The 72,089-nt window shown below is 42.2% G+C and overlaps 2 protein-coding genes across 4 annotated transcripts in view; both read right to left on the minus strand.

The window, feature by feature from the left end:
• Nucleotides 1–778: 778 nt before the first annotated feature.
• PDXK (pyridoxal kinase) lies at nucleotides 779–46,523 on the minus strand. Its single transcript, XM_082278845.1, has 11 exons — nucleotides 46,218–46,523; nucleotides 28,020–28,074; nucleotides 21,614–21,718; nucleotides 18,571–18,654; nucleotides 16,787–16,833; nucleotides 15,832–15,917; nucleotides 15,006–15,051; nucleotides 12,467–12,578; nucleotides 11,313–11,449; nucleotides 10,690–10,756; nucleotides 779–9,950 (listed from the first exon to the last, which is right to left on the minus strand). Exons 1-11 carry the CDS (start codon nucleotides 46,302–46,304, stop codon nucleotides 9,838–9,840), a joined length of 939 nt encoding a protein of 312 aa, XP_082134971.1. The 5' UTR covers nucleotides 46,305–46,523; the 3' UTR covers nucleotides 779–9,837.
• Nucleotides 46,524–58,948: 12,425 nt separating this feature from the next.
• RRP1B (ribosomal RNA processing 1B) overlaps nucleotides 58,949–72,089 on the minus strand; it is a 23,219-nt gene continuing 10,078 nt past the window's right edge. Inside the window, exons 7-16 of one of the 3 annotated variants that reach the window (XM_082278857.1) lie at nucleotides 71,906–71,970; nucleotides 71,233–71,396; nucleotides 70,920–71,011; nucleotides 69,534–69,631; nucleotides 69,066–69,085; nucleotides 68,529–68,654; nucleotides 67,101–67,843; nucleotides 64,132–64,278; nucleotides 63,351–63,417; nucleotides 58,949–62,280 (exon numbers count right to left, since the gene is read on the minus strand). In XM_082278857.1, the coding sequence (XP_082134983.1) occupies nucleotides 62,090–62,280; nucleotides 63,351–63,417; nucleotides 64,132–64,278; nucleotides 67,101–67,843; nucleotides 68,529–68,654; nucleotides 69,066–69,085; nucleotides 69,534–69,631; nucleotides 70,920–71,011; nucleotides 71,233–71,396; nucleotides 71,906–71,970 (1,713 nt within the window). In that variant the 3' untranslated portion in view covers nucleotides 58,949–62,089. Of the gene's footprint in view, nucleotides 62,281–63,350; nucleotides 63,418–64,131; nucleotides 64,279–67,100; nucleotides 67,844–68,528; nucleotides 68,655–69,065; nucleotides 69,086–69,533; nucleotides 69,632–70,919; nucleotides 71,033–71,232; nucleotides 71,397–71,905; nucleotides 71,971–72,089 lie in introns of all 3 variants that reach the window. The other 2 variants (XM_082278855.1, XM_082278856.1) reach the window with 2 other exon arrangements.

The raw sequence follows: 72,089 nt of genomic DNA on the forward strand, positions 1-72,089 counted from the left end.
AGTGAGGATTGAGGAGGATGGGAAGAAAAGGGAATTTGTAGTGGGTGTGTGCTACTGATGGCCCAGCATCAATGAATTATTCTATGGGCACTTAGGAGAAATTTCTGGACTGGTAACCTTCATCCTTGTGGAAGATTTCAACTTCCCAGACACCAGCTGGGAATATCATTCTGCTAAGATGAGCAGATCTTGGACATTCCTGATTTTAGAAGGCAACTTCTAATCACTGGCACTCAGTGAGACACTTTGGAAAGATGCCCTCCTAGGCTTGCTCTTTGTGCATAGGAGATGACTTCTGTGGGATGTGGTGGTTTGTGGCTGCCTTGGCCACAGTGATCTTGAAATGGCAGAGTAAATAATTTTCAGTGTAATGAGAAAAAAGGACAGCAGAGTTGCTACCCTGGACTTCAGGAGAGCAAACTTTAGGCTGTGCAGGGAGCTGTTTTATAGAGTACACTTGGAATCTGCCTTTGAGGGTTTAGGGAGCCCACAAGTGTAGGTCAGACTTTAAGAACCACCTTTTAGAACCACTGGAGCAGGCAATTCCACTGTAGTCAAGCACATGGAGCAGAAGGCCAGCTTGGCTGAACAGAGAACTCCTTCTGGAGCTCAGGAGGAAAAAGAATTATGTGATGTCTGGAAGCGAGGTCAGGCTTCAGAGGAAGAGCACAGAACTGTGGCTCACATATGTAGGGAGAAGACACAAAAGGCCGAAGCTCCATTAGAGTTGAAAGAGAAACATCACCAAGGGAAAAAACCAGAAACCCACGTTTAGGAAAGGAAATGTATTTTATTGGAAAAAAAAATTACATTTCACTTATACACCATGAAAATACTGAGTTGTGTGTTATTTTCATAAGAAGAGGTCAAGACTTGCACAAGAAAACCACATTCTTTATTACAGCATTACTCCACGAGATGAGGCTCTGGTGGCATCTGCACTGGGCGTTTTCACTAAACAGTAGAGCAGGGCTAAATGTGCTTTGGGCAAAAACCCTAAATATTGGCCTCTTCCAGGTGCTACTGCCCGTTGAAGACACGGCACTCATTTGGTCAATACTGAATTATTTCTGAATTAGAGACAAATTTCATCATTTTTCTACTCACTTAGGTCCTAGGCAAATTCATAGCTATCCTTCCCCTCCATTTTTAACAATCTTGATTAGTTTTTCACATTCAGCCAGATAAAAGCATGTTAAAGCAGTGCACACACTTGCACGTGGAGGCTGCCATCCTCCCATCTCCCAGAAAGAAAACAACACTGAAAGGGGATACATTGCACTAACACTGACAGCAAATGGCAGGATCAGTGGATGGTGCTGAATTCTTGAGGGTTTCCTCCCATCACTGCAGCTCCAGCAACAAGCCCAAGTTTCCTTCCCTACCAAGGCAAGGATTCACATCTAGCACGTATCAGGCAGGTGAATACCTGTGCTGTACCAAATACGGGACAGGAGTGCCTGCAGGTGGCATACCAATGTCATCTGTCACAGCTGAGTCCCAAGAACTGTGCTCCAAGCCAGCTGTGACAGGCTCTATCACACCTCTGAAAACCCCTTGGGAACCTCTGGTGTGGAAAGATTTATCAATCTGTCCATGAAAATGAATACTAATGCCACATAAATTCCCAGGTAACTGCCCTTATTTATTTATTGATTTATTCATGTCGTTCCTTTCTTTCTTAAAGGGGGCAGGAAGGAAAAGAGCCAGACCTAGACAACCCTGACACCATGCAAGTGCTGTGAAAACAAACTTGACATTTTCTCCACTTGGATCTTCCTATTATATTCCCTAGTTAGAGCACTGCTTTATTCAATGCTATTTTCGCCTCTGCTAGGCACAAGCATCACAGAGATCATTAAGAACAGCCACACCAACTTTTTTAGTGCTATAATATTTTTGCAACACAGGGGATGGAGTGGATTGAGAACACCAAACTCTGATTTACTGAATCTCCGGCTCTTCTTTCAAGCACTTCACTCACAAAGATTTCTTTTCTTTACCATTAACAGTGCAGCTCTGCAATTAGGCCCTCCTCATGCAGCATCTCCCTGCCAGGGAAAGAGGCAACTCCACTCTCCCCCATTTTGAGCAGCTGCATTGTCCCAGACCCTCCCTGGCAGCAGCACAAGCACTTTTCTGTTCCCAGGATGAGGAGGTTAAGAGAACTAAAGCAGATTAAAACTTCAGTGGTTTTGACTGCATAAATTCCCCATTGATTTTAGCTCCTTCATGTCTCTTGTTATGGGGACAGGCAAATCAGAGCCAGCAGAGATGATGGGAGAGGAAGGGTAGGGCACACTTTTATGGTGTAGCTGGGATGGATGAGTTGTATCTACCACAGCAGCCAATAATTCTCTACCTTTCTTTCCAAAAGCACAAAAGCCAAGCCTGAATCATCTGAATAATGCACTTCCAGAGTCTCTTGGTTCTCCATGGCCTGCAGAAGAAATCTAAGGGCACTGCACCATGGCCAGGCAAGCAGGCAGCTGTACACCACGGGCTTTTGGGGGCACACAGAGTTGTGCTGAACCACTGCCTTGGTACAGCACTGCCAAACAAACCCAACAGCTCCACACCGACCTCAGCTCCCACTTGCTCAGAGTAACTCCTCCACATTTCCCCCACGGGAGGATGCAGGCAAAACAGTCATTCTGCCACCACCACGAGGACACTGCACCCACAGATTCCCAGGGGAGGAAAAGCCAGGCACAACATATCCCCAGCACTGCTGTTCCCTGCCACAGCCTCCCTCCTCATACATTATTCATCTCGGTGACATTTCTCCTGCTAACTTAGCAAAGCAGAAGTGCTTCTCTTTTAACACATCCAGAAATCAGGAACTCTCGGGAGAAAAACTCGTGATAAATTCTCCTCTGCTTTTTGCAGTGGTGATTTATTCACAAGAGGGCTGAGGATGCTGCCACGTTTACTAAAAGGGATGTAACAAGTGATGCTCAGTTTCGCCAAATCACCAACTGCTGCAGTAGGTGATGACATTTATCATAGGACCATGCTCCAAAAACTCCTTTATGCTGCAGACCCCTGCACTTTTTAGACAGACCCCAAAGTTCAACTAAAAAAATTAATATATCTCGACAGTTGGGCTTTGGCCCTGGTCTCCCAGCCATAGGAAACAAAGACTCAGTATGTTTGGCAAGATGAAAAAATCCTGCTCTGGTTTTGAACCCTGTCAACAGCTTTGCCTTTTGACTGAATGGGACTTTATTGGTAACTCAGCTCTTCTGGAAGGTATTTATGAATTTGAATTCAGAACAAACAACCAAAATTCCTCACGCTATTACAGCTGACAAACTATAAGGAAAAAAATCTTTACTTTCTCCCATTTGTCTATTCACCTGTTTGTGCACAGGTTTAGCACAAGCTATGAATTAATTGGTCAGGTTCATACAATGGGAACAAGCCATTTTTGTTCCATCTCTTGGCTTGTCCATGTATATATTGCTATTAAGCACTTCTAAGACCTCCCAGTCTTATTTAATTAAACAAACAAACCCATCCCCAACTTTTAACCTACCCTATATGTATTTGAAACTTGATTCCAATGCAAAATTTCAGGCTTATGCCACAAACCTTACCTGATTTTAAAATGGATAAGGTAGCAATATTTAGGGTTTTCTTTTTAAACAATGGTTATCTACCATCCTATTGCCTCTCTCTACAATCAAGCGTACAAGCCTTACTGCAGGAAGGATACAACTTGTAATGGCCAACCAGAAAAATACACAAACACTAGAAAGCCTACAGTTTCATCAGAAATTAAATCATTTGCTATTACATAGAACTTCATTGTTTTTCTGGCATAGAAGTCATTGAATTACTACATACACCTCAAGGACAATCATTTAAGATGTGTAAACATATAACAGGTCCACCTAGTCAGTACAAAGCACCACACAAACTTTTAAGTACATAGAAAGTTTGCTCATAAATATTTCTTTGTTTAACAATTCAGCACTAAAAAAATATTACTTAAAAAGGCATCTTTTATTAAGTTATTCAGTTTGTCCAGGGCTGGTGGGGTTGTACTATCCCTACTATATTACAGCCACCTGACTCTCTTTCCAAACCATTTCAGTTCTCTGGAAGAAAAGGCTATGTGTGGCTGGGACCCAAAGCTTCAGCACAATCTATAAAAATATAATTCTTTAAGACCTTCTGCTCACATCCTGAAGGCCTACTCAGCCAGCCCCCCAAATTCTGTTTCCCACCCCTACCACATTGCAAATAAAGCTTCAACATACACACACACACACACAAAAGTACATAAATCACACTCTTCTACACACAGATTTTTTCTAAACAGCAATGCAACCACGAGGGCAATAGGTAAGTGTGATTTCAGTGGTAACATATGGCACAGCCTTCTCATATTGCTGGTTTTCTCTCTCTGAATAATGTGCTGCCCTATTCACTGCTCTGAAAATTGAGGATTTATTACCATTATTTTCACTGTGGAGGCACTGAGCCAGGAAGATGTGCACATTTAGGAGCGTCCCATCTGCCTCGATGTCCACTGCTGCCAGAGCAGCAAAAGCACCAAACTGGTGGCACTGGGGCTGTCACCTGGCACTGGTTTCCTGGTGAAGCAGATGGGAGTTTTCCTTGGCTGCTGAATGCCACACCACATTCCTCTCTTCTGGGAAATGGTGAGAAGTAGCTGGGTCCCTCCTGAAGCAGTGCCCTGACAGCAGCAGTGTGCTCAGGGCACACTCCTCCAGTGACTGATTGAACCTCGGGGATTTACCTGAAATCTGCTCCTGCATGCATCCATAAACTCGCTGGTTTACTCATTTATTGAAAACAATGGACTTTCAAGAGTTTTCATTTATTTGAAAGAGCTATTTTTGGGCTGTGACTGAACATCTCTAAGCTTAGTTTCCATGGCTGACAAATGTCTTTAATGGACATGTTTCAGAAAGCTACAGAACTGCTAGGCAGGCTCTCACTTACCAGGAACATGAAGAACATGTGCTTTCAGGAAGAACAGCTCTCTGGGTATCTAATCCTGGGATTCTAACAGGAATGGAATGACAACAGTCAGTAAGCCAGTATGGCTGCAAGGGGATGTAAAGGAAGGGGTTGAGCTTCCTTTTATAAAGAAACATTTTAGTCCCAGAGTGACCAAACTTTGCAACACGTCCCAGCTTTTTAAAGCACTCTTTTAACTGGGCAAGGACCTTTACTCAGGAGAGGTGGTTTTCTTTAGTATAAATATAAATGAAACTTCTCCAGTGGCCATAAGTGTAATGACACAGCACTTTCTGCTCTCCTCAACCTGGATCCCTGCTCTCCTCCTCCTGCAAGCCACCACCCTGGCAGGGACACTGCTGAGTGCTGACAGAAGCTCTTGTTCCCACATGAGGAACATTTCTTTCCCACTCTACAGTCCTGTATGCTCCACCCTACACAGTGAGGTAAAAATTTAGTGAAGAGGAGTGCAGTTAAGTGCTGCACAAGAAAAAGATCTCAAAATGAGTTATGGTTCTCATTTCAAGCCCCTCTCCTCACTCTGTTAGCAGGAAAAAAGAGCACAACACAATAAGGTCCTACACATACAAGTAAGAGGAATGCAAGGGAGTGGTGCAGAATGCCAGCAATCTTCTTCCCATGAAACGTCTTTAAGAAAAATAAAAGTTAAGACAACAGGATGTTTCTCACTTCCATATCCATACCTTACAGTAAGATGATAACAGGGCACAAATGTGCTCTCTTCCATTAACTACCCTCTCTCTATCCTAGGACATAACTAAGGAAAAAAATTTAATTACATCCATTTTATTCAGCAGGACTACCAAACCATTCTTGTGCTGTTTAATTCTGAAATGATTAACATGTTTAAAAATAGGATCTAACAATTTGTGTGTGCACAGTATATTAAATGTAGATGCTTTTATTACAATCTTCCTTGCTACATATTTTAAAATAAAATTAATCAATACAATCACCACAACAGACAACAAATTAACACCATCCAATCAAGACACAGTTAAGATACTCAAAAGGCAGTATGAGTAGCTGGAAACCTTGGTCCTCCAATTCTTTTGTATAACACATGGATTATAGATTTCTCCCCACTTGAGATAAAAATCAGTACACAAACATTAACAATTCATACTGCAGCTTTCTGAAGTGTTTCTATTGAGTGTGGATAGCACTGATTTTAGCTCAATGTCTTTATGCACGTCTCAATTCTCAGCACATAGAGACTAAATCCAGGCCCAGAGTAGATGGTTCATAAACAACTTTTGGTCTCTCCTGCATAGGTGGCTCTGCAAACGAGTGGGTGGACTTGAGCAGTGGCCACAGGCACTGCAAATCACCCCAGGAAAAAGGGATCTGACACAAAGCATTCACCTCCCCCATGCTTCCATGTGCTGCAGCATGAGAAGCCTGGTGTGCCTCTGACCTCACACACGGGGCAGTGAAGCCACCAGTCCCCAGCTGGTGAGTGCTGGACTGCTGGGTTACACCTTTCATGCTCTCAGGAAGGTTATCCATTATTACAGACTCCACTCTCTGGGCTAAAGTGCTTGTTCTCCTGTAATCAGTTAGGATCTAAGCTAGTTTAGACTAACCTTTTATCTTTAACTATAGGTTTGCAAGTGAATCAGAGAATGCTGGTCAGTCTCCTCCAAGCCCCTATATAAATAGTGGGCACTGTCTGGCACTGAGACACTTTCCAGCTGCACCAGACAGACAGCACGAACTCAGAAAAAGATACAGGTATTATATGCAGGAGGAAAGGAGGGAATGAAATATTAAACAGGACTGTGCTGAGTCTTTGAATTTTGTTCTGCACATGAGCTTTGTGTAACTCTAAACAAATAAAAATGTGTACTTTGACATCCAAAAATACCTGTTAGCCTGCTGTGGCTACAAAACATTAGCTACAGAATATATTTACAGATAATTTCTGATGTTTGTTCCTTGCAAGAGATGTTAAGCCCAATTCTTCACTGAAGACATAAACCTGACCTAATTTTGATCAGGTCAGTGGGAGTTTAAAGCAGTTATCACATGAGCAACCCTCAGGGACTCAAGCAGATGAAGCCAGCAGCCCATTGCTACAGGATCCAGCTACTGTGGAATAGGAACTTTTGCAAATTGAGCACGTTAGTATGAATATGCTTTGTTTTTGTTTTAACATGGATATGTCACAGACTCTAAGGAACACATTAATTACTGAACCAATCCATTCTTTGAAGAAGTGGGAAAAGATTACACCTGACAGGTATAAACTGCTCCAACAAACATATCGCTTTGTCTTTTATGTCAAGATCACGGCTCATTATGGTTGACAATGAAAACCTTGTTTGCAAGGTAGCTCCAAGTTTCCCAAATTCCAAACTTCTTTTTTTCAGAGAAAACATCCCTTGCCTTTCTCTCAATCCTCTTGTGAAGTCTGTCTATTCTAATGGCAAAATAAAATTGTGCTGTCCCACATTTACTAAAAGGGCACTGACCATTGTCTGTACAGGCAGGGAAGTTCAGGGTGTTGATCCCTTCTTCCTAAGAGGATGGTAGGGATTATACACTTCCACATGAAACAGTTTAATTGTAAAAGATTAATAAACTCGTAGTTATGTTTGGAATATGGCATGCAGCACTTGGTTAATCAATGTTAGAAACAGTGAAAATCCTTTTCATGTTCAACTGTTGAAATGCATCACCAACTACAGTATTTAAATATCTTTGCTGAAAGCAATTATCTCAAAAGAGGTAACTGTCTTCCTGGCACAGCTGCCCAAGCAAACAGCAGCTTATCTAAAAAGGGGGAAAAATATTAATATGAGTATTTTCCAGCCCATCTGGAAGTTTGTGTTCCAGGGAGTACAAAATACCTGCACACCAATTTAAAAATCCAGGGCTGCAAAGAAAGGCAGTTCGATGTGCTCAGAGAATCATGGAATGGCTGAGGTTGGAAGGGACCTCTGAAGATCTCTGGTCCAACCCCTGAGCAAGCAGGGCCAAGAACAGCAGACTGCTCATGGCCATGTTCAGTCAGCATTTTGAGTATCTCCAAGGATGGAGACTCCACAACCTCTCTGGGCAACCTGTACCAGTGTTTGATCACCTTCACAGTGAATTTTATTTTTTTTAATGTTTAAATGGATTTTCCTGTATTTCAGTTTGTGCCACTGTCCATTTATCACTTCCCTGGACACCACTGAGAAAAGCCTGGTTCCCTCTTCACTGCTTCCCATCAGATACTTGTACACACTGTCAAGGTAGTTCACAACTTTTTACATGTTGGGTATCAGCCATGAGCTCATATCTCTGTTACTGACTGCTAGTTTTAGCAACTGTTCACAACACCAAAATTATTATTGCTAGAAAGTCATTTCATGACAGTGGTTACTAAAAACTGTGATGGCAGAATCACATTTTGTAGATAAATTCCTGCTGATTTTTTTTCCCTTAAATTCTCAAGTAATGTTGGTTTGTTTTTTTTTTTTTTTACTTTTGATGCCAAATGCAGGAGAGGAAGTCTATTAGAAATGCAATTTCCATCCCCTTATGTAGTCTGAGACAAGTAAAGCTCATCAACTCAATTTGGATGTAACATCACACTAGACCTCATCTTGGGACAAGCATGAACATGGATCCCATACAGAAATCCTAGGGAAATGTGAATGGCCAATACCTGTCAGCAGACCTGTCCTGCTGCTTCAGTATGTGGCTGTGATCCATAGGACACTGAAATGACTAAAAATCCCATTTTGAAGCCTTATCAAGCAGAATCTTGATATCAAGATGTATTAATAATAATAGTAATAGTAATGCATTTCTGTAATCTCTAATTGGTGTTGCTTGCAGAGACATTATGAACAAGTTAATTTTTCTGTTTCACTGCATTTGGTAAACACGTGTAACTTACCAGACCTTACTAAACAAAAACTACTACTTTTCTCATATTGCTTCATTGCTAAGCCTGCCAGCAGTGCTTACTAATGTTAAGTGGAAGTGCCCATGTAGTTTGTAAGTGCATCCACCCACGATGAACAAACCAAGGCAGCCAACTTCCAGGGTACAAGCTGCTTTCTCTTTTGCCCTTAGTTATAAACAGAGAATCAAACCTGGCCTCGGAGGTAGAACTACACACTTCTAACCAGTGCTACTGAATAAAGGCATGATCTTGTTAATGAAGACGTTTCTGGAGCAGGAAAATCATGTGGGCACCCACGGACATGAGAAATAAGCAGCCAGAACCTGTGACAACTGAAACTGTGCAGCTGTTCATGGACAAGAAACAGGAGCAGAGATCAGTAGCATGAATGACACCTCAAGGTCACTTCAGAGTACTGAACATGCCAAACATCTTCAAAGTACTCCTACACACAACCAGAACTGTGTGTGTAGATTTAACCCTGCTTAGTTTCATAGCAGCCGAGATACTGAATACCACAGTAGGTAACCAGGTACCTCGAGGAAAAGGGAGCATGGAGCCAGCTCCATTGGCACTAGATGCCATCTTGAAATACATTTTCCAGTCAGTCAAGCATTCCATTACCAAATTCACATCTACAGTCTTTGGCAAGGCAGGAACATTGCTCTCTTGCCCTGGGTAGTCACACAGAGTAAGTGAATCTGACAGACATTGGGATACCTGGGAGTATGCTTCAATGCACACTAACTGTTCTGTTTTTAAAACTGAGCAAGGCCAGCACATATGTTTGAGAGTGGATATCTGCCTATGCTGGGCACTATTTCATGAAAGTCAGGTTTCTGTCACAGATCTAAGGCAAATATTACAATTTACAGGAAAGAAATGAGGACATCGATACATTGTGCGTTATTGGAGACGTGGAGCCTTTATAACACGGTGGCTTTCACTATGATCTCTGGGTTTTCTATGTCCTTTTTGCTTTGGACCATTCTCAGTTCCAGCTGGGCTGAGTTTGGTTTGTTTCCTTCTCCAGCTTGCACTAAAAAGATGACATCACAATGTCATTAAAAACAGCAGTACAAAAAGAAACAAGTTACATTGTTCTGTTACCCCTACGATTTTTTCTACCTTCCTCCCTTCCCCAGTCTCCCTTACTACTCCCTGCTAAAGGCTTCCAAAGTGGAAAATCCAGGTCAGCACTGTGATTTCTTATCACCACTGTTCCACACCTCTCTCCAGGAAAGAAATAAGTCTCTGCTGTTAATTAGGAAGTTACACAGCTCAGAGAACCCACAGATTTCCTCAAGAACTGAAAGACAGGGGAACTCCAACAGAAAAGAAGCTAAAAAAAAAAAATCACTCCCCACATGGCCAACACAGCAAAGAAACTATTATTAGTTGATAAACCCCTCTCAGTGCTAAACACACACTCAGAGGGACAGTGAGTGAGCTATACTGAAGCAGGAGCTCTGTGGCACACCAAACTCAGCATTTTCTCAAGTTCTGCCGGTTTTGCAGAGCTGAGTCAGGCACAGTCAGCACGACTGTCATCCACCACAAGCTAAACAGTGACATCTGCAGTCGGCTCTTGTCAAAAATGGGCTTGGAGGACACAGTAGGAACAAGCAGACAAAACTACCAAGCTCTCATTCTGTAAATTCTCTGCCTGCTTCTGCACTGAGGGGCTGCTTTTAGTCAGGAAACCCAGAAAGCTCCTTGAATATTTCTTCTGATGCCAATCCAGGCAGAAAACAGGAGCAAGGTCGGGATGAAGTTACCTTTTGCACTCTTAATGGTCCTTTGCAGAACGTGCTGCATGGCTGACACAGTCTTTTCACATGCCACCTGCATCAACACAACATATTCAGGTTTTAGTAAAACTTCAGCTGCCTACTTTAATAGTACTTAATATTAATAAATATTATTTCAAAAACACTGCTATGAAGAGGAAAACATGACTGACAAAACAAACAGGATGACAACTATGTAATGTAGAGTTTGGAAAAAATAAATTTTGACTTAATTCTCCCAAAACAGGTATTAGAAACCATACACCTACGTCCTTAAGGGAAAGGAGCAGAAAAATAGATCTGAGAAATTATTTTCGAAGCTCATTATGAAGTGAGGATAAAAACCATAATTATAAACATGCATGCAGTCTGTCTCTCTAGAGAGAAGAACATCTTACTTGGCAAAATTACAAAATCAATCTAATTGAAATACGACAGTTTAATGTCCCTTTTGGCAAAAGGGAAAGTCTGTGGCTTTTTTCTCTGAGGTGAGGAAAAAAAAGCCAAAACAGAAGACAGTCTTTAAATAATGTCACAGATTAGAAGTTTTTAAAAAAATTCAAGAGAAACAAGGTCCAAACTTGCAGAGAAATGAGTAACTTCTCCCACACCTTCAAATTGTTGGGGTGCTTGTGTGTCCATGCCAGAAGCATAGCGGCGAACAAGTCTCCTGTTCCAACAAAGACAGCATCCACTTTAGGAGACTCCACTCGAATTCTCTGTGTTATCCTGGTACCATCTGCTTTAGCTGCAACACAGACACACAGTTAAGTGACAGACCCAGCAACTAACACAACAGCAACCACTAGAATTTAAAAAGAAATCGTTTTAAAAGTCATCGTCAGATTTGAATTCCTTTGCTGTTTGGAATGGAAAGCCAATAAAGAATATTGTAAACTTTGTACCAGCTCTTTTAAAAGGCACAGCCTTCCAAAACATGGCCAGCTTGGGATAGCATTTACAACTTCTATACTGTACATACTTCATTTAAGGGGGAGGAAGGAGTTACCACCTTCATTTTACATCCCTCATAACTGTGCCATTCTCAGGTGAAAACAGTGAACACACAATGAATCTTGGTGAGATTACAGAAGGTGATATAGAGAAGAAGCAAAAGGGTATTTCATAACATATCAAGGGTATTTTATAACCTATCAAGGGAGGGACAATCTGCTAACAGGACAGTGTGACTTTTCAGAAAAGCATTCAAACATTCCAAGTTCCTGTTTTATATCCTTACTGCCAGGGTCACTACTAGGGGCTGTAAGAGTCCCAATAAACCTCACCTAGGACATCCCCCTCCTCTGCCCAGGAGCTGCATGGAAGCTCAGACCTGGGCACAAGCAGCCTTGCTTGAGCTATGCTGCAAATATTCCTGTGTACAGCCCTGCTGTCCTGACTTACTGATTGGATTTTCCAGATTAATCTCAGACCTGGCTTGTCTCCCTTACTCTGGACTGTCAAACAGACCTGTCTGCCACCACCCCCCCTGTCCTGCTCACCTTATTCAGGTCCTGTGGGTCTGTGCCCCATGGGTAGGGACAGAGTCCTGCCTGTGCTACAATCACTCTCAGCTCTTGTCTTTCCTCATGGAGCAGTCCCAGTCTTACTACTCCCTGATATTACTGTAGGAGGTCTTCACTTGGGGATCTGAGCTCCTTCCATGCACTACAGATGGGCCTGATGAAACTATTCCTTCAAGGAGTAACAGCAAGCACAGACAGGTTAAAAGAGAGCACAGGTAAGGAAGGAGCTCTTGACTTACTTTTTCTGTGGCTTCCCAGAGCAATCAAGTAGTCATTTCCTAGAGGTGCCTGTAGATCTGAGCTTGTGATCACCACAGTCTCTGGTCCCATGGCATGGAGCATATCCATTACCTTTCAACATGCAAAAAGGCAGGAATCAGTGACTGCAGTATGTGTTGGTTACACTTTCATTCATAGTACTGAGGGTTTTTAACAAGCACCTTATTTTGGCATCTTTTGTAAAGAGAAAAAACTAGTTTCTACTCAAATAATCCACTTGAATTAGGGCCATTACTTTGAAATAGGGGAATGAAAACATCCACATCTAAATGTACACACTTGTTAAAATATACAAGCATCTCTGTGTTATCTTTGGATGCTCCTCTGGAAAGAATACTCTGTTTCAGCTGTGATCAGAATTTTTGCCTGAACCATGATTTCAGAACATATTATCAAAAGAATAAGAGAATGAATATACAGATACATGCACCTGAGCTGGCATCTTGAAGCATTTGCTAGAAAGCTAAGAACTCCAGGTCATGAAATCTTATTTAGCTACTACTTTTAGAGTTAGCAAAAATTAAAAAACCTAAATCAGAGGCACAAGTGTGTCTGTCTCAATCTTCTCATTCTGTTTCAACCCCCAAACTACAGCTGTAAATTATATACCTTTGCAGATATATTTCCACTCTGTCTGTTCCTCACTTAAACTCATTAATACTCTACTTCTGACATCATAATTGGTTGCTACAGACACAAGTGATTTTGATTTCACAGAAAAAAGAATGACTTCAGTAATGAGTTTAGTATAAAACATGGATAAAATATTAATTCTCCCAGAAGAGTTTAACTAAAAATCCTCTCAGGCTAGCTGTGACTCATGAGCAGCTGAAGGATAAGGATTTATTTCTGCTATTTTTTAATACTTTATTGCTTTTCTTTCTTGTCTAAGCCTCCAAGTTTCTTCAGCTGTCAGACCTCTTTGCACAGGCATCAGCTGGGTTTTAAAGAAGCAGTAAATCCACCAGCATACACTGACACAATCAATCTGTGCAGTAATATTAAACTAAAATTCATTTCTCAGTCACAATTCACCAGGATCCTAATCTCCACTATTTCCAGTTTTAGGACTTAGTCCCTTCTACATTAATATTACATCATACTTAATTTTATGTTAGAAGACACTACTGTCATCACAAGTCTTCTTAAAAAAAAGGAAAGCAAGCATGAAACCATGGAAATCAATGCCAGAATTCCTACCACCTCCAAAGGGGACAAATTCCAGCATGGATTATTACTAGACCCATATATGACATGCAGCTGGAAAGACAGACAGATTAAAATATAATATCCTGCAAACAACTGCTTTAAAAATGTTTCCATTTCTAAGTATAATTCTCTCTCTTTGGGAGAGATTTTTTTAAAGCCCATCACAAATCAGAGCTGTGGCATGAATCAGTCAGAAGACTAATTGGCAAAACTCTTTAGCACATGCAACTCATGTTCACAGCTGAAATACGCAAATCTAAAACTAATGGCTGCTCAGCTAATGATGCTCTCCTCAAGACTCTGGTTCCACTGGTGAGGATGAGAACAGAAGAACTGAGTTGCAGCTAGCAGCCAGTGGCATGAAGCACAGCTCATCACCCTCACCCAGCACGGTGGGGTAACATAAAACTGGGGCAGTGGAAATTCAGAGAGATGAGATCTCTGTAGCTGCTTCCTGCTGTGAAGTGATGGTGACCAATCCATGTTGTCTGACGTTGCTACAGCAAAAAAAACAACAAACATTTGGGGTGACAGACCCCCAGCTACTCTCCAGGGTGCCACTGCAGCTGCTGTTTGTTTAAAGATTTTGTGTTCTTTTGAAGTTCAAAACCAAACTGGAGGGAATAACATCAGTCTGTTCTGAAAGCACTTGACTAGTCAACAAAACAAAGAGCTCAGCCCTTCTCAAGACATCAATGAAATTGTATTTCTATTTTGTTCTCCCACAGCTTTTTATTTTCTTCACTTTGTGTGAAAGAGCAAATCTTTACACCTTGATGCAATATATTTGCAGGCCATCTATCATCTCCACATGGTAATGACAGCAGCTGTCAATGCTTTGGATTTATCTGCAAGAATGAGGAAAAGCTGTCCTCACACTCAGCATTGCTGAGTGTGGACAGCAGAACCCCGAACAGGTTCCTAATGCCCGTGGTCCCCTGGGTTTTCACCCCAACCAAATAATATAGTAATAACAGAGCTGCTGGCAGTGTCTGGGTATTTGCCATGTGTGCTGCTGCCACTCCTCCTTCACTGCAGAAAGCAAGCTCAGAGAGATGTACTCATAATCACTGTAATCCCTTTATCTGGAGCTCTTTTGGGAAGTTTCTTCAGAAGTCTGACACTAAACCAGGAAATGTTTTGTGCCTGGAGTGTAGGAGCTTTAATGACAAACATATGGAAAGGACAGAGGCCAAAGTGACTCCAAGGTTAAAGACAAACTGCAAAGTGCAGCACTGCAGGCAGGAATGCAGAAAGAGACCTCACACATCCCACCCTTTGCCTACTTACCTCCAGTGCATCTTTTTCCGTGTAAATCTTCCTGCCCGTGAGTAACCTGAGAACAAAACAGAAACCTTAAAAGAGCACAAGTTCTCCAGGCAGTGACTGATTGCCCTTTCAAAGGAGGAAAGCTTGGACTGCACCAAACAGGCCTAAGCCATCTGTAGCTCCACGGTAAAGGCTACGTGCACAGACACACAGTGCTGCTCACAGCAGTCCTACCCTGCCTCCTGCAGAGATCCCTACATCACAAAAATTCCCTCACAAGGAAGGGTCTTCCCACCCTCTCCCATGTAGCTGCTCCCTCCCCTTAAGGAGGAGAGCCTGTGCTGCATAACCACAGATTATCTCGTGACCAGTCACAGCTGGGTAGCCAGGACAGGCAGGAGACATTTGAATTTGTAGCTCCTATGAGATGTTGCCACGGAGATATTTCTGAATCTAATTTTGGGCGGGGTTGAACCAAACTATTTCAGTTCTGACATTCTGGCACATAATAAAAATCTTCATAGTCATGGGTAAGGATGGGGAAGGTATTTTTTTAACCTGTCCTAGAAACAGGCCTCTGGTGATAACAAGAAATAATCGTGAAAATGAGAGACTGGAGAAAACAACAAGAATCTTTTCCTCACATAACTCCTGGGTTTTTTATTGATTTCAACATGCAGCAGTTGAGGTTATCTGAAAAACACCACTTGAAACTAACAGCTAAAACCCAAAACCTGACACATACATACATAAGGCACTATATTGAGACACACAAAATTAAGAGGTATCAGTCTTTCCTGCTTTTTTCCCCAAGTTTATTTGGCTATAAAAGAAAATAAGCACTTACTCAGCTTCAAACTGATTAGGAGTGATTATATCTGCAACAGGTACAACTTTGTCCCTGTAGACTGGCAGGAGATCCTTGGGCACATACTGGGGAGAAAAAAGTGTCAAAAGTCGTCAGCAGCATCTGAGATGTGGGACTGCAACTCTCCTTCCCTCATCCACCACCCCTGCTGCCACCGAGTGAGCTGACAGCTCCAAGCTCTGCAACTGCAGTGCCAGAGCATCCTCCAGCTGGGGACACTGTAACCAACAGCCCTTTCTTCCCTGGAGGTGATGAGAAGCACCATTTCTAAGCAGATGGACCTAAACTGGCAGCATTAAAAGGAAGTGATGCCTGGGTGAAGAACTTTCAAGTTCTCTCTCACCAAGGTGACACAGCAGCATGAAGAAATACAGCGTCCCAACTCACTCATGTCCTTACCTCCAAACCAAACTATTTTGTTCAAAAATTTTTCATCAAAAATGAATGTTTTTTTGTCAGAGTGCAGCCTGATATTGGTACACAGAACCTGTCTGTCACTGACCACAGCCCAGTGCCCAACAGCTGTCAGATCCCACACGAAGTAAGCCATCTTCGTTTAGGTTCCAGGGCTGTGTCAATTCCCAGGATGACTGACAATGGCAGCCAGGCTACCAGCCAAAACACAGCTCTTGACAGAGAGGACTCCAGTGAGACAAGGATGGGGAGCAGGGGGATATTTTCCTGTGGACAGGGTCTGTATTCCCTGTGTTGTCTTAGGAGAGAAATAATCCCAAGACTGTGCAGTTGTCATTCTTTCCTGACACCAAGCTCATTCAAATACAAGAAAATTAAGTACAAATTTACTTGATGTGGGATCTAAAGCCACACTTAGGTAAAGTACCTTAGTTTTGTGGTTTAACAACTAATGAATCTTTATACATCTTTATGTAACAAACATTCACTACACAGAGAATCCAAACAGAGGAGTACTAACCATAGAGCCTTCTCCATTCCACTTGTCACCCATCACTGGATCACACACTGTAAAAGAAACAATTTAGGTTTAGAAATAGGGTACAGCTATAAAGACCCTGAAGGGAGGGGAAAATTTTAGAAAACAGGTATATTTAGGCTATGGAACAGTACTGAGCACCTCAAAGCTTACACACTCCCACAGCTGTTGTAGCACACTGAACTTTGGTGGCTGCCAATTCTGAAAGAGTAGGTCATGTGTCTTAAAAAGTTGTCTGGAATGGTAGTATGGCAGGGAGAAACATGGGAGAAGCTAACAGCTCTGAAAAGTGTTCTATTTTTACTTCAGTGTAAAAAAATATGTGCCAAATGTATACACCAAAATGCTGTGTGTATATTAAAAAAAGGAACTACTATAATGAAACAATAAGAAAATTCATGCCAAAGTACATAGAGTCATACTTGGTGTAATGATATTAACACATGTTTGGCACAGGTTCTGGATCACCAGCAGTATTAACAACACATTCCAAGTGTCCTCAGTGAGGATGGAAACAGCCTACCATTGCACTTCAAAAAGGAACATTGTTCATTGTATTAAAAGATCTTTAAGCAAGATCAAAAAGAAATACATATCCAAAGATAACAAATCAATGTCCAATCAGTATTTCAGGAAGTTTCTATGAGTAAAAAGAGGGCAATTTGTTTTACATTTTAAAAATATTTTCTTTACGTTCTAATCTATTTATTAAATATACAGGATCTTAGAAGCCTCGCTGTGATCTCACCACCTGACCACTTTCTTCCTGTTTTACACAGTGAGATGTCTCTTTCTGCTGGTATTTCAACTGAGTCTTTAGCTTTCACACAATGCTCTGGAGAACCTGACAACAGAACAGTGTTAATAAAGGCTAAAAAGCAACAGAACCCAGACAAGATTTCTCTGCTGTATTTTGCTAAATGAGACCTATGCTTTATTAATTTTAAGGCAGGTATCACTGCTCAGTACAACAGCCTGCAAATCCTGCCAATCATTCTAGATGCTTCCTGGCCACACTGTTTACTGAGCTTAAAGATGACAGCTCAAACCACCATTCTTACCTTTTAATCCCACTAAATCCTCACTGACTTTGCCCTGTCACTCTGAATGCTTTTGCTCAATTCAAGCCAATGCTGGTCATGTTCAAAATTCCTGAAACACTCGGGAGAGGAAGGAAGGGAAGAGAACAAATCTTTTCTCACAGGTTGAAGCCTGATGTGATATGTTAGTGACAACAGCTGCTGGAGCCTTTTGCTCCCTGGGTAGTGCTAGGGAATATTAGAAAGCACCAGAGCTTAAAAAGCCCTGGAGTTTAAGGTAAATCACAGAATTTATGAGGCAAAGTTGGACATTTCTGGGATGTTACATGGAACCATGGCAGGGCAACACGGGAGAGTCTGTCCTGCTTTGGCTGACTTGGAAATCAGGGAGAGGCTTCAGCTATCAGCACACACAGCCTCTCAACTATCAGCAGCAGCAGCTGGCTGGGATTTTTATCTTCTCCTGGATACAGACAACCAGTCCTCAAGGCACACTCTCCTCTGGATGGTATAATGCAACAAACACACTGAAAAGCAGCAAATCAGAAAGATAAAAACCCAACTCCCTCAACACCTAAAGCTGACATAAACATCATTGGAAGCCCAGCTGGCTCCAGCCAGACCAGAAATGCTGCATAACATCAGACCAGTGTATTCATCCTAAGATGTGAAAAAGATGAGCATACCCAGTGAGGAAGCAGAAAGGATTATAATGCACATCCTTACCATACACGAGGTCAGAATTCTGTTGTTTCAGCTCCTGGACAATATCCACCACCATTGCCAGAAACGATGTGTCTCTTGTATACCCTTTGAGAAAATAAAAAAGACACCTTTGAAGTCTATTCTCATGAACATTTTTTCTGCTTTTAGTTTTGGATAGGAATGCTGCATACTTCTCATCCTTTGGATAAAAGTATTTTTAGAACAAAGGCATTTCAGTAGTTGACTCAGGAATAATAGGTTGGAAGACAAATTCAGACAGTGCTTGCACAACTACAAGTATAACCTTAAAAATCCATTTACTAAGAATGTTGTATATGAAAGACTCATATAACTTCAAAATGCCTGAACATAAATAAACAAAGGTCAGGCTAGAAGGAAAAAACATTCCTTTTGATAAAAACAGTATTTTGATCAATACTATTTTTCATGCAGTAAACATTTTAAATTCCATATACTTTCTTCACACTCTGGCTTGAAGCAACTTTTTATTATTATTAATGTTCATGCTGATAAGAGTCCAACACATTAATGCAACAGAGATTTAACCTTGACTATTTTAGAGCAATATCCAAAATACCTAAACAGTTCCTATCTTTTAGGCTGAGCAGTGAAATAACCTGGAAATATTTTACTGTATTTCGAGGCCCCAATCACAATGCTAGCATCACAATATTCTTATTTAACCATTAATTTTTAGATTTTATAGATGCTTCTTAATTTATATATTTATGTATAACTTTAGTTACAACATTCATTAATTATCAATTTGATTTTAATTTATTGTAGTTCATTTCTTGGGGATGGTGCTGTGCAGGGTTGGGAGCTGGACTTGATGATCCTTGTGGGTCCCTTCCAACTCAGGATATTTTGTAATTCTGTGATTTAATAGTATTATTTTTAGCAAGGTAGCATCTTTCAATGTCCTTGGAAATGTCCATTCTAATAAAATATTTTAAAGTACATCTAAAAAGTAGATTTTGGAGTTTTTTTTTTTTTAACTTGCAAAATTGATCAGTTCTTAGGTGCTGCAGAGAAATGGAAAAGATTTTTTGCCAAAATGCTGGTTTTTATCCATGAAATGCTGATAATCAGTCAAAAGAGTCAAGCAAAGATTGTATTTTTTAAATGACCTGTGATGGCAGACTGGCTGGAAAATAAGGCTGAGTTTGATCAACAGCATTGACAGAGGTGTTTGAAACAGTTACACTGAACTGGAATTTATCTCTTACCTTGAGTGTCTTACTGTAAACGAAACAAATACATCAAGATCTACAAATAACAGTCACAAAAAGTTCATGGAGTGTTACTTTGTATAATTGGCCTAAAGACAGTAATTTTAATCTCAGCTGAGCTATCTACAGTCATCAGACAATTAACAGTCAAATCCCACCTTTTGATAAATTGCTTTTCAGTGTTTAAATACTCATATCCAGGTTGTTTGAGGTACAAAGTAGTTGTGCACTATAGTGAAGGGCTATTTGAAGAGAAATATCTGACTTTTGATCCTGAATGAAAGATACTGAATTTTAAGTTCAGCCACAGTGCAGCTGAAGACTAAAACACAGAAAGTGTTATTAGATGTTCAGAAATCACTGCTCTTTCTACCCATGCTTTTTTTTGTCCATACTGAAAATGGTTACAGCAAATAAGATTTTAAAAGAAACCTGAACAACACACAAATACCCTATTTTAAAAGACATATTAATAAATATTCCCTTTTTCTCCAAAATTCCTTTTTGCTGAAGATTTCTATTTTCCTTCTACCATTTTTGATCTCTTATATCCATTTTGCCAGTGATAGGAAAGGTGTAGAGTTGGAAGTGAAATAAAAAAGTAATATTTCAGTAAAAGAATACTCAAATATTATTTATAATTTTTGCACACTAACATCTCCTGAAAATTCCTACAATACAGTGTGCTTTTCCTGGATATGTCCTCTTTGTGAGTTCCTTCCAGGAAAGAAAAGGTGTTTGTCTATTTCTCAATAACAAAGAACCCATTTATGCCAAAATTAATTTCTTAACCTTAGTTAAATCTATTTGCTGTTCAGTCTTCTTTATTTTGGAGATATTCCTTCAAAAAACGCTGACAATAACTCTTTGGGCATGCCACACCCTCCAAGCCAGAATGACTGCTTTGGGGTTATAATCCAAGCACTTGAAATTTCCAATTTTCCCTGTGTAGAAAGAACTTTCCTACATGTGGAAGACATGAAATCAATCAAATCTGGTGATGTATTTCTGCCTACCTTTAAAAAGTCCCTGTTCACTGCTGTAAGAAATTGATACTGTTATCCAAACCAGAGGCACACCAGAGGTGAAATCTGATCAGTAACCTACTTTTGAGAAGCAGGAATTGGGTGAGAAGCAATTTTTAATAAAAACTTCTTGCAGAATCTCTCCTTTCTATAAAGTATTCTACAAGAAGTTCTCCTTGCTTGTATTTATACACACTTTGCACCCAGTGCAAGCAAAGGAAAACACTGCAGGACTGTATTCACTCAGATGACCTACACAGTAACAAGAGCAAAAAATCAAGATATATGACAGAGTCAAAACCAAAACCCAACTCTATTCATACTTAGCAAAGCAAAGTGTGTACAAAGCACTAAGCCTTAAAGATCAAGTAAAAAAATCAAGGACAGACAACTTTTCATAAAATCATGCTGCAGTACCACAGGGTGCTAGTACTGCAGACTTAGGAGAAAGGGTTAAACTCATGTCTTCCTAATAAATTTAAAAATAATACTCTGATATTCCTCATCCATTGTTCCAGTAGAGGCACTCCCAAAGTATTAAGTGTGCCTGTACATGACTGGCCTGTACAAACCTGTAAATTATACAAGGGAATCAATTACCTACCCAGTTACAACCTCCAGGCTGGAGAACTCTGGCTGTTACAAATTTAACAGCACGAGCCAGTTCAGACTACAATACACAGGTGAAATTTTAACTGGTTGGTTTGCAGCAGTGAGGGATATGTTTTATATCTCTTTACTTGTGTTTACATCTCCTGGGGACTCCAGGGAACAAGCTCTTCTTACCTGTGAGCACATAATCGTACCGGTTGACCTTGTTCAGCTTAAGTCCTTCGTAAAGTTCATGAAGCTCATCTGAATTCAACACCTGACCCTTCCAGTGGGCATAGCCTGCAAAGCAAACACCAGGTCATTTTTCAAGAGATGAATTTTCTATTTCAGATCACACAGATGGTACACGTGGAGGGACCACATCAAACATCAGCACCAAGAAGCATCGCCACGTCCTCTCCTGAGAAATGCTGCTGCTGAATGAAAGCTGCTGTCAGCAGAACAGTTAATGTGCCCAACTTCTCCTTAGCACCTCTGCCTCCCAAAGGAACTGGAGTGACTACACTGCAGTCTGAGAGTGTCCATTTACCAGCAAATCAAGCTGAGCACACACAGGCTCCTGCAAGATTTCCCATGGAGCTTTTGCAACTATCCCTTTCCTGTGTGGAGGAGGAAAAACGTATGTTTTCGACTTTAGTGGAGGAGGGTGTCAGTATAATCTACTTTTGTTATTTTGTACTATATATTAAAAAAAGGAAATACTGGCAGTTAGATGACAATCCTAACAGGCTTGTAGATCTGTTTGGACACAGGCCTGCACCCATCAGATACAGCACTCGCTGGGACCTGCATGTCACACACAGACTGACCAGAGCAGAACACTGCCATGGATGCTCTTTAAACATACAGTGTCATCTGACAGACTTTCTTCCAAAAACAGCACAGCTTTAGTGCTGAGGATCCTGGAGGAGGAAATGAGTAGCAGAAAGACACTACAGACAGATAAACAATATCCATATACTCTCATCCTTGAATGATCTCTAAGAATTGCAAGCAAATATACTCAGCTGAGAGAAGCAGATGGAAGGTGAAGTTACTTGGGATAAACTCAACTGATTTCAGCCAACAGTGGACCAAGGTCCATGGCAGCCAATTCCAAGGAAAAAAATGTATCTCCCTTAACAGAATCTAAACATTTGTTGAAAAATGTAAATTGCACCTTGCACCTTGTCATCAAAGCCTGCCCCATCTAGATGGCACCAATCACTCCCTTGTATGTAAGGATGGGGCTTCCTCCAGGATATTAGATGAGGCATTCACAATTTAACTCTTCCAATCTCCATAAATTCACTGTTTGTTAAAGAGCTTATCTTTTTATTAACTGGAATCAGGAGAAGGGAAAGCTTAATGAGGTATCTTCTTCTATACCTCCCCTGTGTAAAGACAATGGTACTTTGTTTAACTTCTGCTCTTGCAGTTAGAAAATTCAGTGATGAAAACTGTTGGCTTTGATTATCACTCTAAACTGACTTATTAGAGTGGCTGCCAAAAGGTGCCTAGAGCCTGGGATAAGCACATTTTTCAGTTTTCCTTCTTATGAATGCAAATACACCCACAGTATGGTGAGCAGATGGATCATTTTGCTCTCCTCAGCTCACAAAGGCCAAGCCTCTAAAACACGACTCGCTGCCAGCTGGCTGGGGGCCTGACTCACATCAGCCACCACGACTTCCTCCCAGGAAAATGCTTTTCACAAAGTCCCTGTGAAGAAAGGGTCGAAGTGAGGGATTTCTGTAGTTTCATTGCAGCCCCCATCAGCACAGGCCCAGCCCCAAGGGTATGCAGAACCTCTGACTGCACCTGAATCCATTATTTGGTTTAACACAAATGCAGATGTTTATTCTGTCACATCTGGAGCATCACAGAGAAATAATCTGCCCTCTCCTCTTCCCCAGTCTCTGCAGCACTGCAAAGCCAGAACAGGGACAAGGACACAACAGATTCCTTCCACGGTGGCCATCAAGGAGACTGGGTGCACTTTTCACCCAGAATCAAGGCAAAAATGCTGACATTTATCTTACACAGGGCCATAAAAATAATTATGATAGATTGCCAAGAAACAACAACAGACAACCTGGATACTTTCAGGAGCCATTCCTACACAGACCCTGTAAATTCACTATTTAAGCAAAAGTTCACCTTCCCATGTCAAGCTGTCTTAAATGGTCAATGCACAGGGTTCATGTTACACTGATCCTCCACTGAGGGAGAGAGATAAATACAAAAACTCAACATTAGGCAGCAGCCCAGCTTAGCTCAGGAATTGGTGTCACCCACATGGGGTAGGGACACTGTCTGAGCTCTGTAACAATGACTTCCACATTGAAGACCTTTTTTATCACCTGGTAACGTGTAATATAACCTAAAGCCTAACTACATGACAGCCAGAGTTAAAAAGCCTTAGGGAAGCTCTCAGGGATGCCATAGCTATTGAGACATAAGAAAAAAAAAAGAGAATGCCTTCACTGGAGCTGCAGAGAACTGTGATGTCAGTAGGAACTGAATTATGTTCATGTAAGAATCAAACCAAATCAAAACTGGCAGCAAGATGGGAACCCCCCTATGCTCTTTCCCCAGGGTAATTTCATGTAACATGACAAACAAGGGGAAAATCCCGTGAGCCTGCATTTATCCTACTTTCCTGGTGGAATATAACACCAAAAAGAAGACACACAGAAGAAAAAGCCAGTCACTCATGTCAAAAAGGGTTTCACTAACTGGAAGATGGATACCTTGGGGTCCCAGGAAGCAGGACTATCTTGAAAGGGGAAAGACAAAAAGGAAGAAAACCGAGTCTTCCTTGTTTTGGGTACAAAACCACCAAATAATTCCCCTCAGTGCTGGTCTGAGAGAGCAGAGAGAACACTGCAAATCATGACACAGCTCTCCAAAACACCATTTGGTTCAGACTGACTGCATTAGTCCCCCAAATCTGTAATAATTTTAAACACACAGATGAACAGAAATGCTTAAACAACCTTATGCCCCTTCTGCTTATCTGTGTTATGGTCTTTTATTGAAATTAGATGTTATCTATTTGCTTTTAGCAGATAAGGCAATGAAAAGTAAGTAAGACATGATGCCCCATGTCACTAAAATGATGAACATATTTACCAGTCTCCAAGGAAATGTCTTCATTCAACTGTATGAAAATTAAAAAAAAATTAAAAAAAAAAAACCAAGAGAGGCAGCTAATACTGCACCCAAGATGAATTTACATGCTTTTCTTTCTTGCCTTCCTCTGCTTTTTTTTACCTCCTTTGGAATGTATTTAATTACTTTTAAAAGCAAGGAAGGAAGAAAATGGAAGTAGCAGTCACATCAGAAGGGGAAAAAAACCCCAGCTGATCAAAAACAACAAGCAAACAGCAAAACAAAACAAGCTACCATTTAGGTATAGCAAAGCATGTAAGATTCCTTTGTTTTCCAACCCAGAACATTCTGTTCTGAGGTTTGAGTTCCTCCTGTGGTGCTCCCTGCAAAACTATTCCAAGTGGCTTCCAAGTAACCAAGAATTTCACACGGGAAAAAGGAAGAAAGTTCTAGTGTTTAAGGCACATGATGTACAGGCAATCTGGGCCCAGCTGTGTCACAAAATTCACATTGCAAACTCCAGCAGACAACCTGCTCTCAACACATGACTCATCTGTAGCTACCAGGAGGCCTTCAATAAAACCAGAAACTCAGTACCAAATTCCCCACTGGATTTTTTACAGCTGGTCACAGTGTGGAAGTGAAACACTCCCAGTGTCAGGCAAGAGTGGAGAGCTTATCTTTCTGCCCTGCACCTGCAGGGGTGAGTAACTGCACATGGGCAGGCAGACTGTGCAGAATCACACCAAGACATAATTGTAATTTCTCATGTATTAAACCTACCAGCCAACCCAACCACCTACTACCCACCCACGAAGTGGAAGCCAAAAGTGCTCAAGAATAAAAAGAAAAGTAACAGAAAAAACCCCAGGTTATTTGTTCTGGAGCTGTTTCAAAGGCAGGATTTGGATGGCAGAGTAAGCACATTATTGCTTAAAATAAACCTACCAATGAGAAACAAAACTGGACATCACTGAAGAATTAAAAATGCACCCCCAAAAAAATCAATTAGACAATTAAAAATAAATCTAGATTTTTCTTTTTGCACATCAGATGAGGAGAAGCTTCTGCAAACAGTATATTCATATAGGATAAAGAGCACAGTCTTTGCAGGCTGCATGACAGCTTCTTTTATTTGTATGTGAAGCATGATGCCACTCAAGTGTGAGTCACTCTAATCACTAAAGTTCCTCACGAAGCAACATGACAAACTGTTCTCCCAGGGGCACTGATTCAAAGCCCATTTTCTGAATTTCAGGATTATCAGAGACTAAAGAAAGCTGAATTTTCTGAGCAGGAGTCAGCAGAAAGAGGCCTGTGGTATCTTACTAATTTATAGACAGGGCAAAAAAAGAGCAATAATGATTCACCAGTCTGTTAGTCATAAGTTCTCTCTGCATTTCATTCGCTGCTAATTCCAAACTCAAAAACAGGGAAAAAAGGAAAGAAGGAAAGAAAGAATACCACGTTCAAAACCCCACACATTCTTCTACCTGTGCTCCCCTGGCATTCTTTCAGAAACTAAAGTTCACAGCTAGATTTTGAAGGAGGAGTCTGTCCTCCAGCTTTAATGATGATGACAGAAATGGTTCTTGTAAAATTTTGTTTTTATTGTTTATTTTGTTTTTTTGTTCCCTTCACCCATTCACCCAGCACACAATGCCTGTGTATTGCAGGACAGTGCCAGACACAAGCTCTGCTTCCCTAAACCATGAGGTTGTGTGGCAAACTTTGGGATTTTTTAACAGATTTAGTAAAAAAAACCCAAAATTATAGGAAAAAACCTAAAAAATGTGATTCCTAAACATCAGGAGTAGTTCCAGTATTTTAAAGACTTGTGATATTTGAGCTATTTTTGGGTTTGGGATGCTCATTTTGGTCTTCTTGTGGGAGGAGGAACCACTAATTTGTTGTTCCTTCCACTGTCTGCCAAACCTTGAATGAAACACTAGTAACCTTTCCTTGGCTGTGATACTATTAAAAACAAATTTAAAATCGTCTTTCTTTTTTGTTTTAAGAACCTGGTCACCCTACTAGTAATGTAATTTTCCCACCTTCAGACACATTCAGTTTATGGTCAATAAAACCTCTATTAAGCTCTTTCAACACCCTATAAAGCTGATTTACTCTTGAAACAGAAAGCCAACAAACAACACATACTCATGCATTTCAAGCACTGAGTAATGTGACATGAGAAAATTGCTTAATTTCTGGAAGATTACAACAGTTTTACCCAGCTATTGAAACTAAACAACAGAAAATCCCAAACTCCAAAACTGAGTACATTCTTGAAATAAACAGAAGTCACATCGAAGTATCTTTGAAAAACACAAGAGAACCTTTGTACTGTGCCAAAGGGTACAAGCAAAATAAGCAGATTTCTGCCTAAGCCAGGAAAGGCCTTGTTCCCTTGTTTAATTATTACCTTTTGTGCCTTTCCTCAACAAGCAGAGGTAGCTTTCAAGCTACCTTTGAAACATTAATTTCTTCTTTCCAAGGTGGCACTAAATTCCTTCTATGATAGGCATCTTACAACCTTTTGAAACCTGCATGAAGTTCAACAGAGTAAGAGACTGATCTCTGTTCCAAAAATTAGTAGTTTACTAATAGAGCTGTACCTATAGATACTAGAAAAATATCTCAACTTTTGCCTTCTTTTTTCTCAGTCAGGAGCAACTTTTGCTCTTTTCCAAGATGTTAAAGTCAGAATTTGCTCCCAGATTATTTTCTGAAGACACCTGTAGATTTTTCTCTATCTAGAGTAACTCTCCTCTCAAACAACCTGCCACCACCAAGACAGCAGATGTGTCCCCAGTGATCCAAAAACAGCAAATCACTTGGAGCTCCTTTATGGGTGAAAGGTATTGCTAAAATAAACATAAATTTCAGCTTTCTTTTAAGAAATAAAGTCCTCTAGCACTGTGAGTATTAGGAAGTCTGAATGTCTTAGGTGAGTGCATTGCATTCAGGCTTAGAGCTTCAATAAAAATCTACCCAAATGTATTAACACCCTTCTTCCCACCAAGATGAAATTTTGGGATACTTGAAAGCCATCTGGCTGGACACATAGAGAGGAAACATTGGGTCTACCTCAGTATTCTTTTGATGTTTGGGTTGGTAATGGGACTATGACTCTCACAGGGCATAACTCACTGAAAACATCTGAAGACTCCCTTAGGAGTCTGGCTGTGCAAATGGCTGTATTTGTGTTATTTCACTATCTGAGTTAATTAGATTACTGCCTAACAAAAGAAACTCATTCTGAAGGGCAGAAGAGGACATTACTACATCCATTGTATCAATGCCCTACTCCCATATCCAGGCTTCTGAGAGACTTGAATCAAAACATGAACATTACATTTCCATCCTGTATTGTGAAAATGTGAGTGAAAAAACGAAACCAATGTCCTCTCCACTGTCATGGGATGAGGTGAGCCCTGTGCTGAGTGAGTTCAGTGACTGTGGAGTAGTATCTGTAAAATTTTACCTGTGTGGTTTGAAAACTGGACAGAGTTCACCGTATCAACTTCAAATCCCAAAACCTGTAACAGAACACAGGAATATTTCTTTACTAACACAGCTTCGTTAATACGTTACCCATATCCCAAAACACAAAGAACTCCTTGCTTCCCAGTGCATACTTCAAAATCTTGGGAGCTGAGTCAACAAACATGCAACATAAACAAACAGCCCAGTGCTCTACTACAGCAATGAACAGGGAACAAAAGTGCCGCTGGCAACAGCACCAGAAAAACAGCTCTGGATCCTCAGGCTGGAGTTCATCTGGGGATAAGGACACAGAGGCTGGTCCAGCAGCAGGCACTGAAACCTTCAAGAAAGCCTTGGCTGGCCTTTCTTGGCAAGAAAAGAAGTACAAGGTACTAAATTAATGTACAATATGGAGGGATGATGCTGTTGGCATTCCAGAAAAACGATTTTTCTAAAAGAAGGACAGAAGGATCTTAAAAGGGATCAATATTACAAGCCCTACTTGGATGTCACAATCAGTTTCTTCACAACTAAAAGAGAACAGAAAGAAATCACAGAGAATTAATTTGGGGTATGATTGGGCAATAAAGGGGAGAAAAAAACACAGAATAAAAAGAGCCTAAAGCATGCTCCAAAAGCCACCTGCTACATTGCATTACCAGCAATCCAAACACTGAAATATCCAATAATTTGCTAGTGCAATCAACATATATTCTTGTGCCCAAAAATATATAAATACTATCAAAATAAGACCATCCAAGCAGGAGACAACTAATGAGGATTTTTAACCTGACAATACCTGTTTAATACACACAGGCATTGGTAGTCAAGCCATTTTTAGACATTTTTATGTGTCACACAAGGAATTCTAATGCAAAAGTGACATTAACAGTCTGACGCTGAGTCTTTGTTTCCACATCCAGCTTGCTCTGGGTAAGAAATCTCCTCAAAAGAAGAGCTGCTATGTATGGCTCAGTGAGTCATACTGGGAGATAACAGGAATGATGCACCACTGTGTATGATCCTCTTTCAGGCAATTTGCTGGGAGGGGGGAGTGAGGGAACAAAGCTTTTCCAGTCACGTTTTCCAGCGAGACTCACGCCTCTCCCTTTTTCATCGTGAAGGCAACTCCTTCGCATAGATTAAAAACCTTTTGGGTGTCTGGTGCCAGACATTAGGCTTTCCCTGTGCCTTTCCCTCTGATAAGCCCTTTATTCCAATACCTGGCTACAAGATGGAGCTACGTGCTGTGACAGGTCGTTCCTTCTGCCTGCAGGCGCTACACTTCTGTTGTTTCACAGCTCACATCCACACAGATCTTCGTAGAATAAATCTCTTTTTTCAATATTTAGTAAAGGTTTCTGTTCCTTCCTCACCAGAAAGCAAAGTAATTTCGCATCAGTGGTACACAGAATGGTGGGTTAGTTACCTCAACCTGACCAGGTTCAAATTAAGCTCAGCACGTACACTCCCCCCAGGTTCTTATTTCACCTTGGTGGATTTTATTTTAAAGACCCAGGAACTGAACAGTTGAGAACATGACAACACTGTTATGACCTTAACCTTCATGTCTGGACATGCTCTTCAAGGAAATGAATAGGAATATAGCCTCTAACCAGACTGTCACCCCAAAATGAATTCCCCTCCCTGCAATGAACAGACCTAAGTTGTTATTTCCTTAAAGTATCTTGGCAACAATTGTGAATTAATCCATTTCTCTGCAACATTCAGATCACGTCTCTCCAACTACTTAACCCCTGAGACTACAGAACACACTTACTGTGATTTACTGATTAATCAGGTTTACTCTCAGTGCTTTAGGGAAGGAGAGCACGCACAGCTGCTGCAGGGAAGGCAGCTCTATAACACAGGGCAGCACTGTCCCAGATGATGGCCACCAAAAAGAGCAGCCCTTCTTTAGTGTCCTCCCCACCATTAGTTATCATTTGATTTCTCAACCAGGTTTTCCACAGAATTAGGGATTTTTGGTTTGTTTTGGCCAGTTAATCTGCTTCAACCAAAAGATGGAAAAGTACAAGGGAAGCCAACTCTCTTGGAGACAGCCAGGTTAACTTCGCTGTACACTGGGTAAAACAGTAAATAAAATGCTTTGGAGAGTGGATGAAAAACCAGACAGCTCAAATTCTGCAAGGGACCTTGGTATTCTGACTTTTTTCATCAAAACAAGCTAAAAAAAGCCTTTCAAGGTCTCCATAACAATCATTTACTGCTGTTAGTCTAGTCTGTCACAGTTTCTAAATTTGCTCTAAAGTTTTGTTTTGAATTAACATGTATGACTGAAATCTAACACACCTAATTTTGAAACCTGATTCAACCCTCAAAATAACGGTTACTCCAAAGCATTTCCTTTTATAAAGGTTAGTAGTAGAATAATCAAAAAGAATGCTAAAGTCATGTTAAGCCAGGTTGTGTACATTTCCAAGGCAAACTGCATTGAAAAGTCCCATGGAATTTAGTCACCAGAAGACAACCTGAAAACAGGACTGAGGTCCAAAAAGCAGCTTTTCACAGCAGTCACGTCTTCTAGGGTTACAGAAAAAAACTGTGTCTCTATTTTGGTTTGCATAGTTCATTTTAATAATCTGATCATTTATGGCAGATAAGGAAGTGGTGTTTCCTTCCTCCAACCAACAGTTAAAAACCAGTATTAATGACTGTCATCCTTCACATCTAAAGGATGCCAGAGGCAGTTTCTGAGGCACTGAATGATGGACACTTTTCTTGCTTACAAGGGGAGCTGTGTTCAAAAGAAATCTTGTTAAACCTTTTTGATACATATTCATACTTTCAATTTCTTGGGCAAAGCCAACTAAAAGCACTGATTTTGAGAGGGTTTTTTTTTAATTCATTAAGAATTTCTACTCAAACCAGAGGTTAAATAAATCTTAAGTGAAAGTTAACTAATCAGAAATACATTATTTTTGTATGTACAGACCTAGAAAACTGTGATCAGAGCAAGTGAATTGAATCAGATAAACCATACCAAAAAAGAGACTCAATCTCTCCCATTTGCACACAAAAGTGGCAACTATGACCTGAAAATATGTATTTAGTAGAATATCAACAATTTTTCTACTGTCATAAACCAGCAAGAATCAACCTTTTCTTCAGAAAACTACCAGAAAGTAAAAATTCAAAACAGGACTAAACTTAGCATATAAAATTTCTTGCTTGTGTACACACATTTGTGTGTACCTCTGTGTAAATAAACTGAGGGACTCACCCCACTTGGATTTTGCCTGTGGCAGAACAAGAGCCTTCAGATCATATTTGATCAGCATCAGGACTGAGCGTACTAAGAAATGCACTTCAATGTTTAATTTTTGCTTCTCTATACCAGCTTTACTCCATACCTCTGCTACCTCCCCTGCTCCTCACAGCAAGGGCCCTGTGGTGATATTGCTGCCCCTGGTTTTAGAAATGTAGGTGACATCAGACACTGCAAGTGTCCAAGGGCTCCAGCTGCCAGGGACACACATCCCCTACACTGCCACCATCCTCTGATTTGGATCATCTGCTGTCCTACAGACCCTCCAGAAGAGAACAATTCCAAGTTTCCATGCTCTGCTGTCATGCTGTGTAAGCATCACTTGCCCACAGAACTGGAAATCTTGGGCAAATCTAAACCCAGAGCCAGTCTGGGTAAGGATGATAAACGCTCTTCAAAGGAAAAAGATGACTGAGTCCATCCTAAATCTCTCAGCCCACAGTCTAAGCACATGTCAAATGTTGTTCATCTTAAGACCCAAACCATAGTTGCCGGGATCACATCATTCAGTGATATTTGCAATTGAAATCTCAGAGGAAAATGGGCAAATTTAATATATTTTCTAAGTATCTTCAAGCAAAGGAGGCAGAACTGTTACACTTCTAAAATTAAATCACGAAACATTAAAACTGGAGGAGTTCTGTGTTTGGAAGGCACAGCTGGCAGATCTGAGAGACACATTTCAGAAAAATATTTGCAAGATTAAATCCAAGTATGCACACCAGAGCAGAATGCATTAGAAGAAACAGCCAGCATGAAGCACATTATGCATGACACCAACTTCAGCCGAGTTCTTCATCACAGGTAATTGAAGGAAAGGGACAAATGTCATTCAGTTCTTCCTCCAAGAGCTTTCCCAGCCTTGCAAATAGAAAGTGGGACCTGGGCAGGGACGTGGTCTAGAGAACCATCCAAATGCACCTCTTCAAAACAGCAAATATTCAAGGGAAAAATCAGCACACAAGAAAGGAAGAGACTTCAAAACACATGGACAACCTCTAAAGGTGTTGGCTCTTTTGGAAAAGAGGATGGACAGCCTAGTTTTCCTAAAAGCAGAGAAGTAATTTAAACTTATATCCAGCCATGAAGCCACAAATAAAAAGTCAAGAAATGGGTATCCAACAGGACTAAAATTTTACAAGAGACACCAGTTGTTTCACTAGTAGAGCAACCTAAAGGTCTAGACAGACAGAAAATGTCTTGAGCTGGGTAAGTTACATAAACAGCTGGATCTCAGTTAGGGTTCATCTCTAACCATGCAATCCTTTGGACTGTGCTACTGCATTAATTAAACCTTTGTTTAAAATTTACAGTCTTCCCCTTCCTTCCAGAAAACATTTCAACCACACATACACTGAAACATGTTACTTCTTCACCACAACAAACCAGTGCCTAAAATTGTTAGAAATCAAATATTAAAATATTAAAATCCAGAGGAGAGCCTCAGTCGTTACGTAAAGGGGAGGTCGAAAAACAAGAAAACCATTTCACAGTATGGAAAATTGTGAGTGTAGCAACAGAGAAATGAGCAGGAAGATTCTGAAGCAAATGCAACATCTGAAATTCTGTTTTAATGATTGCCAACCTTTATGTTTATATTTGTGTAATCTACATACTGTACCAATGGTCTGGAGACAAATAAAAGTACTCATTTCTACCTCCTAATCCTATTTGGTATCTGATTATTAACACCTCTAGAGTCAGAAAACTGTTAACTTCAAAGATTAGCTCTGCCTCAGAGTAAATATTAATATAAATTCTCATTTAATAATTTTATTTACTCTCAGAAGTGTGAAAAGCTGTTACTGAACTGCTTCTGTTTAAAATTTGTATTGCAGCTTTACTACACCTCTTCAAGAGAAAGAAGTGTATTTTCAAAAATGTCACACACTTTGTAGTACTCAAGAAATTCTCCTTTTTTTGTTGTTTGTATTCAGTCTGGGGAGGAAAAAAGAAGGTGGGTTTTTTTAAAAAGAAGTGTCTTACATCTTCTAAGTGTGTGAGAACAACTGTCACTTGAATTACACAAGCTTCTGAACTCAACTAAGTTTTAGTGGTTTCCAGGGTACTAAACATTAGAAACAACAACAACAAAAAAATCCCAATTTCCAATGCATTATATGTACATATTCAGAGAAAGGGGGCTCAGAGGGGGCTGAGATGCTGTGGGATTGCCATTCTTGGAGGTTTTCAAGACCCAAGGAGGGCAAAACCCCTGAGCAGCCTGGGCTGAACTTAGTGCTGCCCAAGCTTTGAGCCAGAGGCTCCTGAGGTCCCTTCCAGCCTGGGTCATTCCATCATCCAGTGACACACACAAAAACCTCAGCTTTATCCATTGTGGAACTCCATGCGTAAAATCACACAAGATATCACCAGCGGCTCCCCATCCTGAAGTTCTGGTTCTAAGGATAAAGCCCAGGGGTACTCTATGTTTACACTATTAACTATGCCAGCTTTGACAGTAAAGATAATATATCCTTTGCTGTTAAATGGCCAGTGGACCAATTTAACTAGAATGCTTTAGTTTGTACTTAATTTAAACAACCTTAGAGAACAATGACCTAGTTCTGCAAGAATGAAATTCAATTAAAACTACCTCTCTACTCTGCAACATGACCGGTATATATTGCCCTCTTAGGGCACTGGCTTTGTGCCTCCAGTGGCATTTCATTTTAAGGTTTGAAATTAAAACCACAAAACAGTAATGCAGCTCACGTTAGAGGAAAAATCTGGAATGAGGAAAAGGCAGAGGGAAAAATAAACAGAACAGGGTAAGAAAAGAAAAACCCCAAAGTCTGTATAAAACCAGACTGTGTAGACCTGCGTATGTGTTTCTTCCATAGTATTTATGTTCCTGATATATGTTCATAGGTTGCTATCTATACTTCGTGGAATAAAGCCAAGACCTCCATCCAAACTCTCCAGCTCCTTCAAAGTTCTTAATTTTGGAAAACATTAGCTTTACCATACCAGAACATATCAAAACCAATTTTCTCAGATGAGTCCCCAAACCAAACAGTTTCTAAACCACAAATCCAGGAAAGTATCAGTAGCTGAAGTTGTAAATCAAGCTCAGCTGTCATTCATATAAATTCTTTTATTGTGAACACAAGGCACCTTGGGTTTTTTTAATGATGTGAGCTACAAATTTGACACCAGTAAAAATCTCACAACTCTAAAAGATGAGTTTATCTCTAAGGGAAAGTTTGATAGGAAAATGGCACAGAAAAATGGTTAAAAAGTAAGAAGGAAGAAGGTTCTGCTAACCAGGAGAAGAGAACCTTTGGCTTTCATGCACCCAGTTCTCCCCAAAACAAATGCAGCCTTGTATTACAACACTTAACTTCCTTGCACCTCAGCTCTTCTGCTTCATAGCAAGATACTTTTTTTGTAAGTAAAACTTTTACGGAAAAAGGACGACTCTTTTTCTAATTAATATTCAAATGATGAAACATCCTAGCCAGGCATGTCCTGTCCTTTGTGCCAACAAATGGTAACAGACTGATTAGTTAGAGCAAAGTAGGAGTAAATACTAAAAAAAGCAACAATTATAACACACATCATCAAATGAATCAAAACCACCCAGCTCTCTCAGCCTGTGCTTGTAAGAGTTGATCCAGTCCTCTAATCATCACACCATGAAGTTGTGTCTAATTTTTAAAAATTAATGGCAGCACATGACAAGCCATGGGGCTCCACAGAAAGAAAAGAAAAGTCCTCAGCTTCAAAAGCCTGTCAAACTTTCCAAGCACTGGGGAGTACTTTGATTTACATCATTTAAGGCACCCAGCAGCATTTCAAAAAACAAGTGAATATTTAAGAGCAAATCCTGCATCTCAAATATGTACAAACACACAAAATACAAATATTCCCCCCTGCCCTGATAGTTTTATTAACACCCTGTGAGGTTTATCTCAACTGTGGCATCAGTCAAAGGACAAATTTTTATAGCACAAAGACGTACGTAAACCATGGGGGTTACCAAGACTTAACTACACACAATTTAGGAGGAATTTTCAAAAAATCTTGTGATAAGACTCCAAATTGCTGACTTTTAGCAGAGCATGGGTACAATCCACAAACTGAATTAGCCAGGAACGCCTGTCTTTGTGCAAAAAAAATTACTGTATCACATAAACCAAATCCATTCTATTCCTCCAACTTTATATATATATATATATATATATATATATATATATATATATATGTGTGTGTGTGTGTGTGTGTGTGTGTATATATATATAAAAGCCAAGCTTAATTGAAAGACATTAACAGAATTAATTTCACTACCACAGTTAAAATTACCTTGTCAAATGAGGTAATAGAGGTTTGGGGTTTTTTTTGCCAAGTAATGGCAGCAATACTTTCCAATAAGAAAGCCTCTGTGTCAGGCCATGAATTGCTCTATGTATCCATTGTATTACAAGCTGTTTGCAATAATGTCCTACAGTTTGGAACTTCACCTCACACAGCCATCACTGCAGTTCCAATGAACATCACTGCCCCACTGTATTCCTCTGGAGATGGCAGAGAAACATGTTTTAAAAGGCTGCATTTCTCTAATCAAACTAACTTGGAATGGAGGAAAAAGAAAAATTTCCCAGTTGCAGCTTGTGCCTCTCACTGTGTGCCAGCTCTTTCACTTAATTGCATCTCCTTCCATTTGCTGCTGAACCAAAAAAACATACAGAAAAGTGCAGAAAAGTAAAAACATTAGTTCAGTTTGAGAAATAGGAACTTGGGAAAAAGAAAAGGCAAGTCCTGACAATTAGTGTAGCAGGAATAATTGCTGGCGTGGGCTGATAAACTGAATTGAAACTGCTATTGACTAACCCAATCTATTTTTCCTCTGAGCTTTTAATAAGGCACACCAAATATCTAAAGAGAACTCTGTACATATAATTAAGCTGTATTTTAACGCAGCATTTGACAAGGCACTGCAAAGAAAAATCACTAAGATACTGGGGATATTGTGCCAGGATAAAAATACTAGAGCAAATAAACTGGGGACAGGGATGCTGGACATGTTATTGGTGATTTATTAACAGACCACTTCAAATTGTGAGGTTACAAACAGACTATTACAAAACAGACAGTAAAAATATACACCAGATGACCTTGAGAAAATGTAAGAAAGACATTAAACTATTAGAGAGCATCCAAAGGAGGGCTATGAGGATTGTGAAGGGTCAGGAGGGGAAGCCTTATGAAGAGCTGGGGCTGTTCAGCCTGGAGGAGACTGAGGGGAGACCTCACTGCAGTCACAAGTTCCTCGTGAGGGGCAGAGGAGGGGCAGGCACTGATCTCTGCTCTGTGGTGACAGTGACAGGACCCGAGGGAATGGCCTGAGGTTGTGTCAGGGGAGGTTTAGGTTGGATATCAGGAAAAGGTTCTTCCCCCAAAGTGTGGTTGGGCACTGGAACAGGGCTTCTTTCTTGAATGACACTCCTTTTTTTTTTACCACTGATCAACTGCATACCAATTTTCAGGATTTGTAAGTTGACTTTAGCACTGGACACCACAGAGGACATTGTAAAGACTGGAGCAGAAAACAAATCCTCTCTCTTCTGCCAGAGCAGACTACAATTTTTGTCACAGTGCTCTGGCAAAATTGGTACTCACTGAGAATTTGCTGATGGGCTGATCTAGCTGTACTATCATGACCATCTGAATAGAAAAGACTAGAACAGCCTGAGACTGCAGTGAATCTTGTTTTCAAATAATTTATTGATTTTTCTGAAAAGGCTTGCAATGGAAGTACTTACCTGAACCATAACTAGGCCAAATTCAAGATTTACCAGTAATGCCTTAAAGATGCTTTTCCAAATAAGCTTTGGAGACACAGGAATACTTCAGAGCAAATACAACCAGGTCACTAATTTTTCTTTGCACCTGGACAGACTGATTGACATGCACTACTAACTGTTCAATGCAGGATACTCAGATCACACAAAACATATGCCTTTATCAAAATTCCCTCTCAGGCATTATGTCCAGCACTAAGAAATTTCTTGTCCTACATCATGACCATTTTTCCATAGGCTACTCAACAAACAGCCTCTTGTGCCTGCAAGGCACACACTCAGCACTACTCCCTGCATCACAACAGATCAGGATCCAGATGACTGCAGGGTCAAAAGATTTGTGGTAGAGCTGCTCTATTGACCTTCCTATGGGCAGGAGGCCATTCCTGCCATCTGGAGTAGTATTAAGTGATGGATCTGCAAGACATCCATTTTTAAAGGTTAAGGCCAATGAAAAACAAGAAAAAACTTGTTTCTGCTGCTGTTTTCCTGTTCGTTCTTCCCACTAAAGGACGAACATAAAAATAGCAGAACGACGTGGTGCTGTGGGTGTCTGCCTGCCTTCCAACCAAGAAACAAATTCCACCTGACGCTGTTTACTGTTAGGTACCAGTGACTTCAGATGCTGATTTCAGATGGAGAAGTAGGTTCACTGCAGATTTCAGATTCATCATCTTCATGCTGCTTCCTTCTACACTTGGATGTAATTTGACAAAAACACCATACTGTCACTGCAAACTCCTGCCAGCTGGAATCCTGCAGTGCTACACGAGAAAGTTTGCAAACACTGAGGAGAGGCAGACACAGACAGCAGCAACAGGTTCAACAGGCGTGGAAATTATCTCTTTTATTTTAGTGAATGAAATGGGGGGGAGGATCCCACAGCACATTCTTTTCCTCTGATTTTTACTTTATTTTTAGTCCTGCAGTTCATATTTTGGCTAGCCAGGTCCCTAACCACTAGTCCATCAGCAAGGTGTGGGCAAGCACATTTTGTACATCTAAGGTGGAGTTACCCTACAAGAGAGAAATTTGTTTTATCCAGCACATGCTTTATGTGGACTTCTTAGGCAGACTGTGAACAGATCCCACTCTCCCACCACAGGTTTAGATGTTCATTTGCATGGTAAGAGATACTTGGAGAAACAGAACAGGAAACAGCTCACTGAAGGAGGTGCCACAGTATGTGAAGATCAGACCAAGGCCACACATGGGAAGAATGAAGCTTCTGGAGGACGGATGTCTCACCACTTCCTTCAGAATTAGCAGATGTCTTAGGGAAGAGTACTCTGAAAAATGTTTCCTTCAGCAGATGCCAGGTGCAGGAGCCTGGGGCTTGCTCCTGCCCTGGCACTTCAGCTATGCCAAAAGAGTTGTCTGTGGGGCTATGTTAGGGAACTGAATCAGGATACTGGCTCTCAAAATAAACACTCACTTTCTTCTCTTCCATTTTTGCCAAGTCATTTATAACATGGATGGCTTCTCAGAGCAGTTTACCACATGGCCTCACAAAATGACTTTCCTTGGAGCACTGAAGTGGACACAAAATAGTGCAGGTGGAAGGACCAGCTGGCAGGGGTAAGGCCAGAGCAAGTGCTTCTCAATCTGGCTTCTCTACTGAAACCAGCAGATTTCAGTACCCTACACGACAGGTGACAATATAAAACTTCTCAAATTTAAACACTAGCTTGCCCTGTATTTGTTTGGTTGTTGTATGAATGGGCAGAGGCACAATGTTACTTCCATTATCTACAGTGAGAACAAAACAGCTGGGTTTTTAAAAAACTTTTGTTTTCATTTTTGTTAAATGCTCAGAGTTGTGTTGATAATTTCTCACAGATAGTGTGGTGCTCACCCCTGTGAGACAGGGGCTGTATCCTGCCAGAAAAATGAGAGTAACACAGAGAAGACAGATGGAAAAAGACTTTCCTTCACTGTAACCTTGTTCAATAGTACTCATCACCCAAAACAAATGTCATAAAATACATGAAGATACACAGATTTATAAAATATACATATATTTAATTTGTTTAGATTTAGGCCAGATTTTACTAAATACATGACCATAAGCTCCAGTGTACAATTCTGCAAATCAGCACTGAATTTTGAGAATTTGCCAATGATTTTTTCTGTTGTAACTTACTTTGTTTTTCTTTCCCCTTAGAGAAGGTGGAGACAGAATTACCATATAGAGCAGCTATGATAAATGTGGCAAAATTCAGGAAGAAAACAAATAATTTAGTATTAACAATAAAGGGAATATGAAAGTATGGCTTTATTGGCTAGCGATCTGCCAAATAAAGTAAGAGAAAAAATGTTGTTGTATTCTGATATTGTGGGACAGACCAGCACTGCACTTCCTTGGAAGTTTCCAATGCACACTGTTCTTGAAGGCTGTCATGGATTGCTCCCTCCAGCTTATTAATGTCACTGATAGCTGTGCCATCCTTGCAGGAGATTTCCACACAGTTCCTCTTCTGAGAGGTAAAACATGACTGGACCCCACAGTGGGGAGAAGGGGAATAGTTGTGGCCAGACTGGAAGAGTTCTGCAGGTCAGGAAAACCATTTACTGCTGGTTTTGGGACCCACTGCATCCACAGATCAGAAAGCAGCTCTCCAGCTTTTGTTTTGCCACAGGGGAGAGACTTTCCATTTTCCAGTGTGTGCTCTAGCACCTCCTCAATCCCACACATCCAGCTGGCACGAGGTGTTTTGCATTCCCAAGACAGCAAAGTTAAATCACCATGCAAGGATTTCTACTCAGCCCAAACTATGCCATATGCTTAAAATTTACAAAGGATGACAGAGGGTGAAGAGAAGTTTGTTTTGTTTTTAAATGAACCACAGAAGAGGTTCTGGTATCTCAGTTTGCTCTCCTGCTCTATGGTTAATTGTTCCAGATGTTAAGGGAACTGGAGCTCAGAGGTGTCATGGATGAATTAACATGAACAAATACGAGTCCTGAACAAAGGCTTGAAAAATTCCAGGTAGTTCAGCACAGTAGTATTTTTTTAGCTATGATAAGTCACCTCACTGCTGCCAAGCCACAAGATGATGAACTAGTCTGGCTTCTCCTGGGGCTCATATTATCTATCAGCACAGACCTCCTTGGCATGTTTCAAACATTATGCTCATCATATACATATTTTTTCTCCTCTGTATATATTACTATGCAGCTGCACACTCTACTGCATATAGTAATTTCAGAAGAATGGACATTTTATGTCCCAGGACTAATGTCCAGCTCCTCACATTAACCTTGCCTCACCAACTCCAGCCTGTTTTCCATACAACACAAGCGACTGAAGTGGAACTTCCATTTGCATTCATTCAGACTAAAGAAGCTGAAAATACCTGCCTGGTATGTGTTCAGTCAGCCATGGATAATGCTGCATCCCTTATCTAAAATGACTAAATATACTTTTCAAGGAAAAGTGACCATCATTTTTTGGATATAAATAGAAAAAGTGAATAGTAAAAGACAACAGTTTACTTAAAGGGACATTTTAGAGATCTATCAGTGACTTTTTATGTCCCCTGTTTTTCTCAGGTGTGCCTTTGTACAATTCACATATATACAATTAAAATTTTGTTTTATTATTTCAAACTATACTTTTGTTTTTAATACATTTCCATACATTTTAACATGGAATCAACTTTAACTTGAAGCCCTTTTTCTCTCCCCAGAAACCTGATCACTATTCACTGTTATCTGTCCCTGTTTGTTTATACACAGAAATATATGCTCTCAACTGTTTCATCCAGAGCAGAAATATGACATCAACTACTGGAAGAATTAAAAAAAACCTCTAAGACTTACAGACAGAAACTAAGGCCATTCCTAATACAAAAACGCCCTAAGCAAGTAAACACTTGCTACTGAGTCTCTGAGTACATTATATTCCCCACACAAACAGTGCAAATCCACCTCTAGGCAAGGCTTTCCAGTCTTTTAATAAGATTTGCAATTTCTTGACAACTCAATTTTTCTTCCAAAGACAGTGGGTGAATCAGGGTAAAGTATTTTTGCTTCCTCTCAAGTCAAATATTTGCATGTACTGTAGACACCAAATGGGATCCTCCTCATCTTTTCCTTTTGCTGTGTTGAGATAGATGAAAAGATTACATTTATGTCAAAAACTATTTGTTCACTACACATCACTACACACACTCCAGAGTAACTACTGTATCAAATACCAGTATATGCACCTGCACGGTTCAAACTTTCACAATATACTATGAAGAAGTCAGCAAATTATCATAATCATCAATCATTCTAAATATTTATAATCGTATTTTTTAAAAACTTAAAACGCCAACTGGTCAACTGGCCCAATACACACTTTGCACAATAACTTTTAATGCATTTTATACTGCTTTTTGCAGCTTTACAACTGTGTTATACAATCAGCCTGTGTGAACATCCCTCGGCACTTCTGTATTTTCATGACAAAGGCTTATTTAACAAGCTGCCACTATTGAGTGACTTGTAGGAACAGCCAGGAATCCCACAGTCACACAGACCTGACCTTGGATGAGGATGGTTCAGTCAGTCCCACTCTCTGTTCATTAGAGGCTCTGCCCAGCCATTCAGAGTCCACAGCACATCTGCAGCCCCAGCTGCATTTCCTTTCGGCAGGGTGAAGCGACTCTAATTTTTTGAGCTGATTATTTTGCATTAGTAGCTGAAAAGATTCCATTAGGAGTTCGAAAAGCAAATGGAGGTCCCTTTGTTTAGAGTTGTGCAAAAACATAAACTCCTGCTGTTAGGTAAAAGCGAGATCTCAGTAGCCTCAGTCTGGTCTATATCAAAGCGACGTTAAGAGCTGAAAGTGACACACACCCCCCTTGTTGTTGTTGCTGTCTTTTGATTATGATCTACTTTCTTGTCCCTCCCAGTCCTGTCCAACTCGCCTTCCCTCCCACTTACCATGCAGGTGGAAAGTCCATCTCCTACAATCTTCTGAGAGGTTCAAAGTTCTCTCAGTGCACCTGAGCTGACTTCATCTGGACAAGCACTTCTGGAAAGGTCTGCTAAAGCTTCTCCCTAGAAATCCAGACTGCCAGGTGGGGAACCACCTTGTTTGGACTTTTTGGATTACAAGTCTTTTTCAGGGCCTCGCCTTGTGCAAGATATTCACCAGACTTTTGCAGCTATGTGTGCTGACATCCACATAAGAAGCAAATGCTCTTTACACAGCTTTGAACAAACCTTCTCAGAGGGGTTGTGAATTTCTTTATGTCTTGGGTTGTTTTTTTAAATTCATTCAGCCCTTATCTACCTTTCTTAAAAGAACAAAGGCAAGGGGAAAAAGCATACTTCCACAAACTTCATTTGAAGTATGATTCTAGAGCAATAATTATTGTTTCAGATATGCAATTTAGGACAATCTTTGGGTATTACAAAGACCAAATGCATTCTTTCATCTTTGTATTTATTTTTTGTTTAAGGTTTAGGTTTTCTCAGCCTTTGATCTGTAACAAAAACAAGGGCTACACAGAACATTTCTTATTGTTACTCTGTAAAGACTTTTGATTGATTCATCCTTGTTCTGACTCATACTATTAACACAATAGCAGAGTTAGAAAAAGAGTCATCTTAAACAAGAGATGCACTTTATCTTTCTACATAATACTAAATCCATTTGGCTATACTTTTCAACAAAATGAAGAAAAAGAAGTCTTAAACTTTTTTGCTAAGGCAGTAGATAATTAGCAAAGATCTACTGATACCGGTTTTGGTCTTAGCATATACTGGACAAAGCAGTTCAAGACCGTCCCTAAATATCAAAGAAATTACCATCTGTGCTGCCCAAAGTTGTTTTCCCATCTTTTCTGCAATTAAGAAGGAGCTAAAAATGTAGACTTACTGTTTTCTTTCCAGAGGAGAATTACCGAGAACTAGTCTGAGAATCATCAGTCCTTCTTAATACCTGGACAACTATTTCCATTTAGCAGGGGGGGAAAAAGTTAAAAAGAAAATAAAGTAATTTAACAGATTTCAAAAGGCCATTTTATCCTGTACTGTAGAAACTGTTTATGGTGTGTTCTACAGTTCAGGACAGACAATTTCGTTCTCCAGATCCAAATGATTAATTTTGTCTAAGCTTTTAGCTACGTCTTCAAGGTAAGCAGCTATAAAAGAAAGTCAGGAATTAAATACTCAAAACAGAGGCACAAGTTTCTCAAATTCTACGAGTTCTCAAATTCTAAGGAAAAAAACATGTATGATAAAAGTGTCACGATGAAAATATACGTTTTTATTTTATATCATAAAAACTATGACAAATGTTAGTCAACATCAGAAACATTTAGAAACTTAGAAACATTTTTTTTGTGTTTTAAAATAAATTATCTGACTGACAGTGGCAACTCCCGAAGTTAATGTACACCCTACTGCTCTTCCTCTCTTAAATGCTGGACAGTCCTGAACCACTTCTGATACTAAAAGCTCAGAACATACAACTGTGGAGTAACTTAACAGTATTTTAAAAGTAATTCACAAGTACCTTCAGAACTTTTTAAAGAGGTACTAAGACCATGCAAGTAAAAACTATTTAAACTCTTGACAAGGCAGAATTCAAAGCAGTGCTGAGGGCAGTTCGCTTTCTGGCAAATCCAGGTGCACATTTCCTCTATGACCTTATTAGTTAATCTAGACTGTCTAATTACTTATATGTATTTTAACCTGAAATGGTGTAAAGAGTTCTAACATTTCTCACTTAGCTCTATTACTTCCATTACTATAACTGCTCTAATATATGGTACAACTCTGTTTTGCTGTGTTTGCCATATAGAAAGCATTTACCACACACTCCACGAAGGAAGTTTTTCCACATACCTTACCTACATTTTAAATACTTTAGCTTTTACTTTAGTAGAAGCCTGACAAAATGCAACCAACTGGTTAAAAAAAGACCTTAAGGAATTCTGTGCAGATTGCTGGCTATTGATAATAATGTCATAGATTTCCACCAAAGATTGGGTTATGCAAGTATGAGTGATTTTCAGAGAAGTCTGCAAAGAGCAGGTGAAACCATGGCTGGTTTTCTACTTGGATGCTGCTGTCCAAATGCAGATTCCTGAACTGTTGTGTCAGGATTTCAGCCCATCAGACCTCACAAGCACATGGACACACTTATCTACATACACCCTGCCCTGCAAACTAAAAACTGAGGAGCTCCGAAGGGAGCCTCACTTAACTGGTTCAGAAAACTAAACCAAGAAAAAGAGAATGGGAAATAAAAGCATGCCAGAGTTGCACCCATCCTCAAGAACAGATACAGGTATCATTTTTATCCCTATATAAAAACAGTAACAGAGAAAGACCCAGGTTTTTAATTGTCTTCCTTCTTTCAAGGAAACAAAGAAAAGCCAAGTTTCACTTGCTGGTACCTTGCCCCATCTGATGTCCAAGTAAAACAAGCGTTTAGATAACTTTCCAGCAAGCACAATATCACTAAGGGCTGCCTCCATAGGATTTGCAAGTGCAGCCTGTAATGGCAGTTTGGCTGCTCTCCAAGTAAATTTCTTTTCCTCCCACCCCAGAAACTTCTTGCTATACTATACACTGAGGAGCACTATACAGCATGAGTGTGACAGCCTCCTAAACACAACCCAGTAACAGCATCAACAGGACTTTTTAAACTCCAGTAGTATTTTATACTGTCATAGCCAAGGAACTAAAGACACTTTCCAGGAGCCCATCTGCCAGGTTACACAGCTCATGTGTCAGACAGGTTGAGGTACAAAAGAGTAAAGAGAACCTTTGACAGAGAATTTAAATGGAGAGAGAGAACAGTTTAAGAGACTGGAGATTTCTGGAATAAGTATTACTGTGTGCTCTTTTGCAACACAAAAATTGAAAGGGGAAGTAAAATTGCAAGATCATTTTGTTAAGAAAGGAGGGACAGGGGGCCTGCAGCTCACGACCTTTCTGGCCTGGAGCTCTACATACTCGTATTTTCCTACAACACTCAGATTACATACCTACATCACCCTTTCACCATACATTAATTTTCAAGACACTCGGTTACATTATAACTGGATGGTGATAGGGGGGTGTGACACTGCTTGTTGCAGGCTGGATCTCACTTGCATCATTTATCACAGTACATCACCTCTCCTGTTTAGCCAAATGAGTTACACCATCGTTCGGTAAGCATACACCAAGATAACCACTGTCACAACACACCATGTTCTGCTAATGAGGCTCTTAGAGAGCTCCATACAGACTCGCGTTGTGTCAAGGCACAAAGACCTCTTGATGGGGAGGCCCTAGATTAGCCCTTGGGGATACAGACCCTTCCCAAGAGCCAGTAGTGTGATGTGCAAAGTCTCACCAGCGGAGACATCCAAGCAAACAACTCTGAAGGCAGCACATGACAGCCGTGAAGGCCAAGATCCAATTACACCCTCGAGTCCCGGGCCATGTCAGGAGCTTCTCTGGCCCTGCCATGCACAGTCATTAAGTGGCCCTTACACCCCACTACGACTTCCCCAGACCCTCCGGGGTGCGGGATCACCCAGCCCCACCGACCCCGAGGGCAGGCGGGGCTTAGCTGGGTGCCAGCACAAGGACACCGGTGCCCCGAGTCCCCGGCACGGGACACTGCGATGACCCTGCCTTAAGCGGCAGGAGCCCCGGCTGGATGCGCCTGTCGGCGGCAGCGGAGCCGCCCTCATCCCGGAGCCGGCGCAGGCAGCGCAGTGCCGAGCAAACCCACCAGCAGCACCCCCGGCTCCCCCTCCCCTGCCGAGCCCGCTCGCCGTGCCACAGCCCCAGAAGGAACTGCGTTAACGGGAGCGGCGCGGAGCCGGCGGGAGGCGCAGCCGCAGCGGCCGCGGGGTGCGCGGAGCCCCGGGACGGGCACTGCCGCCGGCACCGGGGCGCCGGGGAGGGTGCCCGTGCGGGCATCTCCCCGCCGTGCCCTGACCTTACCTCGGCTTGGCAGGGGCCGCCCGGGCGCCGGAGCCCGCCGGGCAGCGCTGCCGTCACACCGCCCGCGCGGCTCCCCGCGCCGCCCCGCAGGGAAGAGCGGAGGAGGAGGAGGAGGAGGAGGAGGAGGAGGAGGAAGAGGAGCAGGTCCGCGCCCGCTCACCTGCAGGGGGAAGGTGGCCGCCTTGTTGCCCACGTAGCCGCGGACGACGTGGCTCTGGATGGAGAGCACCCGGCACTCCGGCTCCATGGCTGCGCTGCCCGCGCGCCTGCCCGCGCCGGGCCGAGGTGGCGGCGCCGGGAGCAGGAGCGGGGGGCGGAGCGCGGCCGGCGTGACGCGCTCGCCCTGCCCGCCTGTCACACACCCCCCGCGGCAGGCAGGCAGGCAGGCAGGCGGGCACCGGCCGGCTCCGGATGGGCGCCTGCTGCCGCGCCCGCTGCCCGGGGCGGTGTGCGGGACGGAGGGGACACGGCTCCCACGCACCCACGGCAGCCCCGGCGCGGCCCCCCCGCGCCCCCGCCCTCCCACACCCGCCGGCGTCACGCGGTCACGCGCCCCAGCGGCCGCCCCGCCCGCCCGCGCCCCGCGGAGCCTCCGGCAGCGAGCGCCGGCCCCGGCCCGCAGCGCCCCGGAGCTCGGGAGAGGCGGGAGAGGCGGGAGAGGCGGGAGAGGCGTGCGCCTCGGCCCGGCACTGCGGGGATCACAGCCCGGGTCAGCCTGGAAGGGACCACAGTGCGGCACCGGGTCCAGCCTCCCCGCTCCAGCAGGGCCATCCCAGAGCACATGGCACAGGATTGTGTCCAGATGACTCTGGAATATGTCCGGTGAGGGACATTCCAGACCCTCTCTGGACAATCTGTTCAGTGCTCGGTCACTGCACAGTGAGGTTCTTCCTCATGTTCAGGTGGAACTTCCTGACCGTCAGTTTCTGCCCTTTGCCTTCTGTCCCCTTGCTGGGCATCACCAAGCAGAGCCTGGTCCATCCTCTGACAGCCCCCTTTTAGATACTTATACACATTAAGGAGGTCCCCTCTCAGTCATCTGTTCTCAAGGCTGAACAGGCCCAGCTCCCTCAGCCTTTCCTCTTAAGAGAGATGCTTTGATCCCTCACTCGTTCTCATTGCCCTCTGCTGGACCTGCTCCAGAAGCTCCACATCTCTCCTGTCCTGAGGAGCCCATAACTGGACACAGTAAAGGAGCATTTTCTACCTGAAAAGAGATTGTAGTGAGGTGGGGGCCAGTCTCTTCTGCCCATGTCTACAGTGAGAGGACTAGAGGGAATGGCCTTTAGCTGAGGCAGAGGAGATTCAGATTTTTTTTTTTGCAGTTTTACGGTGCTCAGACATTGGAATAGGTTGCCCAGTGAAGTGGTGGAGTTACCATCCCTGCAGATGTTTAAGAGACATCTGGATCTGACACTGGGTGCCATGGTGCAGTGGTTTAGGGGTTACAGTGGCAGTGTGGGGTGGACAAATGATGCTCCCCTGTACCACGCCATGAGCCACCCACAGCTGCACACATCTTGCTGGAAAGCCAGGAATGGGATAATCATCCCACTTGTGCAATGTTTCTGCTTCCTCAAGTGTTCAGAAAGCCCTGTGGAGCCATAGATGCCACAGGCAGCCCCACAGGCAGCAACGCCTGGTGGTGGCATGCTGACCCAAGCTGTGGGTGCCCTGACAGAGCACCACCCTCACAGCTAGGTTCTGAAGTGAGTGCAATTGTGTGTTATTGACCCAAAAGAAAAAAACCTTTCGGAGAGCTGCCAAAGAGTAAAAGAAGATGTATGCGTTGGCTGGGAAGTGCTACAATACATCAAGACTCTGCTGTGATGGAGCTGGGTGATGTGTTTGGGAATTTCATCTTCCTCTGGCCATTTGTCACTATTGACTGTCACAGGTTCAATCACAGCTCACAACAAGAAAGGGCACCCGATGCCTCGTGTTCTTCTCCGTGGATAGTTTTGAATCGACTCTTGAAATAGTGTGATTATTTCTTAGCAAGGTGAAAGAGTATTTTCCTCATCATAAGTAATCTGTTGGAAAATGAGGAAACATACTGTTCTCTTTTCAGCTGTCACTCTGGTTAAAAAACTTAGGGCTTATTCTAGGCTGGCCTTACTACTAACTTGCTTCAGCCCTTCAATACATATTTTTTTGAATTGCAGAAATCAGTGCATCTCCATGGAGGGCTAGAGCAATGAATGATCTCTATCGCGTATGCTCCGCTCCTCCAACTTAGAGGACAATGGTTGGAATACAGATTTTTTTTTCCCTTTTCCCTGCTTTTCATTCTTTCCTCTGCAATAGTGCTTATTGCACCACTTTGACCTTGTAAGTGTATATACACACATACCAGTTCTACGTAGAATTGCTACTTTCCTCCTAATATTCTGAAATGTCCAACAGAGTTCAACTCCTAGAACACTTTATGCTTTCCCCAGAGGAATATCTGAAGCCTCCCTTGGTGGTTTTTAATGGATTAAGGAGTAGAACCTGCATACACAGAAATAAGCATGTGTGTGACTCAACAGTATCCAGCCCTAACATTTTTCAAAGTATGGGGGAATCTGTATGTCCATACACTAAAAAAGCTGCCACAAGCAAAACAAAGGCCAGAAAACAATTCTCCTTCCCTCCCAGAAAGCAGCTCATGTAAAGGTGAGCACACAATTTCTGAGCAGTGTTTTTTTACAGACTTTGCTGTATTTATTCTTTAAGAAGTCAGGCCTCTTCCCCATAGAAACGACTACATGTCTCAGAAAAAAGTGAAGCTAAGCTTCAATTTCGCAGTGATTGTGCTTCCTGCTGTGCAATCCTTCTCAAAAGGAAGTACTCCTCCAAATTTGGGGATTACTGAGACTGTTCAAGGAACAAATAACTGTTCAATGGATGACAGAGAAATTCATTAAGGAAAAAAGAAAAATGCAAGCCAGGTTAGACCAAAATGTCAGCAATAGAGAAGCTGTTCTCAGCTTCCTACTACAGCTGCTGCTGTAGAACTGCTTGGATGATAGCTTCTCCAGCTCCTGGCCTCTCAGTGGACTGTGCATGGAGTTCTAGGGATTTTTTTTTTTAAGTAACCTGACCTCTCAAACCAGATCCGCTTGGTCACAGCAGAATATTTGTTGGAAATGATGAAATCTGAGAAGTTTATCAGAATTTGATCAAGAAAGAGGATAGTCAAAAAGACCACAGTTTATCAACAACTGGCAATCTTTCTTCCACAAATTTTCCGTGCTCCTCCTACATTCTCCTTCTACAACTCGCCTGAATCCTTCTCACATCTCCCTCATTCCTGCTCAGCCTGGCAGTGCACCACAAACACACCCTGTGGCAGACCTCAGGCAAGAATACACATGAGAGTTGTCCAGCCAGCAGTTCTGGAAGATACACATCTTTCCCTGCCCTCCTTGCTCCTGGGCAGACAGGACAAACATCCTTATGGGCCAGTTGTTGCACAGGCTGCTGCCTTCCTATGTCTGTGTTGTTACCCTTTGGAATTCCAGCTCACTATGCATGAAGAAATTGTGAGATTACAGCAAATAACAAGCTTAACATGGGTCAACAATGTCTCAACATTGCAATAAAGGTAATCACCTTTTGGGCTGTATAAACAACAGCATAGTCTGCCAGACATAGAAGGTCATCCTGGACTCCTCCAGTTATACTCAGCACTGGTTGGGTCTCTGGGGAAGTACTGCCAAGTTTTTGGAGTGGTGTTTAATTCAAAATGGAACAATGGCACAGTGCAAGAGGCTGTAAGAAGGGTCCAAGGCTCAGGACATACAACCTAGGAGGAAATGGTTTCTTTATTTTAATGAAAGCTCAACTCTAATAACAACCTACAACTACATATGACACAGAGCTGTGAGGGAGCAGAAGGGAATCAACCAAGTTCCATAATGGATGGCTTGCTGCCATTATGAAGGGGATTATGAAACACACAGGTAGAGTTTGCTTTGAAAGATTGAAGAGCTTTCATTTTCAGTTTGTTGTTTCTCATAACTACTGAAAGAAGTATTTTATAAATATTGATAGGTGTGTGTAAGTTTGTTTTGGAACAGGGGACAGACTTTACCTGCCAAGGTCTCCTGAAGCTCAGATTTTCGATATAAGCACAACAGACAAGATATGGGGCTGCCAAGACAATGATATCCTGAGCTTAATAGAAGATGCATAGAGAGAGGGCCTTAAATCAGATTTTGTGCATTGTATATGGATTCTATAAATCATCACGGACATTACAGAAAATGAAAATGTCTTGGTTATGTGAAAATAGTATCAATACCCACTCCTTTCCTCAATAAGTCTTGAAGGTGGCAGAATTGGACCATCAGAGAGTAATAATTAGAATAATAAAATAACTTAGATTGGAAAAGACCATTAAGCTCATCAAGTCAAACCATTAACCCAGCACTGCCAAGTCCACCACTAAACCATCTCTTAAATACCTCCAGGGATGGTGACTCAGACACAAGCAGCCAGTTTCAGTGCTTAGAAACCCTTCCAGTGAAGAAATTTTTCCTAATATCCAATCCAAACCTCCCCTGTTGCAACTTGAGACCTTTTCCTATGGTCCCGTTGCTTGTTACTTGGGAGAAGAGATCAACCTCCCCTACAATTTCCTTTTAGGTCATTGTAGACAGTGATAAGGACACTCCTGAGTTTCCTTTTCTTCAGGCTAAACACCCTCAGCTCCCCCAGCTTCTTCTCATAGGACTTGTGTTCCAGACCCTTTCCCAGCTCCAGAGAAGACTAGGCCAGTCCAAGCCCCAAGCAGCCAGTTTTTTTCCAGAATTCTGTGGGAAACGGTGTCAAAGGCTTTGCTCATGTCTAGACAACATCTAATTGTGCATTCCTCAGTCAGAAAACCATCTGTATTTAAGATGCTGATTTTTGCTTGTCAGCTCAATGTTTGCTGAGACAGATTGTAAAGTACCAATTTATGATTGTGATAATTGCCATAAAGTATTAGCAACATTTGATGTAGGAGGGTACCGTTATCCTTGTTTCATGCCAAATTTTCACTTGGCCACATTAACTTGTGATTAACTTTGTCAGGAATTGTCAATATTAAGAGATGACACGATCAGAAGATCAAGTGGGCTATGTATTCGCTTACACTTTGACTCAGACCTGTTCTCTGTCACTGACTTGACAAAGCTCCCTGTATTCTGAGCATTTTTGCCTCCAAATGTCAGGCCCAGCCTTGCAATCTTCACATCCATTGTTTTACTGAGGTAAATGGAACTGCTCCTGGGATAGCATCCAAGGGGCTGGGTGTCAAGCTGAGAGACAGGCCAGTGATAACTAAGTTCTGCTTAAAATGCTGTATTGCTGTCACAAGTTGCCACAGCTGAATAGCACTGTATATCATGGCATTCTTGATCCTCATCTCCTTCAGAAACTAAAAACACATCTTTTTATGGAAACATGCAAGACCACTATGCTGGGCAATTCTAAGCTAAAGCACTCCTTACACTGGTACAACTCCCCATAACTATATACAAATATTTTGGCTGGTGCTGATGTCTGCACATTTTGGTTCCAGTGACCATTTAACAAAATAGTCGAAGTTAATGAAAACCAGGAAACCTCCTTTGCTTGGCTAAGGGAGCTAAAATGCTTTGTATCAGCTTGCAGTTTTGTCCTGAATGCTCATGCCGCACCCTCAGGAACCAGTTCTATTGCACTTAGTATCCACTACCTAATATTGGGGGAAAGTAACTCATTGTCAGGAATTTAATCCCAGTTATCCCTTTTCATCCTTGAATAACCTTTCATATAATAATCAGCATTAAAGGGGTAGCTGAGTAAGTGGAAATACCCCTTTGTCAACAAATATATTTCCAGCAGCAGAGCAGAACCCTGCTCTGGAAAGCAAAGAAGTAGGAGATGCAAGCAGTTATGGGGTGATACACTACAACATGTGGTCAGGACACCAGCTTTAGAGAAATGCATACAAATGTTTTTGGTTTGCTTCATTTTAAAGGCACTTTTGAGGAAAACGTGAAGAAACTGGTGATATTTCATTGCCTTTAATTCTTTGATTTCACAGACTCTTCTCTACCTGGTTTTTGATATTTAACCTTGAAATTTGTTTGACTTAGATTTTGGGTCAGAAATTCCGCACACACTGCGTATTTGTTTTATGAAACGTGATAACAGCTGGAAAAGAACAAGGCCTTTCCTGGCAATGGGAATAAACCTCTCAGTCATGAACTGCATCTCTCAGCAGTTTGTCCTGTGTGTGTCTTGCATCACATGCTGTCGTCTTGCAGTCATGAGTCCCTTGCTTCAGCTCCCACTGCTCAGGGATATCGGCTTGGCAAAGCTGAACAGCTTATTCCCTGGGGAAATGTGCACACAAAGCAGTAGGAAGCCAGGCCACTGCTGTTCTGGAAACAGAACAGATTTGCACTTGAGTTCAAGCTGCAGGGTGTACATGCTAAGTTGATTAATACCACCTCTATTTCTAGTCCTGTTACCTGGGTAATGCTAATTTCATTTTGTTCTTTTCCTTCAGTGGTTACAAAGAGATTTTCTACTTTAAACTAACCTTTAAAAATCTGAATGAAATACAGTAGTTCAGACACGAGCTACATAATTTTTACAGCTATTGTGATTTCATTAATTAGCAAAATAGCAGTAATAGAGGACAGATTTCAGGAGTCTGAGAGATGCTGGTTCTGTCCCAGGCTGGAAATTCCTTTTAATTTGCTCTTGTTTTTGTCTGTATTACTAGGGGACAGCTCTCCTCACTCCTGTCACTTTGACCTTTGTGATTAATAGCAAAGTCTAACCTATGTAGTTCCGAAAGTCTCCTGGATTTTTCTCCTTAGTACAAAAATAAAATGGTAGGATGAAATTAGTGGACATTAGTGGCACCAGGATTTAATACCAAACATTGAAACTTGCATTCTCAACAATTTTTCTCCAGGACACCTAACAGTTTCTACAATTAAATAAGCTAAACTGATAAAAAAGATATGAAAATTGCACAAGATAAATGGGTAAAAATTAAGAGTTGCCATCTGGTTCTGTCAGATATTTGAGCTGACATTATCAGCAGCAGTAGCAGGTTCCTTGGGCAGATAACATCATTGTCCATGGCCAGTTAGAGATAATCAGCAAAAAACGTCTGTATCCTGTGCAGGCCCTGAACATGCCAGTGGACAACTGCAAATTCCTATGCCTGGCATTACAATGCAATACAATGCTTCCTACTCTTGGCAGGCAGCTCTGTACAGCTCAGGCCTTCAATGGCCAATTTTGCAGCTTGTGAACAACAAAGAGCAATTTCTTGCCCTCTTGCCAGAACAGGTTCCTGAGTGGATTTCTAAGGGAGAAAGAGTGGGCACTCTCTGCTCTCTGATGGTCTACTGGAAAGCAGTGCAGATCCTGTGAATGATGCCCACCCTCCTTTTCAAAGGGGTTAATTAAAGACTTGAGGGCTTTATTTTCAGAAACAAAATTATTCCATGACAGTATTCTGCAGAGACAAGTACCCATTATTGGATTAGACAAGTGTTAACCTTCATTTTATAGTAGATGTCTCCCAGATGTTTACCATAGTGGCAAAGCCTATGAAAACATGGGTCAGGACTGGAAGGAGATCTGCTCCCTAAACTTAGACGGGAATTCATTTACCTAAAGGGTCTAACTCTTGGCACTTCCAAGTTTTTTCACAGACCTGTCTCAGTGAGGTAGGATTTAGTCAGCAACTCTCTTGCCATCCCCATTCCTTATTAAAGAGCAAAATTTTCTCACAGAGAGTTTTTTTAGTATTGTATCCTCCTCTGAGCAAGATCAGCAAGAAGGGTCCAGGCTGGAACCTGACCAAACCTTCATTGAACGAAAGCATTCAACAACAGAAGGAAATTCTAAGAAATAACACACTCACAAATCTTACTGGACTTAAGAGAAGGCTGGCTTTTTTGTCATTAAGATCTTGAACAATGATTTCAACCTTTTTCTGTTCAGTTTAGTTCTTTATCTCTCTCACCTAGTATGCATGTTTTTGTGCTGATCTGCCCTCTGATCTGCCCACAGGAGAGCTGTGGGTTTGGAGGGTTGGCTATTTGGGGGATGAGGAATTGGCCAGATAGACACAGGAGTTGTGGGCAGTGGCTCCATGTCCAGCTGGAGACTGGGGACAAGGGGTGCCCTCAGGGCTCTGCCTTGGCCCCAGGGGTCTTGAACAGCTTCCCCAAGGACACAGACAGTGGATCCAGCTCACCCTCAGCACATTTGCAGGGATGGGAAGCTGCGAGGGACAGGTGACACTGTGGAAGGACGGGGCCATGCAGGGGGCCATGCAGAGGGACCTGGGCAAGCTTGGGAAGTGAAACCACAAGAAACTCACGAGGTTCAACAAGGCCAAGTGCAAAGTGCTGCACTGCGTTGGGGCAATCCCTGAGTCATAGAATCATCAAGATTGGAAGAGATCAGCAAGACCATCCAGTCCCACCATCATCCCAGCACCACCCCTAAGGCACATCCCAAAGTGCCCCATCCATCCAGATGGCCGGGCACAGGGGTGGGGTCACGCAGGGATGTGTGCATGGGATGTGTGCATGGGATGTGTGTGCTGGGCTCAAGTGTGAGCGTGCGAGCAGGGAGAGTGTGCAGAGTGGGAGTGTGAGCACGAGTGGGGTGCGCAAGCAGGGCACAATGTGAGTGTGCAAACTGGCAAGGCCCTGTTGTGGGTGGCTGAAGCAGCACTGCACTGTGGGAGTGTGCAGGGCACCACTGGGAGTGTGCAGGGCACTGCCGTGGGCTTTGGATGAACTGGAGGGGCTGGAATGTCCAGAGCTGCAGTTGGTGAGGCCACGTGAAAGCCTCTGAGGTAAGGATTGAGGGACAAGCCAATGGAGAGGGTGTCATTGTGGGAGGCTGCTCTTGGCCACCCAGCCAGGACGACGGCACCGACAAATGATTCTTTAAGGAACCAAGGGACACCTCCAAACCATCCGCCCTTGTCCTTGGGAGGGAATTCCACTTGCTGGCTGTTCACTGGGAACACCCCACAGCTGGTCCAAACAGCTCCAGGAGGTTCCCCAAACACCTGGACGACAACCTCTTGGTACAGGGACTCGAGGAGCCGGCTCGGACAGGGGCCCTCTGTGATTTGTTGCTCGTTCCCAGAGAGGCTCTCGTGGCTGACGTGGGATTGTCTTGGCCACAGCAGCCGCCGGGTTTCAGATCTCTGCTGCTTTGCCTGCGCCCGTCTGGCTCCCGAGATGGGCCAGGCACAGGTGAGCATGGCTGGAAAAGCAGCATCTTTTATTAATGTGTCCACGGCAAAGCTGTTGTCCCAAAAAGGATTCTTTCACCCAGTGTGCAAGAAGCCAATCCCCACACAGAGTTCAAGTATTTCCTTTATTTACTGTTCTGCACAGAAAGAGGTGCTGGGTGGCAAATGCGCAAAGCTAGCACGGCAACTATCAAACTTTTCACTATTTATACATTTTAGCAAAAACGGGATTAATGTTCATTGGCTACCAATTATGGGGCTCTCTTACTAATTTAATATAGTATTTCTTTTTAAAATTGTAGTTTTATAGTATCATATCTAAACATTTAGATGTTGCATTTATATTATATGTAATCTGTAATGTTCTATATCATATATTACAAATAGGATATTATCTTATAATATTCAAAATACATTATTTCTCAATGTTTATTATATACATGATAAATATTAAATAATACACAAAATTTATCTTTGTATTTTATAATAGTATTTTGTTTTGGTATGTATTAAATATTAATATAATCTTTTATTATTGACTATTCTTGATTAGAAATAACTTATTAATAATTAAAATTATGTACATGGACTAATATCTCAATTAATAATTAGTACATGGACTAATATCTTAATATTAATATTTTTCTTCTACTGGTTAAAAGATTTCCTTGCTCCTTATGCTAACTAGTCCTTCTCTGTGCTCGGTCTGTCTCTTCTTTTGAAGAGTTTCCTTTGTTCTCGCTGGGTTTCTGGGGTCACTGAGCTGGGGGTCAGTGGTCGCCATCTCCCCGTGCCTGAAGCACTTTTATGCCCGGTCAGAGCCGATTTCAGCACAGCTGCTGAGTTGGCTTTATGAGTTTCTTCCTCATCTGGGAAGTTCTGCCGAATGTCCTTGTGGCCTGTCCCTCCTGCATCCTTGGTGTCCCCTCTGAGCAGGAGCTCCTTCTCCCCAGGCTTTGGGCACCTGCCCTTAGCTCTGACACCACTGGTGCCTGTCAAGCCCTAAGCCTCAGCCAGGAGATTCTCCCGACAAGGAACTGATGTCCCTGACACCTGGACATCAAAGGCAGCCCGTGTGGCTCCCTCAGGACACCGGGCAGGCTCCGGGCCGGCCGCCACCTGCGGGGCCCGGCCTGGCGCGGGCAGCGGTCACTGATTGTCCGGCCGTGGCCTCAGGCAGGGGCAGCGGAGCAGCGCCCGCAGCGCCCGCAGCGCCCGCCTGAAGCGGGACGGGCGATTCTTGGGGGCCGCCGGCCGCTGCCCGAGGGCTCCCGGCTGGGGAGCTGAGGGGCCTGGGGGGCAGCAGGGGCTGTGCGGGGCAGGGCCCTGGCTCTGTGCCCCTGCTGCCTTCCCCTGCTCAGCCGAGGCCGGAGAAGCCGCTGCCTTGGCCGAGTCCTGGGGAGCAGCGTCGGGGTCCTGCAGCAGCTGTGGGTACTTGGGGTTGACCCAGATGGTGTGGATGGCGATCTGTTCCCAGTCCTCCTGCGACACCGCTGTGTCTCTCTTGTGTCCCCTTTGGGACAGCTCTGGGTCTCGTCCGACTTCGCCTTCGGACAGCTCTTGGTCAATTGAGTGTTCCCATTGGGGAAGCACTTTGTCACTGTCATTTTCTTCTTGGGACAGCTCTTGGATTCCCATGTCCAGCCACTTGAGCAACTCTTGGTGTCTCTCAAATTCCCAGTGGTACAGCTGTGGGTCTATCTCACCTTCTGATCGCCACAGGTCTCTTTTGTCTTCCCGTTTGTACAGCTTTTGGACATTCACATCTCCCCTTTGGGAAGGCTCCTGGCACCTCACATCTCTCCCGTGGGACAGCTCTTGGTCTTTCTCCAATTCCCATTGGGACAGATCTTGGTATTTCTCATCTTCCCACTGCTCCAGCTCTTGGACATTCTCATTTCCCCACTGGGAAGGCTCCTGATATTTCTCATATTCCCACTGCTCCAGCTCTTGGACACTCTCATTTCCCCACTGGGGCAGTTCCTGGCCCATGTAGGGTTCCCACTCTCTCTCTTCCCTGGCCAAGTCCCACCCCACAGTCTGTGGCCCTGGCAGCTCTGTCCCCCCCACTGCCCCCTCCCACTGCTCCCCGAGGGCTTCCAGCCCCCCAGGGCAGAGGCTGCGGGGGCAGCAGGGGCAGTGCAGGGCACGGCCCTGGCTCTGTGCCTCGGCTGGGGGGGAAGGAGGCGACTGCCTTGGCACAGCCACCTGCCCAGCCCTGGCCCCAAGGGAGCTGCCTCTGGCCCCATCCCAGCTCCCTCTTTCCCCTCTCCCTCCGGGGCTGGCCATCACCTGTGGCCTCATCCACAGGCCTGGCTACTCCATGGCAGGGGGGCAGTTGGGGTTCACCTCCTCCGTGAGCATCTCCATCACGCACTGCCACAGAGGCTCTCAGGGGAGCTGCTTTCTCCTGAGAGAGCAGCTCTCCTGGGACTGGGCACCCCAGGGCACACCACACACCTGTGTCACAAAGGGCCACCCCGGCATCCCTTCAACAGCTGACCCCACTGAAGTGGCATGGAGCAGCCCTGGACTCGGGCACTTGTAGCCCCTGTGAGGCTTTGGACACGGTCCCACAGGACAGCCTGAGCCCCACCCTGCAGAGCCCTGGCTTTGGAGGCTGGGCTATTTGGGGCACGAGCCACTGGCCAGATGGACACAGCCAGGGAGTTCTGGGCACTGGCTCCATGTCCAGCTGCAGGCTGGGGACAAGGGGTGTCCCTCAGGGCTCTGCCTTGGCCCCGGGGCTCTTCAATGGCCTCCCCAAGGACACAGACTTGGCCACTGCAGCTGTTTCAGTTTCAGAATTTCAGATCTCTGCTGCTTTCCTTGGCCCCATCTGGCTCCCGAGATGGACCAGGCACAGGTGAGCCTGGTTGGAAAAGCAGCATCTTTTATTAATGTACCCATACTGAAGCCACCCTGTGTCACCCCCTCAGGATGCTGCACAGGCTCTGGGCCACCCTCCTTCACACAACCGTTCTCTGAAGGAAATCTGTTCCTGCCTTACCTGAGGATTCAGGTAAACTGGTTTAACTTTACTAGTAGGGATAGATCAGTTTTCTTTGTCTGAATAATTACTTTTGCATTCCTGAAAATTCTGCGCCTATCAAGACACCTTGATTAATTTTAATTGATCCTGAGCAGGTGCAGGGCCTCCCACTACCGGAGGTGGGGATGTAGCACCCCGTGCAGGATTTCTCTATGTGCAGAGCTCTTTTGGATGTGCTGCTGGTAACAATCAGGCCAGCAGCTTTCAAAGTGTCCATCTCCCACTTATCCTGGCTCTCTCCAGTGCACTTCTTGCCACATTATCACTTCAGTTACCAATTTTCATCACCAAGCAGTGACAGTGTGTGATCTGCTAGTTTCTCCTGAGCAATCTTTTAGATGCTGCTGTCTCTGACCCAGTTACAAAGGGAAGAAGTTCAAGCTGTATGAACAGCTTCTTCCTGTCCCAAGCCTACTCCAAAGGTGTCTGAGCTTTGATCAGTTTGGGCTCTTTATACCGTTAAATAAAAGACAGATAGCAGGTGTACACCAGCAAGAAAAACTTCCTTTGTGCTTTCAAGTGGCCCCCCAGATGTTACCCTCTCCAAATTTCTGAAATTCACAGATTTACCCAATATACAATGTCCACAAAAAATATGGTTTATTGGACTAGATTAAATGATATAATGCTTAGACACTGTTATTTGTATTAACAATGCTCTTGCAGAGGAACATAACATGATACTTTTTTTTCCTGCCTCTAATGAGATCTCAATGCAGGTAATTCATGACAAAGGGCACTGGATGCTTTCCAAGTCACACAGCTTTGACAAACTGTAAGAGATCTTGCATATCCAATAACTGAAATAGAATTTCAACTTTTTGCCTTGCTGAATTAATTTTGTGCTTTTGAGTTCTCTTGAAGCTATGAAGAATTATAAACTATTAGAGCTTGACAAATACAGAGTTGTTCAGATTTGTAACAAAAATGCAGAGACAATCATTAAAATACACCGTCCTTTAAAAGTGAGGCCATGTTACTTTTGACTCAGAGCATGGCTGGCAGCTGGGGAGCTGGAATAACACTGAAAAAAAACCTACGAAGTGACATCAAACAGGTCAGATGAGATTTCCTTTCTCTTTTCTTACCAATACATCTCTCCTCACAGCACTATTGTATCTGTGCAATGGATACTGCATGTTACATTTCTTTTTTTGTCTTCAATGTTTGTTGGAATTGTCACCATCCAAATAATTTGGGTAATGTATTCAAATGTAACCCAACAATGCTGAATAAACTGCATTGACAGTGGTTGGGTTTTGTTTGTGAAGTTGTCCTGAATGAAATTCCAGACAATACCCACCTCATAGGTATATTTATAAAACATTGCACCATTTCCATGGCACAGATGGATTATGGATGCCTTGCAACAAGCAATCACATCAATAAAACTTCAGATAAAAACCTGACTGCCATTTCTGCCCTCTCCATTTAACACTGTGGGCAACAAAATATTTGGACAAGCAATAGGTTCAGTGGATCTACAATCAACAGAAACAGATCCAGATAGCCAATACATTTTCATAATAAGTTATACATATTAAAACCAAACCAAACCCCAATGTGTCTTGATCCTGAATTTTTCTGTGCATACCAGATCCACCGAGTGACTGCATCTCTATCCTTGGAGGAATGTGGCATCTGCAACCTGAGGCAGTAACAACCATGCACATACAAATGGTTTTATGCATATTCCACAGGAGACTTTTCACCCACAGGACAAAGTAACAGTACAACATGTTGAACAGGCTGTCACACCCTACTTACCATCATCTTCTCAACAAAAACCATTATGCTAATATACAATGAGCTTTTTAACACATAGTGAACAATACTTGCATAAACAAGTATAATTAATTTATCAGTGTATTCTCCAGAGTTCTTTATTGATCACAGAAACCGATACAGCCTACACCAATACCAAAACCAAATTAAATTCAGTCCTTCACTGTAAATGAGAAAAGACAAGAGCAAAATTAATTTCTGGCAGTACCACAAACCGTGGACTACCACAAACTTAGTGCGAGAGCTGGGACAGATTACAATTGAGTAGCTGAGACCAACCAGCAGGACCCCAGTGTTTTGAAGCAATTGTAGATGAGCTACAAAAGAACAGTTTTGATACAGTTGCTTATGAGGAGTAATCTGGCAGAGGACAGTCAACATCGAGGACAGGTAAAAAACAGCACTGAAGTATGCAAAAGGTCACAAAATGTAATTCTGTTGGCTGAAGTAGCTAAATAAACATTTATCAGTTTATTTAACTGATAATCCAGTTATCCTACGACAAGGTAATGAAGCAGGTTCACCCTCTCTCTTACAGGATCACAGAAATAACTGGTGTGAAGCTTCATGAAAAGCTTTGCTCTGGCACCAGGCTCTGCTTCCAAGCTGAGTTCTAATGTAGAGAGCTGCTGCAAAGTCTTTGCCTCATTCATGTAAGGAAAATTTCCAAAGAAAGATTTCAAATCTTCCAACTGTATCAAAAAAGGTTTTGTTTTAATTTGCTCTCCCCCTCCTCACTGTTCCCCTTCAGAATACATAAATGATTGCTTGCAGCAATGCACCTCAGTCTTTACCAAATAAGCAAATTAAAAACAAAACATGCAGAGTAGTGATAAAATACCCAAATAAAAACTGAACTCAGAGAAATGCCAAGTGGACATCTGATTCTCCATCAAAACCAAAACCAAGCTGCCTGGGCTGTAAAGTTTCATTCACCCTGTACTGAGAGGCACCAAAGCTCTCAGGGAGATGCGTGTCCTACCCAGAGATGCACTATACCCATCTAGCTCACTTCAGTTCAGTCAGAGGTTCATGCACTGAATGAGAGCTGAGTTCTGGCACAATGTGGTGACACCAGCTGCTAAATCAGAAAACCAGGAGTCTTGTCAGACCTTCAGGAAAGGCAGCAGTGGAGGCTGGGGCAAGACCTGGAAATACCAAAGATTTCTCCTGCGCAAGAGCATGAATTTCAATTCAGTGAAGAGAAGGAGTCAGCTCAAAATGTGACAGGCTCAAGCCAGCTTTGGCACTTGTGTTACTGCAAGTAATGTGGTGACCTGTTCCCAACTCAGCAGGCAACCTGCTGTGAAGGTTTATTTGCACCAGTGACCACTTGAGCAACAGCTAAGAGTTTCTTAATCCAGGGAAAGCTCGCTTGCTAGCTGCAAAGCTGCCCAAGTCCAGCTGTTATTAAACAGAGACATGAGGTAATCATTATTTCCAGAAGAATTAACAGGATGCCAGGGGTGACACATGAAAAATGACAGACAGAATTTTAAAATACACGAACAAGTAGGCTTAAAACCTGCATTGCCTTTTTCCAATTTAAATTCTGTCCAATGAAAGACAGTTTGACAGCATGAAGTGCAAATTGTCCTACACTGGCTCAAAAAAAAAAAAAAATCACTGGAACAATCAAACCCTGAACATTCCTTAATTAAATGGACAAGTCTCTTGGGAATGACATGGGCAGAGACCATACTTTTTGTAGACCAAACCTGAGCAGAGATTGGATTTTGTTTCTTTTCTGTAAATAGACAAAACAAGTATTTCAAGGTAGCGCTGAAGTGGTTTCAAAATAGCAATGACCCAGGTCATAATCAGAATTTTGTATATACAATTTGTATTAACTTAAAAAAATAAAGAAGTTCAAAATACCTCCAGAGAACATTCTAGGTTAGCAAAATGTCCTGTACAAAAGTAGGCCACACTTGTTGGTTTAAAAGAAGTCCACAGCAGTTGGTCTCTTCTTAGCTGACATAGTAAATGGTCTCTTCATTTGGGGCTCTTTTGCTGGGGTCACTGTGGGTGACTTCAGCACCCCATGACGAGGTTTCTGTTCAGGATTGAAAGCCACACGGGAGGGTCCTTCTGGGCTCACTAATATACTTTTGTCAGTCTTTTTAAATTCTGTTGAAAAACAAGCCAACAAGTTAAAAGAAATGCAACCCCTGGAATAACTGGGCCTATCAATCAACTGTGGAATTTCCCAGCCCTGGAAGCCTGAGTTAGATCCTCAAGCCCAGCAAGCATCAGAAGCCTAAGAACTTGGCAGAGAAAACAGATGGTGGTGAAGCACATCTCTCAGCAGAGTCCCTCGGGGAACAGGGTCTGCTGCAACCCACTGAGAATCCTCCCGATGGTTCCACAGACCACCAGAGACTCTGGGCCTTTTCCTCAGACACAAGTGCTCCAGCTAACCTGAAGAACACCACACTGGAGTTTAAAAGATCACAGTGGGTAAGAAGTATCTCTGCTCTGACTGCTGAACAGCTCCAGAGTCTCCTGGCCATCCCTTCAGCCAGCAGGGAGGCATTTGTTTTTCATTTTGTTCACCTGTGTTATATTAACATGAAGACATTTACCTAAATACACTGTTCTCAATTTGAACTTGACCTATTGCACACCTCAGAGAGTTTAAAAATACCTAAATTAATACATGGAATATAATTCTGTGCTATGGAGCAAGACATTTATTTAACAGGGAAAACACTGTCTGCTTACAGAAGGGAAGTGACATTTATCTACTCATAACCATTAATAAACCACAGGCAGCCAAGATAAAAAGCAAACTTTGCTACTACAAAGTCTGATTTTATCAGCGTGTCAGCACCTTTGCCTTGGGAAACAGAAGTGAGCAATGATGACTGTGAAGTGCACGTGTTTCCCTCAGAGGAGCCCTGCAAAGAGGCAACTCAGGAAGGCAAGTCCATCACCCTGCTGCAGTGTTCCATCCATGAGGCTCCTTCTGCAGGTCACTAATCCAGCACCCTGGAACTGCTCAAGTCTAGCTGCAGGGCTGAATGGCCTGAACTTTACCATCTCCTCTGGAAAGGAACTTGAGGAGAGTTTGTAAACTAAATACAAATATTGAGACAAAAAAGGATCAGAATCATCCTATTCTAGAGGTGTTCTACAGGTGTGTGAGTATGTACAGCTACCAGAGAGACTGTGGACACACACACACACGTCAGACTCACCTGCAGTCATGTTTTTATTCAAGCCAAACGTGACTTTTTTGGAGCTGGGCGACTGCAGCTTGTTCAGCTATAAAGCAAAATAAACACATGAAATAAAATAAGACTTCTGAGGCAATGCTGTGGGTTCTTTCACCTGCACCCCACTGATGTAAAGCAACCTGCTTCCTTCACTCGGTTTACAACTGCCCCAATCCTATGGCACTGACCCTTGCTAAGACAGCATTGTTTTTCTAGCCAAAAGCAAACATATTCCATTTGTGCAGAAATCACATACTCTCCTTAATGCCATTATGTAATTCAGCAACAAACAAGAAGATATTTGTGTGTTAAACAGACTGGCCCCACTGCACTCAGGCATCAAACTAAGAGGACTTGAAAAGCTTTCAATGTTAAAAAGGTCTAGAGAAGAAGGCAGTCTTTTGAAGCCCTGTACTGTTGCCACTCTCCACAAATGAGAAGAAATGGAGGCCCAAAGTCCCTTTGCAAGACTGAAAATCAGTTTATGCTTTTGCTCAGAATGGTGTGTGTTCAACAAGAAGGTTGGAAGCAGAGGGGAAGGAAGAAGAGATTTCAGAGACATCTACAACTCATTTTCTGAAACTCTGAAGCTGTGTTTGATTCTGTCTACAGGGAAATGCCTCAGCATTTCCAGTTTTATCTGCTCATTTTAGGAGACTAACACAGAGTGGAAAAGACAGCACGAGTGAGGTCGCAAGCTGGGGAGCTTGCTTGGGAAGACATTTGTCCTCAGACTCAGCTGCCCTTTGTGAAATCACCTTACCTGCATGGATGTCCTGGTGGAAGAGATGGCGCTTCTGGCTTTCCTGAAGAACACTGCCTTTGGTACAGTTGATTTTTCAAATTTTACAAAATCACTTGCTGGTTTCACTTTCTTTTTCTTTAATGGTGACAGAGCAGCACTGCTTTCCTGAGGAGGAGGGAAAGGGAAAAATGCTTCAGTACAAAGCACTGTAGTTAACTAATACCTGGTGCAGGGATCAGTGCTGACCACACACTCAAATCAGCTAATCATCATATTTAACTCTCAGCACGTAATTTTGCAATTAGCATGAGTGAAAGCAGAAGTTTAAGGCAAGCTCTGCACAGAAATAGGGAAGTCATTGCAAAGCACAAAAGGAAGAATTTGCAATGGATTTGCCAAGCCCATCAGAGTGCAAACACACACATTTTCTCCATGTGCATGAGGATACTCCACAATTGACCCAGCTCTCCAGCACACAAGTGATCTTTTTTTTCCCTTCACCATAAGCAAAAACTCTTCCGTGGTACTTCTGGATGAATAAGATAAATAACTAATGAACAAACACAACTTTGGGCTAAGATGGAGAGCTTGAAGAAAAAAATGTGACTATATTATCAGAAATCCAGCTGTTGTGTAGTGCTACTGGTTTGCTGCCTGAAATTCATACTTTTATGGGATTTAAAGCAATTCTTGTCTCCAGCACAAGGCAATTCTTAGGACCTGCACTGGCAGAGGTTTCTAACCTGCTGTCTGTGGACTAGTCAGATACCTGTGGACTGTGGTGAAGGGAAGTTCAGCTGTGCTTCTCATCAACCTACAGACATGGAATTCCGAAGGAATTCACTGAAAGCTGTGGAAAATGTCCAGAGGATATGGCTTCTTTTGATTTGAAAATCACTTATGCTTTAAATAAAGGGAAAACCCACAAGACTTTTAGCTTTCTGAATTGTGGAGACATCTCTGAAATAATGCTGATCTTGTCAGCTTTTTTCCCCTTCTCCTCCTCTTTCCTCTGAATATTTGAAGCTATTTCTCTGGAGGTGTGTGTTGTCCTTGAAATCAAGAATCAAAACATGCCCCTTACTTCTGGGCACAGGGCCAGGATTATATAATTAAAATCAGGAAATAAAACAACATGTTATTTCTCAAGCAACGAAAACAAAATTAGCAAAGCTTAACTTCCTCCGCATTTACGCATTTTAGCTTTACCCTGCCCTCTTCTTTCTTTCATCAGTATTCTCCCTCTCCTCCTGACTCAGCTTCCATGTATCTCTCCTTGTCTCCATCCCTCTCCTCCCTTTCAGCACACACACAACTATGTGAACTGGGCAATTAAAAGCAAATGCCATAATTTCTTTGAAATTCTACATGTGAAGAGTGACCCACTAGCCCATGCCCTGACAGTCAACAAGCCGGTGCTGGGGCTGTGCTGCTGCCTTTCCCTCAGTGCCTTACACTGATTTGTGCCAACAACTCATTTCCATGAAGTCTGCAGGAACAACTTATCTTTATCACAGGTCTTGGAACCTGTTGGTCAGTTACAGCAAAGTCTTAAAGAAAGAGATGGAGGTGTCATAATCACATTTTCTTAGAAACTAAACTTTTATAGACAAAGAAAAACCAGGTGTGAGATATGGAATATTGAGACAACAGGAGACAAAGCCAATGGTTCCTACTTGGAAAGCTGTGCAGTGAGAGAAATGCAGTTTGAATAGTCCTTCTCAGGAGTTTATCATCAAAAACCAGAAAACGTCAGTTATTTTATTGTTATTTAAGCAAAGTTCCAATATGAATTTTTTCTCCTGTGAAGGACTGAATAGTTATATCTTCATATACAATGCTGCACTACTTAACTAATTCTAGAGTTTTAAACTTAAGTCAAACAGAGGTGAACTCATAGGCTCATAACATGCACTTTTAACTCTTTTATGTGCTCATAATCTCATTTGTGCTTTATGAATTTTTTTTCCACCAAAGTGAGATTGTCAGCAAGACTTCCAAGAATGTAAGTAAACCCCTGAATGTGTTAGGGTGAATATGCACATGGGAAGGGTGAATATGCACATGGGAAATGAGCAGTTAAAAATCATTTCAGTGGCTGGAGAGGGAAGAACCTCTGCACTCTCTCTCTTAGTCACACTATCAAAATTACACAGTGCAAAGTGCTTTTTGACACTCGCATCACTGAGAAAAATCAACCCTGTTCTACTTATTGCCAAAAAGAAAACGGGGGTGGGAGATGGTGGGGAATAAATAGGTTGTTCCCAAACTGCAAGACATACATTTTTGAAGAAGATGACTACAAGCAGACCTTCCTAGCAAAAAAACCACAGTATTGTCTTTATAAAAAACTGGATCATTCATAAATGTGATTACATAGCCACTGATGACATTAAAGGTCACAGGGTCATATTCTCTATTCCAATGTCTATTCTCTTTCTCCAAATACTTTCCCCTGACAATCCTATCAGTTTGTTTAAGATGGAGCAGTGAGTGAGCAAAAGAAGCCACTCCTGGAATGCTGCGGGCAATTTTACAAGGAGCTTATCCTAATCTTTGTGCTGCTGCTGCAGAGGGGATGCTCCATCTTCCCATTTCTCATTGTCTTGTCAAAATATGATGCCCTTTGTAAGCATGCTGTAAAGCTCAACCAGAGACCCAATGCAAAAGAATAATTAACGCAGGGACTAAAGAAAAAAAAAGACAGACAAAGAAAGACAACCCCATCTTGCCTGTAACATCTCATTTTTCAGCTAGATGGGTTCGTCCAGCTGAGAGGCTGGCACAGGATTTAGCGTCATTGTACAGCAGGGTGTGACACTGTAGCAGTGTGTGGATTTCTGGGGAATCAAGTTCTTTTTGGTGGCAATGCATGATGACATCAGCATGCAGCCCATGCAGCCCCATGCTCAGAAAGCTAAAGCCAAATTTGAAAATGAGCCTGGCAGTTCCTGAAGCAGGCAGAGAAAAGAATGAGATGTACATACCACCTTCCTGCTTTTCTTGCATGCAGTCTCCAGAACTCCATTGGCTTCGACTGAGTTTAGCACCTCTTTCACTTTTCTCTTCTTTTTCAGGGCTGCTGCATTCTGACTGGAGACTTTCATCCCTTCCAAACCAACTAACTTTGTCTTTGTCTTCACTGCGACCTTTCTGGAGGGCAGAGATTCAGCCCCTGCCTTTCCTGGCAGGGTCCCCAGCACACCTTCCTTGTTGGGTTTCAGGTCAGTTTGCTGCACAGGGGGTTCCCCATTCACCAGGACAGCCCCTGCTTTCTGCTTCTTTTTCATAGCCTTAGGAGGTGATGGCATGACAGATGGGCTGACATCCTCTGCTGCACTGGCACTGGCTGGTCCATTCTGACATGCTGGTTTTGCAGGAACATTCTGCACTTTTGGATTCACGTTCTTCAAATGACTCTTTTTACTCTGCTCTGCGTCAGTCAGACTGTTCTGCGCAGAGATACTGTGATTTTCTCTGGTGTCAGTTGCTACATTTGTGGTCTCACTGGTCTCATTTACTAGCAATTTCTTTTTCTTCCTCTCCTTGTTATTTTCTGGCACCTTTTCCTGGCTAGAAGCATTAGATCCAGATGTTTCAGCTTTCCCCTCCTCACAATTTCCATCAGCTGTTCCAGAATCAGCACTTGGGCTGTCCCTCTTCTTCCGTTTTTTCCTCTTCCTCTGGGAAACTGATGACACCTTCACACTTGAAAGCTCTTCTTTATCCTCTAAATCCATCACAAAAAGAATGCCATAACACAGATGTGAAACACAAAGGTACTTAAAACAACTGAACTCTATTTTTTTTTTTTGTTCTTTTCTTTTAAAATAGGTGTACCATTTTCCTGTTATCAGCCTGCACAACAGTTTCACTGTTACAGCTGCTCAGGACACTGCAGTCTGCTGATGTCTGGCCTAATTAATACTTTGCTAATTTTGCCTTGTCACAGCTAAGATCTAAACCATTCCCTGTGGCAACCTTATTTTTCATAGCAATATCCCTAGAAAGAGTTATTACCCACCTGTTAAGCCCATCAGAAGGGCAACTCAGGGGTTCAGTATTCCAGCATCCCCAAATTCTTATATTTCAACACTCATCCTGTTTTAAGACTGACATGTTTCTGCTTTCCTGCAGTAAATTCACCTGCTCAAAGGAGCGATGCAAACACCTGCTTCCAGTTCTGCTTTTGACTGAAATTTTTGAGGTGATGCTTGCCTCAGAATTGGTAAGAGAACTCCCCCCACTTTCAAAGAGAACTTAATTTCACATTTAACCCTCATCACAACAGGCTACGAATCAGCACATCCTGAACAACAGTGTTGCCATCCTCAGAACAGCTGGTATCTGACACTTTGCCAAACTGCACAAGTCACTGCAAATTGTCTCTTTTCCAAAGGCTGATCTTGCCTTACCTTTTACTTTTTCCAGCTCATTTTGCTGCCAAGGCTTGACGGCTTTTTTCTTTCGCTTTCGCCTGCCGAATTCATCATCGTCTTCATCTGTAGAAACATCTTCAGGAATATCTTGGGGGAAGATTCCTGTTGAGAAAGGATAAGGTATCAGAAAACTGCGAGTCCTACTTCTATGAACAGTTATATGAACTGTTCATATACAGTGTAACTCCCACAGAAAGAAAAAACAACTCCTTTTTCCCCACCCAACCTTAAAGAAAAACATATGACTGATTCCTATTTGTTTAAGCAAAAATAATCATCTTTTATTTCAGGACAAAGTACAGGGTTGCTCAAATTGTGAAAGGAATTTGGCCATCTCACCAAAACCATGTAATGTGTCTTAATGAGCTTTAAAAAACCCACAAAACTCCCAATACAATATTCTTGAAATAGACATTAAAAAAGAGAAAAAAATTCCAGTACATATCGTATGGGAGCATTATATATCATTTAATAGAAAATAACTGCTGTCTCTGTCTGGTGCTCAGTCCTTACCTTCTGCTAAGTCCTGGAACCTGGAGGGGAGAGGAAGGGAGAAAAGAAAAACCAAAACATTATTACTCATTTAGTACTGATAATAACACTAGCAGAACAGCACAACTGCACTTACTATGGTTTTGTCAAAATAGGAACAACATATTTTGCATAGGAAGTTACAGAGAGCTCACTTCAGAAGAGATCTGCCTCAGAAACCCCCAAACTCAAACCAAATCACTGAAAGGATTGAGAAAACAGCAGTTTAACATTTTTCCTGCACCTGTTCCTTGTGTCACACACAACCTGATGTCACATCCTGCAGAACAAACCCACCCTGTGCAGATAAACCTCTGCAGATAAACCCCAACTGGCTGCAGTTGTCTGGTACCAGTGAGGAACAGCATGACACCATCACCAGGACAAGAGAGGCTGGACAGAAAGCAAATGGAAGTTGTTCAGGAAAAGGTGAACTTCAGGAGAACTCACTTTTTGACCAGCTTGTACAGACGCTTTCTGTTCAGGGAAGGTGTATTTTTCCTGCTTGCAAATTCGAAGATTTTGTCAGCAACAGCCTTGTAATCAAACTGTTGGGGGGAAGTACAACGCAGCTTTTCTTAGTTTATCCATGCAAGATAACTCAGTGCAACTCGTGTTACCAGTACATCAAGTATTAAGCTCAATAGGTAAATTGTAAAGATACACATCCTGAAACAGACACTTCCTTTAAACCCCAAATGTTTTCCTCTGTTGAAATTTACGCCCCCTTCACACACTGACTTGTACAGATGGCTGCTTCATTAACAGAACAGCTGAACTTGGTATCACTTTCTCAAACGTTCCCAACCTTAATTCTTACTCAAGAGAGAAGCCAACCCACTTGAAAACTTCCATAAATATTTAGCTAAATATCAGATTTAAAGTGTGTCATGTCCTAATTCTTGCTTAAAAGCCACAGATGCATGAAGTGTATCCACCTGCATGTGTGTTTGATGGGAGGATCTGTCAAAATCACTATACTCCACTGGCCCTGGGTCTAGAAAACCCAAATTGTAACATATTATCCTCTCTCCTATGTATCCTGATGCCTTTTCCTGGTCTTAAAATCAAGAGTCATACACGGTTAGAAGGGGAAAAGGGATTTTACCTTGGTATTTATTTTAAGGATCCTTAGGTGTACACGTCCAGGTCATATGGATTGAAATGCACCCCGCCGAATACACCCCAAAAGATCGGGTATAACATTATAGGTTTTACTAATTAGCAGATCTATCAAAGGTTCCCCAATGAGAGGCTCAAGTGAGCCCCCCTCCCCAAGGAACCTTCCCCTGGGTGGTTCTATCTTGGTTTACAGAATGTGTTCTGGAGAGGACCTTGGGCTCTGGGGCACCCTGATCCCTGGCTACGAAGCTTCTAAAATGTTGAGTCTCTCAGCTTGACAAACAAGTCTAAGAATGTAGGCAAAAAGCACTAGGAATACAGAAGCTGTAAAAAGGTATAACAGGGGTATAAAAGAAAAGGCAAAAATCTTCATGGCATCAATCCCATCATCCATTTTCAATGAAACTTAGGCTGATTGCTTCCCCACCCACCCAAACTGACTTGGCTTTTAGCACACACATTTTTAAATTATTGAAACAGGAAGGAAGGAGCAGAAAACAGAAGATACAGGAGAGAGGAAAGAGGAATTTAGAATTTAGAAATGGATTTATTTTACTACCACTCACAGAATACACGTTACATAAATACCACCTTACATTAAATCCAAAGGAGATTGAAATTTTGTAACCTATCCTTTAACACCCTTTACTTCGGCACCTCTTGAAAGGAAGGGGGAAAAAGAAGTATCAATAACAGAGTAAGTAAGCCACAAACCTGAAGAACAGTCCCGATCCCATCATCAGCATTTTCATTGATATCCTCTGTTTTTTCAGAGCTCTGTGCTGATTTTCTTGACAGACATCTATCTGCTATTGTAGAAAAAAAGACTGAATATTAATGGTATGTTTGAGATAGTGACTCCAAAAGAACAAACTTTATTAAGCACATCTGAAGGGAAGATGGGAAAACACAATTATCCTCAAAACACCCTGAACATGTGTTTGATTGGTTCAGAGCAGTATTTTCAGGAAACAAATTTTTCCATCTTGGCAACTCTTACCAGGGCAATTTAGAGCTTTCTCCTCACCTTTGGTTTTAAGCACCTCTTCATTTTCCTCTCTGCCTTCTTCAGAAGCATCCTCTTCATCACTGTGGGTACCCAGCTCTTTCATCAGGTCTTCGATGGCAAAGGGGGACTGATCCATGATCATCTCAAAGATGCCAGTGGCCACAGCATGGAGCACGCAGCGACTGTGTCACAGGAGAGCAGGGTGAGCCCAAAGGCAGACCATAAATACCCTTCCCTCTCACGTTAAAAAAGGGGGAATTGGAGGGAAAATGGGTAAGAAAGAACGTGGAAGAACACCACGCTCTTCAGATGATGGAAGTGAACCTGTTACTCCCTAAACAGAAGTCCTTTAATCCAAGCAGTGTCCTGCTAATGTGCCCCTCTTAAATTTCACTGTTTGTGTGCTGACCTATATTACACTGCAAAGAAGCCAACCAGCTCAGCTGCTCTATGCATTAAAAAATTAAAATAACTGGACAAATTAATCAACAGAGGTTGATATAGTTCTTATAAATCCACGCAGACTATCTATAGCTTTGATAAACACAAATTAGCTTCAAATGACTGTGAACATTGCTGGTAAAATACCCTTCTTTTTCTACATTCTGAAATTATGACTCTTTGATCCATTTATTACCATATTCAGAGTTTCTTAATTCTTAAAATGTATTTATCCTGTCATTGAACTTACTCTTTTGATTTGGCAGCAATTTTGCAGAAAGGTTCGATAAACTTGAGATTCTGGTCTGCTGTGAGCTGTTTGATTAGAAAGAAAAATCCTGTGAGTACAGAAAATACTGTATGTGTACACTGAAATTCCATGAATATTGGTGTTTGTACAGGAATCTTCTTTAACAGTCTTTCAGCATATTATC

The sequence above is a fragment of the Coloeus monedula genome (genome assembly GCF_965178545.1).
Source record: "Coloeus monedula genome assembly, chromosome: 3".
In the NCBI taxonomy this organism is placed as follows: Eukaryota; Metazoa; Chordata; class Aves; order Passeriformes; family Corvidae; genus Coloeus; species Coloeus monedula.

Bases quoted from the DNA above. Each gene is read 5' to 3' on its own strand.
- PDXK (XM_082278845.1), bottom strand. From the start codon at position 46,304: ATGGAGCCGGAGTGCCGGGTGCTCTCCATCCAGAGCCACGTCGTCCGC. The intron at 16,834-18,570 runs GTAAGGATGTGC...TTTCTTTTACAG, and splicing joins GAATTCTGACCTCGTGTATG to TGTGTGATCCAGTGATGGGT. The intron at 15,052-15,831 runs GTAAGTGCTTAT...TTTTGTTCTCAG, and splicing joins CCTAATCAGTTTGAAGCTGA to GTTACTCACGGGCAGGAAGA.